Below are 70,152 nucleotides of genomic sequence, written 5' to 3'. Positions count from 1 at the left end.
ATGATGGACTGCATGGACTCCAAAGCCCACCTCTAGAAAAATTAAAACAATAGTGTGAGTATTTCTTCAAAGGAGCTCTTCAGACTGGATGATACTGAAAAATATGAGATTCAAATATTCAAAATGAGTAAATGCATGGTTCCATGTTAGGGCCAAAAGGAGAAAAAACCCTAATGTTACACATACCCTGACAGCATCTAAATTGGTTGTAGCTACCAAGATCGATAACTTGGGGTCATATTAGAAAGCAGGTCTGCTTAGTCCTCTGCAGCAGGGAAAAGGGGCAGATCTGATGCTGGACACTACTATACAAGTGACTGAAGCTGAAACAGCATGTATACCATTATACATGTATGGTGGGCATTCACTTAGAATACCATATGCAATTTTAGTGGGTTGGTGACTGAAATGTTCAGCCAAGCACTTTCTTGTTAAAGGACAGCTTATGGCTCATTTTAATGTGGTGTAAGTTTCGTACTCCAGAATGTCGGATGCATGAAGTGTTACGTGCGGTCGGCAGAGGGATTATCCACAAACAGGCAAGGTTTGACATGACTAGATATTGCTTCCATCTTTTGCGAGGTAAAGCGAATACCTACTCAGAGCTGATATGGACTACTTCCAATTGTTGATGAATGTATAGTGTACATAAATATGTAAGGAGGAACTTACTCTTTGTACTGCACTAACTACCTCAAGCCCTTATTGTGTCAGGTGTGATAGTATCAAGTCTGGATATGAATTCCAACTCAGAAGCTTCTTGCCAGATTCTTCCTTCAAAACATTTCTGCTGAAGTATTGCAACTTTTAAATCCAATTCTGAACGTTCAAGGAGATTGAAATGGGCCTCCACTGGTTTCCATTTGTTTAGATCTGATTTGTGTCCTTTGTTCTCTTGTACAAAGACTGTGTAGTGTAGGCAATGTAACAGGCAGAAGGGCCTTGCTAGGAATATTATAGCAAATCTAACACATTTATGATGGCATATGCTTTTATGAGCCAGATGTATGAAGTGTTACATTTATCATGAAGAAACACACAGCTACGAAAAGCACAAGGTGTGTGTGTAGGTGGGTGGGTGGGTGGGTGGAGGGGTTATTGCAAAGGGAGGCCGGGAGGCCCAGTTTCCCAGGGCAAGGTGTGTTGCATAACACTAAAGGGCACGGATGAAAACAAGATCCAGGCAAAAGGGTAAATGATCCTCTGTGTCTGGGGATCACTCCCAACCTTTGATGTAAGAAATATATTGTTGCATAAGCTTTCATGAGCCAGAGGCCAAACACACTCTCACTCATTGTTTTAGCTTAGAAGTTACAAGTATGGGGCACATGAGTATCTTCTTTCCCCCCTCCACCTGGTAGCCCCCATCACCTTTTCCTCCCACCAGCTTACATTTGTCTCCACCCCCAGGTCTTTAGCTGTCCATCCCCATAGCAACCTCTTCCCTTTTTTCTTCTCTCTCATTCAACTATTTGCCTTTTCTTTTCTCCTCCCTTCAGCTTCTTGACCTCTTGTCTTTTCCTGTTTTTCCCCCTCCCCTCCATCCATTTTTTCCTGTTAGCCTTTGACTGACAGAAATCAGAGCTTGTACTGTATTGCGGTGGTTGCCTAGCAACCCCCAAAATTGCCCCTGGGATCTCAGAATGTAGTCTCACAAGATTTCACTGGGCCTTCATCTTATAAACCAGCAAATGTCGCTTCTATTTCTTGGGGAGGTTAATCTCTCCACACCCCCACTCATTTTAGATATATAATTTTAGATTTTTCTGCAGACTTAGGGCTTCCCAGGCTTTGTTGGAAAATCCCTCCTGTCTATCCCTGGCTCCATTGCATGGGTTTTTGGATCCATATCCCAGGACCTGGTTCTAAATTAAACATAATGATAAATGCCTGAACAATGCAATATAATGAGGAGCAATCTCTTTCTGAAAGTATAGGAACCTGAGGTCATTCAGTAGCTTGATAGGCAGGTTTGGGGCAATGAAAGTGAGGCTTGTTTCCACGTATTGCATAATCAGATTATGGAACTGGTGGCCACTGACCTTAGAGTACACGTAAATGTAGCTCTGTCTCCCATCAGTGGCTGTTAGCAATGATTCGTGCAGGCAGTGTATCTCTGTTTGCCGAAGACTGGAGTTAATCTCAAGAAAATGCCCTGTGGAGCAAACCCCAAGATCCATCTGCTTCTGCATATAGTTTGTCACAGTGGGATAGTGTTCAGATGTGCACTGCTCCTGGTCATGGACATTCAATCTAACTGTTGTAGCTCTAAACAGAGGACAGCTCTTGCTCTGGCGGTGTGTTTTCCAGGGTATTTGGCTGACCACTGGAGACAGAACGTGGACTGAGGTGGATCTTTGGTCTGATCTAGCAAGGCCTTATGCTGCCTACTGTCTCCCCAAAGGGTAGGGTTGCCAGATCCAGGCTGGGAAATACCTGGTGATTTTTAGGGGTGGAGCCTGAGGAGGGTGGGGTTTGGGGGAGGGTAGAGACATCAATGGGGGTACTGCCATAGAGTCCATCTTCAAAAGCGGCCATTTTCTCCAGGTGAACTGGTCTCTGTAGCCTGGAGATCGGCAACCCTACCAAGCGGCCTCCATAATAATATCAGTGTAGAGGAAAGAGAAACTCGTGAGAACACAGAAACCAGCCATCCTGTTCTAGCCCTTAAAACGTACAGAGGGTTAGTGTTCGGTTGGGCACTTGGTGTGACTTGGGAGTGGCCGGGCTCCTGAGGGTCAAATCGGATTAGATTGCAGCACTCAGCCTGGCCTTGCGGTGTGCGATGCTCTCTTGCAGCTTATATGGGAGGCTAGTTTCCTCGGGATGGGGCTGGGGAAGAGGCCCCTGCTGCCCTTCCAGAGGGCCACGTGGAAGCCCGAGCGTGGCGCTGGGGTGCCCTGAGAAGGGAAAAGGACACTCCGCTCCCCGCTGACGTGGCAGTGGAAATCTCCGCAAGGGGTGAGGAGGAAGTCGGGACTGGTGCAGGAAGGCAGAAGCTTCTGGGGACCGCAAGACCTATGGATATAATAGGAGGCAAAAAAGAAAAGTAGGTCAGACAGGCTGAGCTGCAGCTCCGCATCTGCTTGTGTGCGTGCCTCGGGGAAAATCCAGCAGCTCTGCTGCAGTGTGAAGGGATGGGGCGGGAGGCCTGCTGTAGCCAGAACATCTCCCCCTTCCACACACAGCCACACATACCCCAGCAATATTCCACGAGTGGAAGGCACCTGGCCTGTGGGAGAAGGGGGGCTAGGCCAATACTAGCCACATTTCCTTATTTCAGCTGCTCCTCCATTTTTCTGTCTCTTGGATTTTGTGCTGGAAGGAACCGCTTTGAAACCGTTTCTAGTGGTTGCAGAGATGGTCCAAACTCTTCTGTAGAGAGTTGAATGACTCCAGGGAAAGGGGCTGGGAGCCGGGAGTTCTTGGATCAGCCTACAGTTTTGCAGCTGCCAGTGAAGGCCTCATGCAAAGTGAGGATGGCTGGAAAATACCTGTTTGGTCCATTGTGCATTGTGTTCATTTTAAGCGAATGCGTGATGTGTTTGGCCTGTGTGTGTTAGGGTTGCCAAGTCCCTCTTTGCCACCGGCGGGAGATTTTTTGGGAGGCAGAACCTGAGGAGGGCGGGGTTTGGGGAAGGGAGGGACTTCAATGCCATAGAGTCCAAAGGCCAAAGCGGCCATTTTCTCCAGGTGAACAGATCTCTTTCGGCTGGAGATCAGTTGTAATAGCAGGAGATCTCCAGCTAGTACCTGGAAGTTGGCAACCCGTGTGTGTGTGTGTGTGTGTGTGTGTGTGTGTGTAGGATTAACAGAGGCCCTTGAGAGCTTTGTTAGGACTGCTCTTTAGACACTGGGGGTGGGTGGGAATATGGTTAGTGGTTTGGAGGTTCTCCCCTTTCAGCAAGAGGAATCAATCCCGGGTTGTGTAGATGGACTTCCTCTGCTAAAGAAGCAAGACCCCCTTCACTTTGCTCTGGCATTTGCCATCTGCAAACTTTACTCCTAACAGAATAGCAGTGGGGATGCAGGTAAGGGCCTCTGATCTCCGTGCAGGATATGCCGTTTAGGAGAGTAGAGCTTTTGCTACCTTAAGTCCTTGGGATGTCAGCCTTGGGAATTCTTGACAAAAAATTATTTAATCTGGAAAACCCCAAGTGTTGTGAACCAGGGAGGCAGGGTAAATGTTAACGTTTGCATAATATGCAGAATCAGCATGGGATGATTTGATCAGTTTTAATCAGACAACTTTACTTAATTAACTGATTAGGTTGTGGGCTCCAGAATCTACACAAGTGGGAACAGCATGAGGTGCTTTCCTTTCACTGCTCTGTTGTGCACTTAGAACAGGAGGGGAAGAGTCATGCAGGGCTGCCAAGAGGAGGTCTAGGGGGGCCCTAGTTTCAGGGTGAGACGGCTGTAGAAGTGAGCAAATTATGTGGCTTGTTTTCATGTGATGTTGGGGTTAAGTCAGTGTGGTGTTGGGGGGGTGAGGGAATCTTTTTCTGTGGGCCATTGGTGGCACCCTTGGATTCATGGGGTGGATCTTGAGGGGATGGTCTAGGGAGCTCTGAAGAAAGAGAAACTTTCTCCTTCTGAACATCCTGTTAACTCTAACCCTTTCCCAGGTGTTGCTTCCACCTTTTGAAGGCTCCCCCCTCAAAGGTTGCCAATCTCCAGGTAGTAGCTGGAGATCTCCCACTATTACAACTGATCTCCAGCTAATAGAGATCATCAGTTTCCCTGGAGAAAATGACCGCTTGGGCAATTGGACTCCATGGCATTGAAGCCCCTCCCCAAACCACGCCCTCCTCAGGCTCTACCTCCAAAATCTCCAGATATTTCCCAACCTGGAGCTGGCAACCCTGTGCTCCCCCACCCCCCCCCCGGTAATCATGAAGGATAGAAACTTTCTAATCAAAAACAGTCCTGCTTAGCTGGATGTTTGTTCCTCTAGTTAAGACAGTCTTTCTCTGGGTAAGATCTTTTACTGTAAAAATATGGTGGGACACTGAGTACTTTCTTGGTTCGATACATCGCTATGCACCTTCTTCTTTGAACTAGTACTTTGAAATAGTGTTTTGTGGCTTGGAAAACCCGACCATACCATTTGCGGATCATCTGAGGGAACAGGAGCTGAGGGAGCCAGCCGTGGGGGAACCTATGTGGAGCTTGCTCGGACTCCAGGCAGCTGCTCTTAGATATGCCCAAGACTGGCTCCCAGGATTCTCTTGTGTGCATGGGGCTGGGCTCTAAACTTGAGTCATTATAGTGAGGCAGTTGGAGCAGTTCCTCAGTGGAACAGGCTTCCTCGGGAGGTGGGGAGTTCTCCTTCCCTGGAGGTTTTTAAGCAGAGGCTAGAGGGCCATCTGTCAGCAATGTTGATTCGATGACCTTAGGCAGATCATGAGAGGGAGGGCATCTTGGGTGTCTTCTGGGCATGGAGTAGGGGTCACTGGGTGTGTGTGTGTGGGGAGGTAGTTGTGAATTTCCTGCATTGTGCAGGAGGTTGGACTAGATGACCCGGTGGTCCCTTCCAACTCTATGATTCTATGCATTGACTCAGCCTGCTGGCTGTTGCTTGGCTGTATGCAGGTCATCAGTGGGCTGGCCTGTTTTCAGAATGGGTCATGTAGTGGGGGATGCATTTCCATGAACGGCTACCGTGAGGCTGGGCTTATGCTTAAAGTGTGGGTCCTGAATCTTGATTGATTCTACCACCACCACCACCCAGCTTGCTAGGTGTTGGCCAGAAAGGCCTGTGCGTGACTGAATCTTCCTCAGGATTATATTTTTGGACGGCGCTCTTGAAAATAAGTTCCAAAAGAATTTGGGGAGATTTGACATGAGCAACTTTTAAGGGGAGGACGTTGGCTTGAAGCACATGCAGCTTTTCTCTCTGAAAGACCGTTGTACCAAACACGAGAACTGCCTTTTGAACTCTGGATAGCTCTTTCTGCAAAGGAAATAAGGACCAGCTGATGTGCACAATGAGCACCTCTGCTCTCAGCCCTCACGTTTTTAATTCTGTCGAAACATCAACCTTCCATCTCCAAAGGCTTTGTTTTTAAGGGCTTGGATTCGGCAAGGAGAGCACGGGTCCTCTGCCTCCCTCCATGAAGGTTTAGCATTCACTTGCTCTGTTATGTGGCTGGGAACCCTCTGTGGGTTGAAGCTGTATGCGGCCCGTAGGGATTGGGCATGTTGTTTTAGTTCATCTGGTCCCCAAAATAAAAGGTAAAGGTAAAGGTCCCCTGTGCAAGCACTGGGTCATTCCTGACCCATGGGGTGACGTCACAAAATGAGCAATCTATTAATAGCCCCAAAGACAAGCAGCCATGGTCTAGATCAGGGATTGGCTAGATTTTTATTCCTGGGGTCACATTATTCTCCGAACTCGGACTGGAGCCCCAGGTAGTCTAATAGTAGATACCTCAGAATCATAGAGTTGGAAGGGACCACCAGGGCCATCAAGTCCACCCCCCTGCACAATGCAGGAAATTCACAACTAACTCCCCTCTCCACACCCCTAGTGACCAGAAGGTGACCAAGATGCCCTTCCTCTCATCATCTGCCTAAGGTCACAGAATCAGCATTGCTGACAGATGGCCATCTAACCTCTTCTTAAAAACCTCCAGGGAAGGAGAGCTTACCACCTCCAGAGGAAGCCTGTTCCACTGAGGAACCTAAACCTCTACCCAAGTAGCTTTCTAAATGGTTCTGCAAAGTGCAACTATTACCTGTGTAGAAAAGCCCTCAAGAACACAGCTTTGCATAGTTTTTGGGAAGCCAGGAGAGTGGCAACCTTCCTGACCTCATCAGGCACTCCCACCCACCCTGTACCAGTTCTGCCAAGCAAGTTCTACATCCCAAGCCCCATTCCATTAGAAGTAGTACGGACTTCTAATTTTTAATTTGTAAAAAGTTCTACCCTACCTTTCCAACAAACAGACCTTGCAGCATCAATTAAAAGAGCAATAAAACGTACCTTTAGAAAGTCATAGGCCAGTAGTTGCATACTGATGGAACAGACAAAAGCAGAAAAACAGCTGTCTTAAGTTCAGTCAGTAGACCCGCCAGAGGCCAGAGATGGAACACGAGCCAGCCAGTGGCCATTGCTGATCTAAAGTCTCATGGCTGAGTCCAAAGGAGAGTTTGTGCTTGCTTTCTAGGAAATGGGGGCTGCATGGAAAAACATCCTAGCGGCTAGCTGCACCTTGTGGCATCTCTGCTGGGGCTGAATCCTGCATTCCTGGCAATTCCTCTCCCCCTCCCCCCCCCAAAAAAAAAGAAAGAAAGAAGTTGGTAGGGGTGAAAAGGGAATCTGGCCTCCCAGTGAAGTTTCTCCGAGCTCTAAAGAGTGTTTAGCAGCCCAGGGCATGAAGCATCACTCTGTTCTTAATGCTGTTTCCCTACCTTTGCTTGCTTACAGTGAAGGAGTTTCTAGCCAAAGCCAAAGAAGAGTTCCTCAAGAAATGGGAAAACCCATCACAGGTACTGTACCCAGCCTCTTCACCTTTTATCCTCCTAGAAGCAATCTAGATCTTGTCGCTCCTTTTCTAAATCCTTCGGCCTGATTTTAAAATGGAGCTGGGAGTTTGTCACCAAACGAGACACACCTCTGTAGGGTTTTGTTTAGCCGGCATTGCACTTGAATCCAGTTATCCGGTCTCTGACCTGTACAGCGTCAGGGATCCACTGTCCAAGGGCCTGCTTCGTTGGTGGTGCTGCTGCGCAAGACACCCTTCGTTGCCTCAATTTAAACATGTTGCTGGTTTCACAGAAGCACACGGCACTCAGCCGGGGGAAGGGGGTGGAATCACTTTAGTTACAGCAGAAAAGTCTTGATGCTGTGGTTCTGCTAACCTGTCCTGCCGGGCAAATAAGGACTTAGAAATAGACCCTTGCAATCCTCAGTTTGTTCTAGAGGGGCCACTTTGAAGACACGTTTTGCAGATTGTAGCTGGAGTGGGAGAGAATCCAGGTTGGAAACAGAGAGTATTTGACCACAGGAGAGCCAGATTGGGAATACATTGCTTGTGCATTTCTAGGACTGTTTGGCAGATCTCTTTGGGAACATGAACGGCAAAAAATTTGCCAGTTTTGGTAAGGCTTCGGTAGACAAGGGGGGCATATTAAAGTGTCCAAATTACTCCAGCAGGCAGATTCTGTTGTCCGTTAGAAGGAAGGATGAAAAGTCCATAGCTCAGAGAACCAGCGTGGTGTGGTTAAAAGTGGTGGTTTGGAATGGTAGAGTCTGATCTGGAGAACCGGGTTTGATTCCCCACTCCTCCACTTGAGCAGTGGAGGCTAATCTGGTGAACTGGATTTGTTTCCCCACTCTTCCACATGAAGCCAGCTGGGTGACCTTGGGCAAGTCACACTCTCTCAGCCTTACCTACCTCACAGGGTGTCTGTTGTGGGGAGGGGAAGGGAAGGTTTGAGTCCCCCTGGTTTGAGTCCCCCTTAAGTAGTAGAGAAAGTTGGCATATAAAAGCCAACTCTTCTTCTTCTTCTTATACTCCTGCCTAAATGTTAGCAGGCTTTATACTACCGGCAGAGGAAAGAACCTCTGTGTCACCCCAACTGTGAGCAGTATTTTCTTCCTTGCAACTTCTAAAATGTGCCTGGCTGTTTCACTAAGAGGCCCAGTATTTTAGCATCTCAACCCCACGAGGTGGCCGTCCAAAAATCATGGCAACCGCACAGGTATGTAAATTGGTCCTGAAATGTGGGGTGCTGTCGCTTTTTGGCTTGTTTGTGATCTTTTATCTAAAGGTGCTGTTACCTCTAGATACGTTTTGCAATAAGTGTAATTTTTTGGCTCTTCACTATCCGAACAGGCCTTCTGCATTGACTCCTTGTTGCCTGCTCCTAGTTTATTACAGACAGTGTGGTAAAGATGCTGGCAGCTAGACATTTTTTGTGGCTAGAGTTGGGTTTTTCTGCAGACAGCACATGGCCCCCTCTCTAAAATCTTTGTCTCTTGCACCCTCTGGTGGTAAAATGACAACTTTCTCAAACCCCAAGAACACAGTAGGCAATGTTGGGCGGGGAGGGGGGGTTTGGCATTTCCCAAGCCTGTTCCTTTCTGAGAATAAATGCTGCCCCAGCGTGGCATCAGAGCACATGATGCTTCCTGAAGGGTGGGTCGTCTTTTAGGAGAAACTAGTCGTCCTGCATCTTGAGCCCTCCTGGCTATTTAAATAAAGACTCAAATTTTGAACACGGTGGCGTTCAGCCAGACAGCTCTCAGCAGATTTTTCTCCCTCCCCTTTTCTGATCCCTTTCTTCCTTTTGCAGAACACTTCCAGCCTGGACCACTTCGAGCGGCTCAAGACCCTGGGTACAGGCTCATTTGGGCGGGTGATGCTTGTGAAGCACAAGGATACTGGCAATTACTTTGCCATGAAGATTCTCGACAAGCAAAAAGTGAGTCTGGACCTGCCAGTCTGCAAAATGTATGTTTTGAGGGGAGAGAGGGGCAGCGGAGTGGAGAGGGTGGATCTCTGGCTGACTTCCTTCCTGTCCTGCAGGTTGTCAAACTGAAACAGATTGAGCACACCCTCAATGAAAAGCGCATACTCCAGGCTGTGAACTTCCCATTCCTTGTCAAGCTAGAGTATTCTTTCAAGGTATGGGTGCTTTTCCCCCCTTTTCTTTCTCAGTCTCGGGGTCTCTGTAATTCTGAAGCAACAAAAGGGTTTGGCTCTAAGCATGTAAATGGAAAGGAACCTTTAAAAATGTACACAGCGGCTCAACCCCTATTGTGGACAGTACACAATGGGAAATCCTGCTGGTCCCATACAGAGAGGAAGCGAGAGGTTCCTTCCTATCTTCTGTCCAATAATGTGGTCCTTGACAATAGTGTCAACAGATTATTAAGGCTACCTCTATATTGGGGCATTAAAATGCCCCCCCCCCCACTATAGCAAGCAGCTGCAAATGGGGTGGAAACAGGCAGGAACAGTGTCCACACATACCCTTTTCCTGTTCTCCTTGCTGTTGCCCCCCTCCCCCTTTTCTGCACATGCCCCAAAGCACAGGAATTATGGCACATTCAGCACCCCTCCCACAGCTCAGAATCCCCTCTTCCCCTCCCTTTTCCCTATCAAGCTGCATTGTGTAGAACGGTTTAGCCAAGAAAAGAAAAAAAGCTCTTCGAAGGGCTAAGGGGAGGGGGATTTTGAAAGTCGAGCTTAGTTCTGCCCTACCCTCATCCCCGTAGCAGCTGCAGGTAGGGTGTCCAGATAGATGTCTGCCTGCAGTTTCCCCTTCACATCGGGACTCCCCCCCCCTCTTCTCCTCTGGATTAAAGGGAGAGAAAAACCAGAATCCAGATGAGTCATGGCCAGATCAGGCACATCTTCTGGATGCGCTCTTTACTGTGGGCTTCCTTCTGCCTATGCAGGGAAAAACCCATATGTGGAAGCAGCAAAATTCTCACCCAGAATAAAGTGTGAGCAGGTATGAATGTAAGCTGCCTTGCATAAGTTATTTCAATTACAGGGCTTCCCCTGCAGGCTTTGGGGGTGAGTGTTACTCAGAAGTCCCCCTGATGTCTGTGAGATATATTTCCAACTACATACATTTAGGACTGCAGGTGTTACGCCCCTGGCTACATGTATAGCTCATCCCCTTGGTTGTACTAACATATACTAGTGCCATGTATTAATTATACTATATATAAAGTGGCCATTAAATATCGTTTAAAGCTACACTAGCTTTGCCATAACAGGAACAGACCTTGGAACAGAACATGAAGAATAGGACTGTGTCTATTATGGAAAAACAATTTTATAGCAAACAAACAGTCAAAGCTTTGCGCACATGAAATGCGCCTGCGTATCCAGGTTTTGAAGGGCTTCCTTTTTCTGTGGTTGTTGTAAGGTGGTGGAGAGCAATGGGCAAGGCAAGGAGCATGGATATTGCAGGGAAGTTAAGAAACAGGAGCCAGGGGAAAGGAACGTGGTGCTGAAGTGCTGGGACCTGTGGTTTGATGTCTCCTGGTTCCTAGGCCTTGTCTGAATGTTTTGAAGATTTTTTTCTGTGCAACTAAAAAGGCCAGATGTTTGTTTTTAAAAGTAAGTCCTTGGGATACTGAGTTATGTGCCAGACGCAGGATTCTCTCCCCGCACCCCATTTCTTTCCCAGAATTCTCCCTTAGATATGTGAATGTACTTATACATCCTTGACTGCCTTTTCTACAGTGCTCAGTGTAAGCTCTTTATAAACAAAAGAGACAGCGGTGGGAGCAAAGCAGTATTTGCCACGGCTCTTAGTTGTTTCTGCATTTGATTACAGGATAACTCGAATCTGTACATGGTGATGGAATATATCCCAGGTGGTGAGATGTTCTCCCACCTACGACGGATTGGCAGGTTCAGGTGAGCACTCTTCCCTTTGCTGTAACGGTGGGATGATGCTCATTCTGTGCTAATGGAGAGATGGCCAGGCTTGACAGGCCATTAGAAGCTGAGTGCTTTTCATCAGGGGGTTACTGGTTGAGATTGGTGGCTTTGGAATTCAGTAGAGAAGGTCAGCTCAGCAGAGAATTGGGTTTCACAAGGATTAAGTCCACAGTCGGCATGTAAAAGAAGCCTGACGGAGAATCAAGAAGGTGGACTGAGATTGATATGAAGGCCCTGGTGAACCTGGGGATGGGGGGATGTCTTTCATGGCAGTGGATTGTGGGCAGGATTGAACCACACTCTAGGGAAAGTCCTACTTGACGTGGGCCAGAGTTCGCTTAGGAAAAAACGCTTCTCCTCTGAGGCAAGGGCGTCTTGAGCTGTGGGTTGTTTTCCTTGCTCCATCTGGGGAAGGCAGGACTAAAATCGAACTTCCTGTCTCCCTGGCAGGAAAACAGCCTGTAGAAGCCCAGTTTCCTCCTGCCGTCTAAGGGGAAGCAGGTTCTGTAGCACAGCTCCGTGCTTTAGCTTAGATTAGGGAAATTATTCTATTTGTCTACCAGTCTATCTGTCTAATCTACTTACCTACTATGTTCTTACTTCTCTATTCCCCTCCCAACCTCCCTTTTGTGGTTTTTTCTACTTTCGGAGCCCCTTTTTGGAGCCTCCAAAATGGCGGATGCCATTAATTCCCGGGAGGACGATCTATGATCGGTAGAGGACTACCGGGTCGGGCTGGTCCAATCCGCCCGCAACGATACCAGCTCTCCCAACAGCCGCAGTAGTGAGCCCTTAAGGAGCAACCAGACAGAAAACGCGCTGCAGAGCCGGTGCAGCAGACGCTGAAAAAGGCGCGAAAAGCCACGCTGCTGCACCAGGGCCCCAGGAGGAAGAGACACAGCTCCAAGAACAATGCTGGCCTGGAAACCGGGAAGAAATCTCCCGCCTCTTCTGTTCCTGCTGCAAGCACAATTCCAAACGCCCTCCCGGTTTTTTCCATGGACGCCTCCCTGCCTGGAGTTGGAAGCGTACCCCCCCTCCCTTGCAGAAGCGGTGGTCGGTTGGCAATTCTCCAAGCAGGAGGCAGATGATCTTGTTAATTTTGTATTACAAAGGCAATGGCAGGCTTTTCAGGCTTTCCAATTGAGAGTTCCCCCCTTTCCTTGGACGGGTCCTTTTGGGTCTCCCTCCACATCCTTCTCCCACTCCCTGAGTACTAGGGAGGAGGAATCAGCTCCCAATCAGATGCAGGCATCCACCTCCTCTCAATGGCCAACTAAGGCTGCATTGAAAACAAGGGAGACAGAGCCTCAAAACACTCAGGACCCACAACCTCTCCCATGGATTCCAAGGAAGAAAGAGAAGAAGAGGAATTTGACTCAGAGGACGAGTCCTCTCAGTCTGAGGAACAACAAACCAGGCTATTTGCTGGGGAAGACTACCAGGGGCTCTTAGCCAAAGCCATCCTGGCCCTAGATTTAAATGAAGAGGCAGATTCCTCTGAGGAGCCAAAACCCAAACTGAAACAGGGGGTTAAAGAATGCTTTCCCAGAAAAAAGGTATCAAATAACCTGGGTCCCTTCCCTGAACAGTCAGAGAGGAATGGGATAATCCATCCTCTACCAAACAGATACCACCTAATATTAAGAAACTGTACACCCTTGCGCCTCATGCTATGACTATGCTCAAGTTGCCCCTTGTAGATGCCCCGGTTGCAGACCTGCAGAACCCAGGGCTTGTCCCAGAGGATGGGATGGGATCGCTGCGTGACCAGCTGGATAGAAAATTGGACTCTCTGGCTAAAAAGGCACACGAGGCCTCAGACCTGGCAATTCAATCCAACGCAACCATTTCCATCTTTGCTAGAGATTCGTACCTTTGGGTAAAAAAGCTCATTCATCTGGTTCCTGAAGAGGACCACCGAGTTATTGGAGGCCTGAGAGAGTTCTAAGCGCAGTCAGTCTAATGGTGGACGCACCTTAGATTCTATGTCTTTCACAGCTCGGTCCATGGCTTCTGTTACTTCGATGAGCCTTCTAGCTGAGAGCTTTGCCAGCAGATTTTAGAGCCAAAACCACCCTCATGGCCTACCCCATTCAAGAGGACAGGCTATTCATGGAAAAATTGGATAAGATCCTGGTGGAAACCAAGGATAAAAAGTCCATTCCTAGACAGATCTGAAAGGAGCAAAGGCCCTCTAACTACCCTTTCTTTTGTTCCTCTCGAGTTTCCTCGAGATACAGAACGGAATACGGGGGGGAAGGGGATCTTGGAACACTTCCCGGTCCTTTCGTAGGGGAGGAAGGTTTCAAAGATCCCAGAATCAACAGGCCAGAGCCGATAAGGGCGACAAGTTTGCCAAAAACAATATCCAATGATGTCAACCCCACAGGTGTCGGGGGGAGGCGTCAGTATTTCAGAACCAGATGGCTATCCTCCAATCCTGACAATTCGGTCTCCAGAATCCTAGCAGAGGGTTACCTTTTGGAGTTCACCTCCCAGTCATGCGACCGATTTATTCTCTCCCCAACATCCCTCAGAAAGGAAAAACGTGCCAGGACACTCAGGGCCATCCAACACCTTCTCCAGATCGGGGCCATAGAGCAGGTTCCCTCCCACGAAAGGCGTCAAGGGGTTTACTCCATCTTTACCGTCCCCAAGAAAAATTGGGACTGGAGGGCCATCCTAGATCTAAAATATGTCAACAAGATAATGGTACAGAAACATTTCAGGATGGAGACCCTAAGGTCAATTGTAGAATCCCTATGCCCCGGCATATTCATGACAGCGGTGGACTTAACCAAAGCCTATCCCCACATGCCCATTCACCCCCAACACAAATGGTATCTCTGTTTTGCCTCTGGCCACTCCCACTTCAGGGCCCTGCCCTTTGGCCTGGCCTTCGCCCCAAGGGTCTTTACCAAGATCCTCGTTACGGTCATAGCTTCCCTCAGACAGGAGTGCATCCAGATACATCCGTACCTGGACGACATCCTGATATGTGCCCAATCCAGAGAACAGTCCATATCTCACACTACTAGGGTAGTACTGGTTCTCCAAGAGCATGGTTATATAGTCAATTTCACCAAGAGCTCCCTGACACCTACCCGTTCTATGGTCCACCTGGGGGTCCAGATAAATTCTAAAGAGAATTCCCTGTCCCTGCCTCCAGAACGGATTCACAAAATTGTCACCCTAGCATCATCCATAGTCAGATCAAAATCGGCCCAACTCATGTCTTTGGCAAAACTCCTGGGTCTCATGATCGCTTGTATAGCAGTGGTTCCCTTGGCCCGGTTTCATTCAAGATCACTCCAGTGGTTAATCCTACCGTTCCAGAAGGACATAGCCAAAAAGAGAGACAGGTCTATCCGCGTCTCCTTAAAGGCCAAACAGAGCCTACGTTGGTGTTCCTGCCCATCGAACCTTCAGAAGGCCAGTCAGTACATCCACAACGAGCCACTGCAACTATTTACGGATGCCAGTCTGGAGGGATGGGGAGCCACCCTCAACAGCCACATAACCCAGGGCCGATGGTCCCCAGCAGAGACCAGCCTGCATATCAATCTGCTAGAGCTGAGAGTGGTCAAACTGGCTCTTCACAAGTTCGCGTCAGTCCTTCGAGGTCATCATGTCCTCGTGAGGATGGACAACACCACAACCAAAGCACACATAAACAAGCAGGGAGGGACCAGATCTTTCTCCCTACACCTGGAGGCAGTGGCAATATTCTCATGGGTACAGGTGCACCTCAAATCAATATGAGCAGAACATATAAAGGGTGCCCTCAACATTCAGGCGGACTGGCCTCGCTGCCAGACCGTAAACGAAGGAGAGTGGTCTCTAGATCACGATGCCTTTCCACAGATTACTGTCAGATTTGGCGTCCTTCAAGTAGACTTGTTCGCTTCAGACGCAAATTGCAGGCTGACAAGATTCTTCACAAGGTACTTCCATCCGAAAGCGGAGGGAACAGACGCTCTGACCAGTCCATGGCCCAAAGGCCTTCTATATGCCTTTCCTCCTTTGCCCATTCTGCCCAAGGTCCTAAGAAAGATTTATTGGGAACAGGAAAACGTCATCCTGGTAGCCCCCTTCTGGCCCCTCAGACGGTGGTTTGCAACTCTTCAACAGATGTCATGCCAGGAACCTTGGAGAATACTGACCCATTGGGGGACTCTCCGACAGGGCCTATTAGTTCACCCAGACCCCAAATGGTTCTGTTTTACCGCCTGGCACTTGAAAAGAGACTCCTGTTAGACAAGGTATATTCCCAGGAGGTGGTAGCCACCATCCTGGAGGCACATCGGCCAGCGACCTGCCGTATCTACAACACCTCATGGAAGGCGTTTGTACGCTGGGCAAGAAGGAAAAAAGTGGATCCCCTACAACCAGGGGTTCAAAAAATCCTAGAATTTCTACAGGAGGGCATACGTTTAAAGCTTTCAGCTTCCACCTTGAGGAGGCAAATAGCTGCAATAACCACGGTAATTCCAGTCATGGACGGAGTGCCCACATCTAAACATAAGCATGTGGTGGCCTTTCTAAGGGAGTCTCTCAAACACAACCACCGGTTGTCCACCGGTTTCCCTCCCGGAGTCTCAATCTAGTGTTAAAAGCCCTTACCACCTCTCCTTTTGAGCCTCTGTCCTCAGTCCCCCTCAAATATCTTCGGATGAAGGTTTTGTTTCTGGTTGCCATCACCTCGGCTAGGTGGGTGTTGGAGATCAGAGCCCTCTCCATTAGAGAAGGACTCAGTTCTTCACAAAGATAAAGTGATCCTGAGACCAGACCAGACCTTCCGACCAAAAGTGAACTCACCATTTCACAAATTGCAGGAAATTAATTTACCGTCATTCTGCCCCAAACCATCTTGTCCTAAGGAACGCTCCTGACATTCCTTGGGTCTTAGGAGAGCGATACGTACCTTCATCAGGAGAACAGCCGAATTTAGACAATCGGACTACATGTTCATTGGCATCAGCAATCCCACTAGGGGAAAACGAATGTCCACAGCAGCAATTAGCTATACTCTAAAGCACTGCTTAATAGAGGCATACAAGGCCAGTAGTACTCCGGTCCCAGTAGGCATTACGGCTCACTCCCTACGTAGTGCAGCCACAACAGCGGCCTTTAATAGACAAGCACCATTGGAAGAGATCTGTAGGGCCGCCACATGGTCATCAATCTCTACCTTTGTTAAACACTACAAGATCAACACATGGTCCTCCGTGCAAGCAGCCTTTGGCCGGAGGGTCTTGCAGCATGTGGTTGAAGAAGGTTCCTAACCCACCTGTATGGGAGCTCTTGAAGGTCCCACAGCTCAAGGCGCCCTTGCCTCAGAGGAGAACGGAGCCTTGATTACTTACCGTGAGGGCTCCTTCTCTTCTGAGGCGAAGAGCGCCTTGCCCACCCTGGGCGAAAATTGGGAATATTGAACCTTCTAGTAGCGACCTCTACACATTATACATTTGCAAGGATGAATATCGTCCACAAGTTAAGCAAACTAAGATCTTCTCTAGTTTCCTGTTACTCTGTTGCTGTTGTTGGTCTTATTAATGTTACCAGTTTTCAGTTTCATTCCTGTCCATTGAACTAGGCAAGGCTGTAACTGGGCTTCTGCAGGCTGTTTTTCCACCAGGGAGACAGGAAGTTCGATTTTAGTCCTGCCTTCCCCGGATGGAGCAAGGAAAACAACCCACAGCTCAAGACGCCCTTCACCTCAGAAGAGAAGGAGCCCTCATGGTAAGTAATCAAGGCTCCGTTCTCCTATTTTATGCAGTGAACCTCATGCCCGGTTCTACGCCGCTCAGATTGTGCTGACTTTTGAGTACCTGCACTCGCTAGATCTCATCTACCGAGACTTGAAGCCTGAGAACCTCCTCATTGACCAGCAGGGCTACATTGAGGTAACGGGGCTTCCATCTATTCTGTGGGATCCTGCTGCCCAAAACTGTTAAGAGTACTTGTCCCTTGTGGCCCATATAAGAGCTACAGAATAGTTACTTGGGTTTTCAGGGGGGACCCCAAGATATGTGAGACTACTAGCAAGTATTAGAAATTATTACGTTTTGCTAGCCATAAGGAACATTCTATGAAATTGGTTGGATTGATAAAGAATAAGGCCAGGGCATATCATCCTATAAATTTTATTAACTAGGAATCAAGCAGTTTAAAAAAAAATCTGGTTTAAAATATCTTATTATAGTTGATGTGAAAGACCTCTGCCAGGATCATAGCAGACAATACTAGCCTTGATAGACCAATGATCTGACTCAGTATAAGGCATCTTCCTGTGATCATGTTATGCTTTTTTATATCCCTGGAAAATATGTATGTTGGAAAAATACTTTTGAAAAGGAAACATATACTTTCCCCTCTAAATTTCCTTTTTCCTTCAACTCTGCCCATGTCAAGGCTATGGTTGGAGTGCCTCTTCACAACTTCCCCCGTATTGCTAACACTATTACTGAGAAGGACTTGTGACTCCATGGTGGAGCGCTTGCTTTGCATGCAGGTAGTCCAGTGTTCACCTATAGGTGAACAGTAACAGGTGGTTGGGAAGGGTCTCTCTGTGCCTGAAAAGCACAGATATGATAACCATCTTCAAGTACTTGAAGGGCTGTCCTATAGAGGATCGTGCCAAGTTGTTTTCTGTTGCCCCAGAAGGTCGGACCAGAACCAACGGGTTGAAATTAAATCAAGAGAGTTTCCGTCTAGACATTAGGAAGAATTTTCTAACAGTTAGAGCGGTTCCTCAGTGGAACAGGCTTCCTCGGAAGGTGGTAAGCTCTCCTTCCCCAGAGGTTTTTAAGCAGAGGCTAGATGGCCATCTGTCAGCAATGCTGATTCTATAACCTTAGGCAGATCATAAGAGGGAGGTCACCTTGGCCATCTTCTGGGCATGAAGTATGGGTCACTGGGGGTGTGGGGGGGAGGTAGTTCAGAATTTCCTGCATTGTGCAGGAGGTTGGACCAGATGACCCTGGTGGTCCCTTCCAACTCTATGATTCTATGATAAGCCGAACAGGCAGTATTGAGGCAGAGGGGCCAATGTTCTTATTAACTGTTAAGGCAGCATCGTATCTTCACATGTCCTTCGTCTCTCTCTTGTATCTTCAGGTGACAGATTTTGGCTTTGCCAAACGAGTGAAAGGTCGAACATGGACCCTTTGTGGAACTCCAGAATATTTGGCTCCCGAAATAATTCTAAGCAAGGTGAGAAGATCTGAGACATCTGTAACCGCTGGCAACATTCTGTGTCTTTGATCAGCCGCGGAAGAGGACTCTGCCCAGCTGAGCATCTTACCCTCTCAACCATTTCTTACCCTCCGCTACAATTAAATGCTGCTCATCTTTTGCATATGTGATCCGAACCTGCTTTCCTGTTGCAGGGTTATAACAAAGCTGTGGACTGGTGGGCCCTGGGTGTCCTAATCTACGAGATGGCAGCTGGCTACCCTCCATTCTTTGCAGACCAGCCAATTCAGATCTATGAGAAGATTGTCTCTGGGAAGGTAATGTTTCAGAGGGGAGGATTATGTGCTGATGACTTCGGAATGCTAAGGCTGTGTATTACAAGATGGTGACCAAATAAAAATGCAGTCATTGCTTCAGGGCATCTTAAACTACACGTGTTGCTCTATTGTGGCAGAGTGCATGCATTTCTAATGCCAGGTAACTGCTGGAGTAGGTGCCACCCAGCAGGCTGCAAATGGAAAACCCCTCTGTATTCTCTTTGCAAATTTTCCAGTTACCTTTTGACAATGCTCACAGCGATCACCATAGTAACAAAAGAAATCTGTATATCTGCTACTATATACAGAGTGCAGGATATAACTTTGTTTTGGGGAAGGGGAGGAAATCTGCCTGCTTAATCTGAATATTGAGTCTCAAATTCCATATGTTGTGAATAAATTTTAGATTCTAGTCCTCCACGTTGTGGAGAATAAACTACTTTGGAGCAAATTATACAGTTTGAGTGAAATATGAAGAGTATGAATGCAGAATTCCAGCCTAGTTCATTTATTTTTCATTTATTTAATTTATTTAGGATATATCTGTGCTACCTCTTCAGATTCCTGCTTGAGGTGGCTTAGAATTGAAGTTAAGTTTAGTATGGAATGCCAGGCCAGTCTCTGTAATACTCTCTGCTTAAGAGTTTTCCGCCCGGTTGACATTCATAGAATACATGGGATCATATGAGGCCAAATAAAACAGCTGGGCCCTCAGACAGGTAGGCAGAGGCCGGGTGAAGCTGGCTCACTGCAGCTTGTAAGTTACATAACAAAACTGGGGAAAGAAACAAGATGTGCAGCTTGTTCTCTCTGTAATGATGAGGTATTTGTAAAATGGGACGCCTGTGTGAAGATTTAGGAGGAAATGAGGCCGCACCTGTGGGCAGGGAAAGACAAAGGAAAGCTAGGTGCAAGGTAGAGAGTTTATTTAGCTCTCCTAGATCCCTACGCGTTTCGTAATTTGCTTCGTCAGGGGATCCAATACAAAATACAATTATTCATTGATTAAAATGGTATAACAGAACAGCCATTATATTATTGCTTTAATTTTTTTTAAATCATATTATAAAATACATTTTATTTTAAAAATTTAAAGCAATAATATAATGACTGCTCTGTTATACGTTTTAATTAAAGTGTGAAGACTACTCAGGGGCCTAAAGGTGGGGTGGGGAAGGGCCGGCAGAGAGGAATGTTACTCCTGCTCTTGTAGGAAAATAACGGGAGTTGGCGACTGATTGTTTATTAAAATATTTACACCCCTCCTTTTCTGGTGGCTGACATGTCATGGTTAAAACATTACAATTCAAAGCCAGTAGAGTAAAACCCCAAATACCCCTTCGCCAACAAAAGATCCTGGCAATTTATATCCCATTAAAAGCCTTGGCAAATAAAATGGCCTTGTGCCTCTTGACGATTTCTGATGATGGCACTCTCCTCACCACCTTATCATGTCGCCCGTTCCACAACATGGGAGCTGCAAGGGAAAAGGCACAAGCTCTTGTTGATGCCAGGCAGGCCACCTTCAGTGAGGGAACAGTCAGCAGGTGACAGCCTAAAGACTATAGTTGGCGCACAGGGACATATGGGAGAACACAGTCCTTTAGATGTGTGGGTCCTAGGCCATGAAGGGTTTTAAAAATCATAACCAGCATCTTAAATTGGGCTCAGAAACAAGCTGGCAGCCAACGTGGGTGTTTTGAGATGGGCAAGATGCGTTCCTATCACCTAGCCCCTGAAGAAATCAGGCCACCGCATTCTAAGCCACCTGCAATTTCCAGGTTGTCTTTAAGGGCAGCCCCACATTACCATACTCCAACTACAGCGTTAACAAAAGTCTAGATCATCATGACCAGAGTCTATGAAAGGAGAGAGCTGATGAACCAGAAGCATCTGATAGAAAGCACTGTTAGCCAGTACACGAAACCTGCTTTTCAAACAGCAAGACTGGATCGCAGGCTCTTAACCTGCTCTTCAAAAGTCCAACTCCATAAAACCAGGACACATGAATCCAGCCCCTTTAGAACATCAGCCTTCCTGACCATCATTACCTCTGTCTTATCTGGATTCCACTTGAGCTTGTTGATGACCTAGCCATTTGACCATGGCCTCAGAGCACCAGTTCAGAATGAAGACGGAAGCACCTGGAGTCTTGGAGAATGAAACACACAGCTAGATGTTGCTTGTATATTGATGACACCCAACTCCCAAACTCCAATCTCATTCAGTAGCCTCATATATACATTTAAGAGTACGGGTGACAGCATGGAATTCCACAGGCAAATCCCACCCGCAGTTGACTCTGCAGCTCTGTCCAACGGAACAGAAAAGACTAAAACTGCTCAAGGACTGCCCCCTTAACGCTGACTCCATATTCCAATCACTGGATAAGGATGAAGAGGTCAACGGTGTTAGAGGCCACTAAACGTTCTAACAGTATTAACAGGGGTGGTTCCCCCTGTCCAACTTTAATAGACCATGATGATGAGTTTTTGTCATTTTCTCAGCTGAGGTCTAGATATGACTTGTCAGCTTCTGTTGAATGACAGTATTTACAATTGTGACAGCTGTTGGTAGCTCAATATGACCCTGCAGCATTAAGTGTCTTGAGAATCCCCTCTGCACTCGGAAACTCTAATTGAATTGATTCAGAAAATGAAACCTACAGTATTTGTCTATAAATATTTGGAGTTGATTAATAAGTATGATATGCAGAGTCTCAGGAATGAATGGCATCAGGAGCTGGATCACCCTTTTTTGCCAAAGCAGTGGAATATGGCCTTGAAGTTTATACGTGCTCGCTCTCCATGGATCTCAAGTTTCAATTTATTTACAAAATAAAGTTTAGGATATACTGGACACCACGACGACTCTTTAGCAAAGGATTGAGTAAAGTCTCTTAACTATTGGTGTTGGAATTCACAAGATGTGTCCCTTATGCTTTGGACGTGCCAGTCTTTTGCTTTTTTTTCTGGGAAGAAGTTATTACTCATATCAATTTTGAATTCAAATGATCATTGATTTTTGAGGTTGCTTATGTACATTTTCAACTAACTGCCCGTTCCTTGGAGGCTAAATGACGGTCAAAGAAAACGAGCTGTCCATGCCATAGCTATGGCTAAAAGACTTGTATTACAACGCTGGAAAGTTAAATGTCCACCTCCAGTAAATCAATGGATTGAGGACCTCAGAACTCTTAGAAATTAGAGCTCCCTCAGTGAGTAATTAATTATTTTAACCAATGGTTCAAATACCTTTTCCCAGCCTGGTCTTAGAAGCCAGGATGGGCCTGGATCAAGAGCACAAGTGGTATCACACTGCCAAGGGCCTGGTCAGCATCCATTGGTAGGGTCAATCTGAATCTGTCCATCAGAGGAGGACATGATGTTTGTGAAGTCTTGACAGGACAGCCTCAGCACGTATGTTGATATCCCCAGGGAAGATCATCCTTGGGGTCCCTCAGACCACATCCGAGATAAATAACGATAGGTAGCTTTGTTAGTCTGTCAGTAGTGATAGCAAAGAGCAAGAGTCCAGTAGCACTGTAAAAACTAACAAAATTTCTGGCAGGGTATGAGCTTTCGTGAGCCACAGCTCACCTTCTTCAGATACCAAACCTAATATCATCTCCATCAACGCAACCAGGGACCCCACTTGAAGCTAGGCAAACAGTCAGCCAGCTGAATCCCTGACCAGTCCCTGGTGCCCAGCACTTGGTACACACAATGAAAGCTGACCTCTGTCTGTGCCAGGTATCTACTAATGAAGAAAGACTCACATAAAAGAATTCCTACCTGCTCCCCATCCTACAGTTAAAAGTAGGTGAATAATCTTATGGAGAGCCAGCGTGGTGTAGTGGTTAAGAGCAGTGGTTTGGAGCGGTGGACTTTAATATGGAGAACCAGGTTTGATTCCCCACTCCTCCACATGAGCGGCGGAGGCTAATCTGGTGAACCGGGTTGGTTTTCCCACTCCTCCACATGAAGCCAGCTGGGTGACCTTGGGCTAGTCACAGCTGTCTTCAATCTCTGTCAGCCCCACCGACCTCACAGGGTGTCTGTTGTGGAGAGAGGAAGGGAAGGTGATTGTCAGCTGGTTTGATTCTCCCTTAAGTGGTAGAGAAAGTCGGCACATTAAAAACCAACTCTTCTTCTTATGCCCAGCTGGTCCCAGTTGTGCCAAACTGACAACATCTGTTCCAAACAAGGTTTCAGTCAAGCAAGCCCCGTCTGCCTGTTCCTCAGATAACAGGTCAGAGATTATTTTTTACGGGCCTGGCATTGCACAGCACCAAGGTTGAAGCAGACTCATGTGAGAGAGCCTCACCACTCACTCTTCCCCAGATGAGATGGAGATCAGATATGCAGTGAACCTACCACTGCCGGACCTTCCTACCCCACGCACACCCGAATCAAGGATCAAACAATCCGCAGGGTGTGAAACAGCCAGTAACATCTCCCAAACCCCAAGATTACTGTTTGTAGGGATGACTCTCCTGCCGCTCAGTTCAAGCAATAAAACTGACAACAGAGCCCTGCCAGCAGGACACACCAGAGGGACAAAACCTAAGGGCACTGCCCTCCGCAAGAGCAGTGTTATAAAGCCCAGTCAGCTAGAAGTAGGGTTGCCAGGTTCCTCTTTGCCACCAGTGGGACGTTTTAGGGGCGGAGCCTGAGAAGGGCGGGGTTTGGGGAGGGGAGGGACTTCAATGCCACAGAGTCCAATTGCCAAAGCGACCATTTTCTCCAGGGGAACTGATCTCTATCGGCTGGAGATCAGTTGTAATAGCAGGAGATCTCCAGCCACCACCTGGAGATTGGCAACCTTAGCTAGAAGGGGCTGGTTGAGACTGAGCAGGTGCAAAGAATGAAATAATCATGGATGCTTCCATGTTCCTCCAGGTGCAAAGAATGAAATAATTAAGGATGCTCCCTTCTCTTCCTGTGCAATCACTGTCCTGCTCTCTTCACTGACTAGGGCAGGAAGACAATCACTGGAGGGTGGGAGGGCTGGGAGGATAAAGGGGAGCATGTCTCCCCACTTCAGAATTGAAAATAGTAGGGGCTGCTTGCTGTACAAGCGCTTCTAGGGAATGTCCCTGGCAACAGAGCGTGGCGCACAGGCTTTCATCCTTAGCCAGCTCCGGTTGAGAGTTTAGGTTCAGGTGATGCAGCTCTTGCCCTTGGGCCTAGTTCCCTCCCACAGGTCTGGATCACTTAAGCAAGGAGTGGACCTACCCTCCCGTTGCTTAAAGGATCAAGGGGGTGAGGATTGGGCTTGGAAGATGCTTCCATCTGAACCCATCTTCTCCACCCTCCTTTCCCTCGCAAATGTTTACCGTGTTCTGCTTGTATTTCTGATGCAGCTACCTCTGAAACCCCTAGTGCTAGTTTCTGCGTGAGCCAGAGTATTAAGTTAAGAATGGCGCTGATCCAGGATTTCTCAACACCTCTTGAGCACACACAGTCCTTGTTGAGGAGTAAACAAAGAGTGTGAATAATCTTCTTGTTATGCTGAGCAGGCCACTTTGTGGCATGAACAACTGCCATTGTTTGCTTTGATCTGAAACCTGTGCAGGTGTGTGGTGCGTGCCTAAAACACCTTCAGGAAAAGGCGTGTTCGCTGAGTTGTCTTGGGGTAATGTTAGCACATAGTTGTTGTTTACACTGCAGGCCACTACAAGTGGTTTATAAATAAATGTTTTATTGTAGCTGTCAGCCGCTTTGAAAGTTTCCTTGGAAGCTTTTTTGTTCAGAGTCTAGTAGATAAACTTGCTAGGAGGGTGGCAGGACATAGTCATAAGAACATGAGAAAAGTCATGCTGGATCAGACCAAGGCCCATCAAGTCCAGCAGTCTGTTCTCACAGTGGCCAGCCAGGTGCCTCTAGGATCATTTATGCATGGGTACTTGGACTCACATTCTGTCTCGGTTGTTCCTTGGAGTTCTGCATGAGTTTTCCATCCATTAGAAATAACCTTGCTGCCAGCCCTCGCAATGTCTGGGTCTTCCCATTCCTCTGTTAACCCAACTCTTCCCTCTCCCCTGAGCAAAGCCCAGCAGAAATCTCCGTTCAGAAGGTAAAGCACTGGACACACAAGCTGGCTTTCTCTCACAGCCAATCACAAACTAGCGTGTAAAGAGGCAGGGATTCAAGTGCTTCTTGCTTCCTCAGAGTTCTTTCTGAGCAAAAGAAAGGCTTTTTAAAAACCAAGGCTTGTATTCCCCCCTTCCTTTTAGATTGCTCCGTTTTTTGTTTTTTTGTTCTTAAAATTAAATGCCCTGCTTAAAACAGAAATGGGATCAGGGTGTAAGTAGCTCTCCTTTCAGGGTTCTTTGCAGAGAGCTGGCTGTACAGATGCTTCTGACTGCAAAGTGCTGCGTGCACCAGTCGTGGAGGTTGGTAACTTGAAAAAGGCTTTAAGCAGAAGTGCCCGTAGCTTAAGATTTTGTATACCACTGCAATTTTAAAGAATGTGGCTTGTAAGTCCTCAACAATCACAACTAATTTTTTTAAAGCATGTGTCTAATGGAGTTTTCAAGTTTGTCATTTAAATAGAGACATTTCTATCCATGGAAATCTACAACTTGTTATGTGTCTGTCTTTTGTCCATGACTCTGTGTAGCAGGAGATATTTAGGTGGATACTAAGTAAGGCTACTCACTCAGCATTTCTTAGAAAGGGAGTTCTGGTTATTCTTGGTCCCAGGAGTCGTGATCTTAACCCTCTTTCAACCGCTAGTCTTTGAGTTTGCTGGAATTGAAAGGGAACATCTAGAAGCAAGCACGGAGAGTACCAGAGTTACCCCTCACTGGCAGTCTTCGAGCAGCGTCTGGATGACTCTTGTCAGGGATGCTTTAGGCTGATCCTGCATGGAGCAGGGGGGTTGGATTATAGGGCCTGTGTGGCCCCTTCCAACTTGACGATTCTATGGTTTTTAGTCCCCCCCCACACACACACACACTTTTTTGTTGTCAAGTCACAATCAACTTATGGCAACCCCATAGGGTTTTCAAGGCGAGACATTCAGAGGTGGTTTGCCAATTGCCTGCATCTGCACAGCAACTCTGGACTTCCTTGGGGATCCATCCAAATACTAACCAGGGCTGACAGACCTAATAGCTTTCTGTCGAGATTGGGCTGTCCTGGGCTATCCTACCTCCAGCCTTTCTCTGCTTTTTAAACCCTCCCAAGTTTAAAAAGTGGTGTTTGGGGGTGGGTGAAGGGAGAACTGCTGAATAGAACTTCCTGCAGTGTGCTTATGCTATTTATGTTTTTACTGTGCGAATTCTGTCCTTCCAGCTGCTGCTGGGCCAAACCAGCCATACTCTGCCTTAAACTCAGGCTTTGTGCCAGACCAGATATGATTACAGCAGAACTGTGAATGGATCCTCCATAGTTTTTAAAACTGTTACTAGCAACTGCAGGGGGCCCTGATTTGGTTCTGGGACAGGGTATATGGGGAGAGACGGGTTAATTCCCCTTCTACAAAGCATTATTTCTTTTCTATCTCCCGGGCCAATTGTTTCACAGGGAAAGACATATAGGTGCTAGTCAGCGTGTTATCTATGCGATTAAAGGTTTTGTATTGTAGTCAGCGTGCCAGCCCTGGTGTACTGGTTAAGAGTAGTGGACTGTAATCTGGGGAATTGAGTTTGATTCCCCACTCCTCCACATAAGCGGAGAACTCTAATCTGGTGAACCGAGTTGGTTTCCCCACTCCTACACATAAAGCCAGCTGGGTGACTTTGGCCTAGTCACAGCTCTCTTTGAACCCTCTCAGTCCCACCTACCTCACAAAGTGTCTGTTGTGGGGAGAGGAAGGGAAGGCGATTGTAAGCCACTTTGAGACTCCTTAAAGGCAGAGAAAATTGGAGTATTCTTTGTAGGATAAATAGCAGTTTGTGTGATTTCCCCCTCCCCAACTGAGGAAACAGTTGGGAGTAGGGATTAAACCTTTCCTCCACCCACCACAGTCTTGGTGCAAATTACCCCTTCCTCACAGCTGCCACTAACACTTTGATAACTGGAGGAAATGTATATGAATCACCCGCTATCGTGTCTGTTTGGCCCTCTTTTAAAAAAAACACTTATTAAAAAACACTGTGTGTGGGGCCCTTTGTTTTACAGCTTGATTCATTGCAAATGCTCAAATTCAGGTAACTGAAAAGCCAACCTCTGAAGTTCACCAGGTGCAGAATAATTTATACTAGTCACATGCATTATACAAATGTTTAATTATTAGATCTGATAAATCAGTTGAATTTTGTTTGTGATAGAGAGTGTTCAGCATAATAGAAAAGGTATTAGCATATTAAAACTTGTCAGCACAGCCTCCTACGTTATGCTAGGGACTTTGTCTGCATTAAGAGAGTAAGAGAGTGGAGTTAGAGGGGGTGGGAAGTGGAACACATGGGACAAATTGATAAGCTGTAAGTTGAGACCTTGAAGAGATTGGGCCAAGCTTTGGAAAAGAGGAAGGTGTGTCTTGTCTTGGTCACTGAAGCATTTGCTTGTTGGAATATTTTATAATGCCATTTTACCCTTTCTATTGCTGCATCTGTGAGAACTAGAAGCCCTTGTAAAAATAAAATGGTGGTTCTAGGGAATCTTACTGATTCCCTAGACCAAAGCTTCTTAAACTGCGGGTCGCAACCCCATATGGGGTCACGTAACTGAATGTGGGGGTTGTGAAAAAATTGGCAATATAAAATAGGTATACATATCAAACATTTACTGATATATATATATATATATATATATAGATAGATAGATAGATAGATAGATAGATAGATAGATAGATAGATAGATAGATAGATAGATAGATACCAGGGTCGTGTAAAAATTTCTTGGGCGAAAAGGGGTCGCGAGTGGGAAAAGTTTAAGAAGCCCTGCCCTAGACAACCAGCCTGGAATGGTATCCTTGTCTGTAGGACATTATGAATGTCCCTTTCTTCTTTCCTCTTGTGACTATCAGATTTCTTTTGGAGAGCAGAAGAATTGTTTCTTGACTTCTGCCTCTTGCCCCTCAGGTTCGATTCCCATCTCACTTCAGCTCGGACCTGAAGGACCTGTTGCGTAACTTGCTCCAGGTGGACCTCACCAAACGCTTTGGCAACCTGAAAAATGGAGTCAACGACATCAAGAACCACAAGTGGTTTTCCACCACCGATTGGATTGCCATCTACCAGCGGAAGGTAAGGGTGAGTGGGAGGAGACAGGCAGAACTAGCCTGTTGTAGTTGCCCACAGGCTTTCTTCCAAAGCAAAGGTTAATATTGTTATATTGCTAGAAAGGTAATACCAAATATGCCTCTTGGGGTTTACACACACCAAGCAAGCCCTGGCTTCGTCACTCATATACTCATTTCAACATTATTTTTTTTACCTTTTGTCAGAAATATTTCCAGGGTGAAGGGTATTTTCCAGTGGTATTTTATCTGTTTATCTTGTGACACTTGCTTCAGTGCATCAAATTCTTTCTTTTTCTTCATTACACTCAACAAGTAAGAATTCTAATAAATGGGACCCCCTACAAGAGAATATTGAAATAGCAAAAGGGACGCGACTTCTGTCCAGGGAGCAATTCGGTGGTAAGACAAAAGGTCGACAGTGACTTCATGTGGGAGTTTGATGAGACCAAGGCATCCGTTGGGGTTGCAGTAATAAAAGAAAATGATCCAAATCATGTGCAGCGTGCCTTTCCTTTGTCACTGCAGCCTGTCCTTATCCTCTTAATTTTACTTGTGTGAGGTTCAAGGGCAGATGTACACAGCTCCATGCCTGTTCATACCGAGTCCAGTCCACTTTCTCCATATTAGGTTATTTTGGATTCTACAGAATGTGGGGCTGGGGTAGGGGTGGGGAAGAAGAGTTGTAAAGTAGATGAAGCATAATATGCGTTACTGGATTAACTTTTTTGTTACACACAAGGAAAGGCAGGATAAATGTATTTTAATAAATTCTTGTCAGAAGGCAGATTCTGCTGAAAAGTTCCATGTAATTCTGAACACTGCATAATGTTTTCCTGCAAAAATGGACCCAACATAAGATCTCTTCTTGCTTATGTTTTTATATGTAAAATATAAGAGAAAGTTTTGTAATACAAGATGATTAAAGTTTGGCTTGTTTCAGCCAGCTGGACCAGAACCTATTTTCCCCCTTTCTCAATCTCTGCAGAGTTTCCATTAGAAGATTACCACCTTTCCCCAGAACACACTCTTTAATTCTGCAATTACAGTAAAAACACTGTTACCTGATACTTTATCTGGACAACTCGGTTAGTTGGCATCTGTTGTAGCAGTAAAAAAGTAAAGGTCCCCTGTACAAGCACCGGGTCATTCCTGACCCATGGGGTGACGTCACATCCCGACATTTACTAGGCAGACTATATTTACGGGGTGGTTTGCCAGTGCCTTCCCCAGTCATCTTCCCTTTACCCCCAGCAAGGTGGGTCCTTATTTTACCGACCTCGGAAGGATGGAAGGCTGAGTCAGCATTGAGCCGGCTACCTGAAAACAACTTCCGTCAGGATCGAACTCAGGTCGTGAGCAGAGCTTGGACTGCTGTACTGCAGATTACCACTCTGCGCCACGGGGCTCCTATGCAGTACATGTTGTAGCAGTACAGCAAGCAATATGTCTTGAGGGCAGAATGCTTGACCCTGAACTTACCAAGTCATGGGGAGGAAGGCCTGCTGCTTGGCTGGCGCCCTCAGTTGATGCCAAAGTTCCCACCAAGGACACAGGAAGCTGCCTTATACTGAATCAGACCCTCGGTCCATCAAAGTCAGTATTGTCTACTCAGACCGTTAGCAGCTCTCCAGGGTCTCAGGCAGAGAGTCTTTCACATCATCTCCTTGCCTAGTCCCTTTAACTGGAGATGCTGGGGATTGAACCTGGGACTTTCTGCATGCCAAGCAGAGGCTCTACCACTGAGCCACAGCCCCTCACCCCCAAAAGATCCTGGGTCTTTTGCTGGCAGTGCAGCTGTGAACCTGGAGCCCTTTAGGATGCCACAGAGCGTGGTGGGACCAGCAGGGCAGTAGCCAAGCCAGCTCGAGGTGAATTCCAAGTATGGCTCACAAGGCAAGATAGCCCCATCCTGCCCCATCTGCTTCTTAAAGGAGTAGTCCAGGCAAGAAAGGAGGCATGACCAATCTTGATCAACTGGCACATCTGATTAACCAGTAGCTCCCATTCCCTTTGAGTGCTGGATAACATAGCTTTTACAATCAAGTAACCAGATACCTACTTTCCACTCTAATGTAATTTTAAATTCTGCATAAATCTGTATGGAATAACTAATGACACAGCTGGGAAACAGAAAAGGACAGAAGAATGAGACAGAACAGTGGGAGACGGGGGAAGGCTAAAAAAGAGAAACAGGCATAAACGGGGAAAGCAGGGCTTGGAGAGAAAAGGGGAAAATAGGAAAAATACATTGAGAGGGACTCTGAAGGGGGAAGGATGATGTTGGTTAGTTGGAGAGTTCTAGGGTAAGGAAAGCAGGAGACAGAGATCATGGATCATGACCAGCAAGCACATGCATCTCGGTAGCACTTAAGGAAGGGGGGAAACTCAGCTCACTGAATAGCTACTGGTGGGCTGGACTACTGCTGTTGCATTCGATCCAGAACGTACTGAGACAGAGAGTGGGAAACCTGCCTTGCTCTAGGCTTGTGTTTCCTGGGGGCTGCTGTGAATATGGCCCTCCCTCCTTCCAGTGCCTGGAAAGGGCTGGACCTTGTTCAGCAAAAAACAAGTCTTTGCTACAAAAGATCTGAAAAATTGAAACCAGAAGCTGTATTATTCCCTCCCCCTTTGCCTGCCATGCGCAGTAACTGCTGCTGCACTGCCCCCTAGTGCTTTTAGTTCAGGAGTGCACCAACATATAAGTGCTTGGTTGGAACTATTTTGGGGACTGTTTTGTCTCTTGTTATGGGGGCAGAAATTCTTGCCAGTGTGGCGGTAATCCATTTATCTCGGTGGTGCTTAAAGAGGGGACATTCCATCATCTTATGAGATAACGTGTCAATTTTCTTTGAACTGCATGAGCAAAGTCTTTCAGAATATAGTAGATTTGTGTGTGGAATTGTGTTGCTCTCACTGTTGGTCAGATCAGCTGCATGTTTGCTATCAACCTCCATGTGTCAATACCCCGCTTTTTATTTTAAATAAAGGGCTTATCTTAACGGCCATGCTTGGAGTCCAGTTTTCCCAGCAAACGGTACACAAGCCCACGAAGACGTGACCCACTAACGGCTCTTCGCTTTCTTCCCTTCCCTCCGCAGGTGGAAGCTCCCTTTATACCAAAGTGCAAAGGAGCTGGAGACACGAGTAACTTTGACGACTACGAGGAGGAGGAGATCCGGGTGTCCATCACCGAGAAGTGCGCCAAGGAGTTTGCAGATTTTTAGGGCCAGCTCCCTTCGCAGGCCACTTGCTTTGTGTGCACAGGAAGAAAAAAAAGGAAGGGGCTGGATTTGATCAGCCCCAAGGGCCAGAGTTCCTTGCCTATATGTTAATTTTGAGAAGTGGGAGGCTGTTGGGGGTTCACCTGGATCTGTTTGGGCGGAAAAGAGAAAAGGGGGGCTCATTTTGAAGCTGTGGAAAAGGCAGTCGCCCTGAGTGCCATCCGCCTGCCTCCCGCCACAAGCTACAAGGTGGCTCCCGGTCACTCTCAGGCAGGTTTTAAACAAATTCCCTTCCTCCTCACACTGACTTTTGAGTCCACACACACAAACCCTAATCAGACAGTCCCTAGTTTATTGGTGGCTTTATACAATTTTTTTTCTTTTTGAGGGAAAGGGGATATTTTGGCCATTCATCACCAACTATAAAGGTTTGTTTCCATGGGGCATTGTAAGAATTTCAAGGAAGGAGGGGAGAGGGAGTAAACACATCCACGTAGCACTTTGGTGATCAGACTGGCACTGAATGGGTTAATGACCTAACCTTGTCACGTCCCTTGCGGGAGGGCCCGTGTCATTTTATCAATATAATTTTTTCCAGGCTCCTTTTATTAACTTTAAAAAAATAGTTAACTGGCTTTAAAAAAAAAAGGTTTTAACGATCTAGGGAGGGACTTTTATATGCTCTGTCCCAGCACAATTAAATGAAATTCAGCAGCAATTTTAACTCTGTAAAACAACTGAGTTTTAGCATGAAGGATTTGTTCTGTTGGCTAGAAACACTTTATTTCCGATCTTTGGGCCCTGTTTTAGGAAAAGTGGGGGAGAACATAAATAATCACACCTGCAAGAGAGGGGCAGTGAGTGATTGATAGGCAGTCCAGGAATACTAAAATGGAACTTGGTCTGATTTTTGTCCTAAATGTGCTTCCCTTCTCCCTCCCGCATCCCAAATGCCTTCCATATCAGCTCTGCTGCAGCTGGCAACTCCTGCAGCATCTGCCTTGAAGGGAGAAGACACAAGCAGGATCTAGCCTGTCCTGTTTGAATATAAACTAATATTCAGCTCACAGCCAACGTTAGTCTTCAGTTCTGAGTGGGTTCATCCCTTTTGATAGCAGTCAGGATGGGGGCAAGAGACACGAAAAAGCTTGTGAGTTGCAGGTGAACCGCACAGGGTGCATACGATCCACTCTGCTCAGCCCAGACAGCAGTCTCTGTTCAGTGATACCAGGATCATCCGGTCTGTTTTGGTAGAAACTCCGTTACTCCAGTTCTTGTGGGGAGAGGGCGGAGGCTCCGTCCACCTGCTCTGTTTTTTAATGCTTAAATGACAAGGGGTGAGTGGTCGTCCTCGCCTTGGCGTAAAGGAGCTTCAGGGACAAAGTGTTGGAAAGGCCCATCTGCTCTGGGCGAGCCAGTGCGATGCTGACGAAGGAGATGACCCGCCGGGATGAGAGTTGGAATCTGTTTAGAGTCTTCCCTCTGAGAGACATGGATGTGCCGGGAGCTCCGAGTGCGGAGGGAGGGCAGCTCGTTTCCTCCACTGATTTTGTTCTTACTTCCCTGCCTCCGCCTCTCCCTCGTTCCAAGCAATGCCTCTTTGTGTTCTGTCTTTTACCTGTCCCCACCCCCAAACACACACGCTTTCTGTACTCACCAGTTTAGTTTTTCTTCTGTTCTTTCCATGGCTGGGGAGCAGAGTAGGCGTCTTTAGATTGGTAGATGAATTATTTCACACATAACAGAAGCGCTGTCGGGAGCAGACAAGCTTTGCTTGTCCCTTCTGCTCCTCCTCATCCTCTTCCCACCAAGAAGCTCATCAGCCCCTCTGCGTTGGGACGGGGAGAAGGGGAGCTAAATCCTCACCTGCTCCTTGCCTTGGGAGGAAAAAAAAACACCACACTTCTATGTAATCCAACAAAACTTGTTTAAAACAATCCCTACTTCCTCTTTACCAGTGTGCTTTGTTGTAAACATATTTGAAACTATTACCAATAAAGTTTTGTTTAAAAAAAAAAAGTTCCATTCCCTTCCTGAAATATGGGTTAAGATGAGTAGTGTGGTGGGGGAGGAGAACCAAAAGGGAGAGTTAGACTCCCACATTTGAATGGGAGATGCTAAAGAATTGCACTGGATGGCAAGATACGGGTTGTAATTCCTAGGAGGATGTTGGTCCACTCTCATGATAAATATTGGTACAGCCTCCCTGGGATATCTTGCCTAAAATCTGTAAATTGATAGATATATCATAAGGTGTATAGATTAGGAAGTTGTCTTCCAATAAAGTTTAGGCTTGGCAGCCAATTCAAACTATTTTTCATTGCTAATCAATATTGAATCCCACCATAAATGAAGCTCAATATTTTGAGGGTTTCATTGTATTTGGTGGGCACCTATGAAAAGGATTAGGGGCAGGTTGTAAAATGGCTGTAGCAGTGAGAATCTCTTATTGGTTTGTATTAGCCCCACAGAATTGCCAGATTCTCTAGGCATGTGTATTTGCTAATATGTTTCATGAAGAATAGTATATTGATGTCCATGGGAAGCTCTGACCATGCTCACTGCAAATTGCCGCACTCTTTTGCCTGCACAGGAAATAAATGCTTTGACCTGTTGTCGAGGTAGATAATTATCTATTAAGGTGCTGAGGGAAGCCTGATAATGCACATAATGTTGTCCAGCCATCCATGAGCCTTTGAATTCTGTCAAACAAGACTGAAATTGGTTTAAAACAAGGGGTTTTTGAGCCCCCTAAAGCCACAGACAGTCTGTATTTCTAATGGCTATGATGGGACTCCTAGTAATTGTAATCACCAGAGATACCGCTACATCACAGGATATCTGAACACCCACTTTTAGCATTTGGGGCTTGATTTGTGGTAAAAAAATGGCAGACCCCAACTTTCCAAGAAGATATACAGCAACTATAGCTGACGAAAACTACACTAGATATTTTATGTATAATCTAAATTTGTTTTTGCTAGGTTCAGCCAGCGTGGTGTGGTAGTTAAGAGCAGTGGACTCTAATCTGGAGAACCGGGTTTGATTCCCCAGTACACATGAGCGGCGGAGGCTAATCTGGAGAACCGGGTTAGTTTCCCCACTCCTCCACATGAAGCCAGCTGGGTGACCTTGGGCTAGTCACAGTTCTCTTAGAGCTCTCTCTACCTCACAAGTTGTCTGTTGTGGGTAGAGGAAGGGAAGGAGATTGTAAGCCAGTTTGATTCTCTCTTAAAAGGTAGAGAAAATCAGCATATAAAAAGCAACTCTTCTTCATCTCTTAAATTCATACTCGGAACAGTGTTATTCTTTTTAAGACATCTAAAAACCCAATTGAAGACTCACTCGCTTGCTAGGAAGCCAGAGTCTTACTGCTAAGGACTTCTTTCATACAACGTAGCTTAGTTTTACTGTAGCTTGGGTTGAAAGATATATGCTGAACTCATGTACGATGGAAAGCAGGGGCAAATTGTCTCTTGAGAGTTAAATGGGACTGAGTTCTATGAGTATCCAACAACAGGGACTGCGCTATGAAGGAATGCAACTCAAAAAGAGTTTGAAGCCTGCTGGTTGCCTACCTAATTCACACGAAGGGAAGGTTTCTCTGAGAAAAGATCTGCAGCTTCATCTTCTAATCTAAGGCTGAAGACGGAAGATATTTTTCAGAGAATTGACGATAAAGAGGGATTCCACTTTTTGCCTCTGGTGAACTAATATGAACTAATATGGCTGGCTTTTCTATAATTTCAAAAACCTGCAAAAAAATGTTGGCCAGTTGTGAAGACAACAATCTGTTCATTGCAAACACATGTTTCAGGCAACCAAATAGACAATTGTATACATGGACATCACCAGACGGCCAGTATAGAAATCAAATATATTATATAATTGGAAGCAGAAGATTGAGAAGCTCTATTCTCTCAGCCAAAACAAGACCAGGAGCCGACTGCGGTACAGATCATGAATTGTTAATATCGAAAATCCAGATAAAGCTTAAGAAAAATACCAAAACATTCATAGCACCGAAATACAATCTAAGCAATATTCCGGAAGAGTTTAAAGACCATGTAAGGAACAGATTTGCATTACTGAGTTCAAGTGAATGTAAACCTGAAGAACTATAGGTGGTAACTAGAGATATTATCAAGGACGAATGTGCAAAGACTATTCCTGTAGCCAAAAGAAAAGAAAAACCTCGATGGATGTCTGAGGAAACTCTTAAAATTGCCGGAGATAGACGAGAAGCAAAAGTAGAAGGTGACAGAAATAGAATCAAAAGTCTAAGTGCAACGTTCCAGCGACTGGAACGTAGAGACAAAGAGACCTATTATAATAACCAGTGTAAAGAAATAGAAGAGAACAACAAAAAAGGAAGAACGAGAGATCTGTTCCACAAGATCCAAGAAATCAAAGGGAAATTTAAGCAAGGTTAGGCATGCTGAAAGATCAGCATGGAAATACAATAACTGAACAGGACAAAATAAAGAAAAGGTGGGAACAATACGCTGAAGAACTATACAAAAGAGATGAAAGGATAAAAGATTCTTTCCAAGAAGAATCTTTTGAAGAAGAACCTACAGTTTTAGAAAGTGAAGTGAAAGCTGCATTGAGAGCAATCGGGAGAAACAAATCACCAGGAGCAGATGGGATATCAATAGAGCTATTCCAAGCCACAGAAACAGAGTCCATCAAAATCTTGACAAGAATCTTGCCAACAGATATGGAAAACAAAACGATCCATTTACATTCCAATTCCCAAGAAAGGAGACATCAAAGATTGCAGCAACTATCGGACCATCGCATTAATTTCTCATGCAAGTAAAGTGATGCTCAAAATCTTACAGCAAAGGCTGTTACCATATATGGAACGAGAAATGCCTGATGTTCAAGCTGGTTTCAGAAAAGGAAGAGGCACTAGAGATCATATTGCAAATATACACTGGTTACTGGAGCATACGAGAGAATTTCAGAAGAAAATCAGCTTGTGTTTCATAGATTACAGCAAAGCTTTTGACTGTGTGGATCATGAAAAGCTATGGCTGGTTTTAAAGGAAATGGGTGTGCCACTACATCTGATCGTTTTAATGCGCAACCTGTACTCTGGACAAGAGGCCACAGTTAAAACAGAATATGGAGAAACTGAATGGTTTCCAATTGGCAACGGTGTCAGACAAGGATGTATTTTATCTCCCTATCTCTTCAATCTATATGCAGAACATATAATTAGGAAAGCAGGATTAGATTTAGATGAAGGTGGGGTGAAAATTGGAGGGAGGAACATTAATAATTTGAGATATGCTGATGACACTACATTATTGGCAGAAAATAGTGAAGATTTGAAATGACTACTGCTAAAAGTTAAAAGAGAAAGTGCCAAAGCAGGACTACAGCTGAACATCAAGAAAACAAAAGTAATGACTACAGGAGAATTACACAACTTTAAGGTTGACAATGAGGAAATTGAAATTGTTCAAGACTTTCTATTCCTTGGCTCCACCATCAACCAAAAGGGAGACTGCAGCCAAGAAATCAGAAGGAGATTGAGACTGGGAAGGGTAGCCATGAAGGAGCTAGAAAATATTTTGAAGTGTAAGGATGTGTCACTGGCCACCAAGACTAGATTAATTCATGCCATTGTATTCCCTATTACTATGTATGGGTGTGAAAGCTGGACAGTGAAGAAAGCTGATAGGAAGAAAATAGATTCCTTTGAAATGTGGTCTTGGAGGAAAGTATTACGGATACCCTGGACCACCCAAAAAAACAAATCAGTGGGTTCTAGATCAAATCAAGCCTGAACTGACCCTAGAAGCTAAAATGACTAAACTGAGGCTGTCATATTTTGGTCATGTCATGAGACGACAAGAGTCACTGGAAAAGACAGTCATGCTAGGAAAAGTTGAGGGCAGCAGGAAAAGAGGAAGACCCAACAAGAGATGGATTGACTCAATAAAGGAAGCCACGACCTTCAATTTGCAGGATCTGAGCAGGGCTGTCAAAAGATAGGACATTTTGGAGGACTTTCATTCATAGGGTTGCCATGAGTCGGAAGCGACTTGACGGCACTTAACACACACACACAGTTGTGGCAGTGGAACAAAAGAAATGTGTGTGCACAGTGGGAAGTGAAGCCTCTTCCAATTCTTTGTAAACTATTGTTGCTTCTGGCTTCTCCGATGCCCTGTTTGGTCCCTGTTCTTATATAATTTCATTCTCGCCTTGATGTTATGAAAAGGCAGGGAGGCTTTGCCCGAGTAGGTAATGGGGCAAGAGGGATGGGGGGGGGGGGGACTGGAATTCTCAGGACAGCTGAAATGATTTGAACAGGACTGTTTAAAAGAAATCATGCTGACTATGTACATTATCTACACATGTTCATGCAAATGAAACCAGGTGTGCCAAAAGGTATAGCCAAAGAGGCTGGCCACAGGTCCTGCACTTAGTTATAGCTGTGACAACACACAGGCTCTCCTAGGTGTGTCAGAAACTGTTCTACATACAGATGTTATAATGCTATAGAATGTTCTTTTGGGTTGGAGTGCAAACCTATTTGCTATGCGTCTCATCCCTTTACCTTTTGCTTGAGACTGGCTCTGTTGCACTAGGTAAGGAACTATGCAGTTTAACGTCCCCTTGTTTATTTAGCTATTATCAAGATTTAAAAGCTGGGTCTGTGATCTGTAGCACTGTTTTAAGGGAATCTGCAGACATTTCTTTTTAGATTGAGCATACCTAAAATTTGTTAGCATCCATGTCCTTTGAAATTTGCACACAGGAGAGAAACTACTCTTGGGCCATACCGCTTAGTAATCAGGAAGTCCAGAAACCCTCTTTTTGATTGCCAACAAAGCAGGACCCTCTAGCCTGGTGTTTTAAAGCAAAGCCTCAAATGAAAAACTTAAGATAGTAAATGAGCTATAAAATCTGTTGCAGTCTTTAAAAACAAAACTTCTGGGGCACAAATGCTTTGGCTTTGAAGAGCTCATTAGTTTAACATAAAGAGTATTTAAAAATATGGATAGGGGTTGTTTTTTAAAAAAAATCTGAATGACAGAGTACTTTATTAGTGGCTGCCAAAGAAGGCTAAAAAAAAAAAACACTGGAAGGCAGCTCACTCTTGACCACTTCCTGTTGCTGACTCAGCTTGTGAACATGGGCATATTACTTCCTCTTCCTGTGCCTCTGTTCCCCATCAGTTACAGGGATAGACAGAGGTCCCTGTTATCTGTGACAGTTGTTTATACCTTGTATTTGTTCCAAACTTGGGAACTCAAGAATCAAGAAAAGTAGAGATTTTTGCCCCAGTTTAGAATTGCACAGTGTAGATTCATGTGATTGAATTAGAGGAGCTGAATCTAAGGAGGCACACAAACCTGATACTGGTCTGGATGAGTTACAAGGTGGGAACTGGGGCTATAGCTCTTTGAGCTACCTGCCTGAGCTTCACAGAACGTTTCACTATGGACTGTCCCTAATTTATAGTTGTGTGGCCTGTGCTGTGTTCAGGTTGTCATAATGATTTCACACAGCACCACAAATATGCAAGTTTGGAGGGCAAAGTTTTACACTGTCACCTAACTCACCAGGACTAGCCACAATAAATGTGGGCCATGGATTTTCCTGTTAGCAAAGAGTTGCTTTTCTTCCTTGCTGCAGGCCCAAAAAAGGATTATCATTAATAGCGCTAGCATTATGCCTGTTGTTATGAGAGGCTGGGGAGGACTCATGCATTGCAAAGACCTGTTATAGTGCAAGGGTTTTCTGAGCATTGGTGCAATGTAGCCCTGTTCAGTTGTGGGGGGGATCTCACTGAGAACCAATCCTGCTTCTAGTTACATAGCCCTGGTTGCGGGGGGATCTCACTTGAGAACCAAGCCTGCTTCTAGTTACATAGTCTAGTATCTTTATCTGCATAGCTCCATCCTGATTTTTGGTCATGCCAGAATATAATCAAATGTTGGAAACTGACTTTATAATTTATGTAGCACCAGTAGTGTGTGGGGGAGTTCACAGCAAGGAAAGAGCTGGTAGTGTCAGCCATTCAATCAATATTTATTTCGATGCAGAATCAGCTCCATATACAAGTAAAATGCAATGAAACTGAAGTTAGATTAAGAGTATTAATGGTAGATTAGCAATATTAATAATATAACAATAAATTTAAGTAAAAAAGAAATAAGCTATAAAAGGGGAGGGAGTGCCATCTATGGAATAAGATTATTGATCTCAGTCAGCCATTTATGTATCCCACATGCCTGGAGACAGAATGCGGCTACTTGGTTAGTTATCTCCTGAGAAGAGTCTGCGAGAAGGGAAACCATTAATACCAAAAGGCTGGTGTTCATGGCTACTAGTAAAAATGGATACTAGTCACGATGCATACCTATTCTCTCCAGGATCAGAGGGGCAAACCTATTATATTAGGTGCTGTGGAACACAGGCAGGACAATGCTGCTGCAGTCGTCTGTTTGTGGGCTTCCTGGAGGCACCTGGTCAGCCACTGTGTGAACAGACTGCTGGACTTGATGGGCCTTGGTCTGGTCCAGCATGGCCTTTCTTATGTTCTGATGGTGGCAGTTTAGCCAAAGACAATGGATCCCATAAGAAGGGTCCAGGAGTAGATGAAAGTGGTGTAATGGAAAAAAAGTAGCTTCACTTGTGTTAGTCAAGCTGTCTGCTTCGTGAATGATAGATGGTATGTTGTGTTTATTGTGAGGCCCAGCATTGCCAAGAGACAGAAGCAAATCTGCTAGGCTTTGATTTTTTGTTTTGTTCTGAAAAGATTCCGCAGCTATAAGGGATTTCAGATTGAGTGTAGAGTAAAAGCCCCAAACATTCTTGTGTTGTTTCTTTCCATGCCACTGCAATCCCCAACGAGAGAATACAGGGACTCTGTTCTGTGCTGCGGCTTCCCTCCATGTGAGATAACAGTAGTGGGCTGGTAAGATTTCAGGCCTCTGCTCCAGAGAATCCTAATTTTTCCAAGTCTAGCCACCTTCATGTTTTAGCCATAGAATCAGGCAGCAGCTGATCATACTTAACTTTCTCATTTATGAACAGCAGCTTATGTTTTGTTGCCTCATCATGTCATGTGTACCTGGGGCTTGGCCAAACAGGCAAGTAATGGAAATAAATGCAAGAGACCCTTTCAAGCTTGGACTCATTTCCTTACATTTCTAGGAAAATGTGGGCCAGGCCTACAGGACAGTTATGGGTGAAGGGCAGGCTCTCTGTATGTGCAGGGAAGCCCATTTCATTGTACCTACTAAAAGTAGTGCTGCCTGACCCTTGCTGTATTTACTTGGAAGTAAGTCATTCAGCAGTGCTTACTTCCACGTAATTGCCCTGGGAGGTGGGCGGTCCTAACTGTGCAGCCAGACCAACCGCAGTGGGAGGTGTCGCCTGAAGTGGAGGCGCAGCCAGCAGACCCCCCCACCCCCCGGCCTATGTTCTTTCTCTAGAGCAGGGGGGTCCAATCTTTTGGCTTCCCTGGGCCACATTGGAAGAATTGTCTTGGGCCGCACGTAAAATGCACTGACACTAACGATAGCCGATTCATAACGTTTTAAGTAAGTGGACGGTTTTGAGTTGGGCAGCATGCGGCCCTGGGGCCCCCACTTTGGACAAGCCTGTTCTAGAGGCTCCGAACCGTTGTTTGTATTTCGGCGCTCCCATTTTGCGGCTGCAGGCCACGCAGACGAAGTGAAAACGAGCAAGCAGGCAGAGCAGACCTTCAAGCAACGGGGGGGTGGGGGGAGAGAGGCTTTGCTGTGGTTCGGAGAACAGCCCGGGCCCGCGGCAGAATTGATGCGGGTGGGGGGAGGGAGGGTCGAAGAGGCCGGCTTTGCCATTTTGGAGACATTAAGAAGGGGCCGAGAGAGCAAATCCCAGCTTCGCAGGAGCACGGCTGGCCGGGGGAGAGGAAAAAAAGACAACTTCTCTCCCGCTTCCCAGCGGAATCAACTCCCGCGGCTATAAACGGGGAGGCGACTCGTGCCTTTTCCTGCGGCCGCTCCCGACCGAGGCGACCTAAAGAGCGCTCCTCGGCGCGGCCGCTAAGGGGACGGAGGGAATTCTCCTGCTCCACCTTAAGCCGCCAAGCGTAGGGAGGCTACGGGAGGCAACAGCGCCTCCTTAAGCGGCTGCGGGTCCCGCTCGGGCGGTGGTGGAGGCGGCGGCGCGTGCGACGGGGGGAAGGGAGGGAGGAGCTCGCGCTGGCCGGACCAGCCCGCGCGCCGCCGCCGCCGCTTCCAGCAGCAGCGCCCGCCCGCCCGCCGGGCGGAGGGAGGGGGGGTGTCCGGTGGGCGCCGCGCGAGCGAGGGCTCGAGGCCAGGGCGGCGCGGCGGCGCGCGGGGGGCCGCGAAGCCCCCGGGGGAGGCGGCCGCAGCACCATGGCCGGGCCCCCGCCGCCGCCCCCGGGCCAGGAGGCGCCGCGCTACCAGGAGTGGATCCTGGACACCATCGACTCGCTGCGCTCGCGCAAGGCGCGCCCGGACCTGGAGCGCATCTGCCGCATGGTGCGCCGGCGGCACGGCCCGGAGCCGGAGCGCACCCGCGCCGAGCTGGAGAAGCTCATCCAGCAGCGCGCCGTGCTCCGCGTCAGCTACAAGGGGAGCATCTCGTACCGCAACGCCGCGCGGGTCCAGCCGCCCCGCCGAGGCGGAGCGCCCGCCGCCAGCCCCGCCGCCCCGCCGCGGCCGGCCCGCACTTCCCCGCCCAGCGCTCCCGCCGCCGCCGCCGCCACCGCGACGCCCCGGTCCTCCCAGCGCGCCGCGCCTCGCTCCGAGCCCGCCGCGCCGCCGCCGCCGCCCCCTCCGCCGCCGCGCCGGACCGGACGGGAGCGGCCGCCGCCGCCGCCGCCCCCCCAAGCCCAGGAGGAGCCCTCCCCCGTCAGCCTGCGAGAAATCGTGCGCTACTTCGGCGGCGACGGCGCCGCGCCGGCGGGCGGGCGGGTGACTCGGGGCCGAGCGCAGGGGCTGCTCCAAGAGGAGAGGCTGGAGAGGACCCGCTTGGGTGGCGGAGGAGGAGGCGGCGGCGGCGGCGGCAACGTCGCCTTGCCCAGGGCGGAAAGAGGCGCGCAGGCCCGGGCCCCCAACGCCAGGCCCTACAGGAACAAGGTGAGGGGGGCCGCCAGGGCGCGCTGGGGGGGGGTATATGGCGGCGGGCGAAAGACAAGGCGGTGGCCGAGTGTGGCGTGGGCGGGGGGGGGGGAGAGAAACCCCCGCTGAGGGGAACAGGTGAGGCTTCCCAGGACGGAAGCGGAATGCTTGGAGTGCGCGCGCAGGGGGGGGAGACCCAATACTTGGGGGAGGGGCAGCCCCCCCCCCAAAAAAAAGGTTGTCAGCGGCCGCTTGTGCAGGTGTGCGTGTGTCGGGGAGGGGAGGGGAGAGAGTCCACGGGCGGCACCCAATCAAATCTTTCTGGCGCCGGAGGGGGCGCTGGGATTGGCGCCTGGCTTTCGAGCGGGGCAACCGTCTCCCGTGCGGCTCCGAAGTATTATGGGAAAAGAGGGCGAGAGTTGGGGGGACCGGCTGAGGGGGTTGGCGCCGCCCCCCCTGGGCGCGCGCGGAGGGGCCTTCCCCCCCCCCACAGGCGCCGCCACCCCCACACCTGCACGGGGCCCCTCGGCGGAGAGAAGTTGGAGGCCGCCCAGGGGCCCCGGGGGCTGGATAGCGCGCGCGACGCCGCCGCCGCCGCACCCGGCTCCGTATAAACACAGAACAAAGAGGCCGTCTGTGCTTTGACCTAAAGGGTTCTGTAACCCTCCAATAAGGTCGGGAGGTGGTGGGAGTCATAAGGGAATGAGTGCAAACGTGATAGGCTGGGGGAGCTCAAGGGGGAAGACTCATGTGGCGTTGGGGGGGGAGGGGAGGGGGCCGCTCTGCCAGTCCAGTCAAGAACCTGGCCTTTGCCAGGCATGAGACACTGGCCATTTATAGACAAGGGCCAGAGTCCGGTAGCACCTTAAAGACGAACAAGAATATTTTCTGGCAGGGTGTGAGCTTTCGGGAGCCACAGTTCACTTCTTCAGATGCAGCTAGAATGCGAATCCATCTGTCTTTAAGTAGAGGAGAGTGAATTCAGACAAGCATTGGTATGTAAATGTTAACAGTGTGTACATGTGAATAGCAGGCGTGATGGGATTAGGTTTGGTATGCAGAAGAGTCTGTGATGTTAATATTTACATACCAATGCTTGTCTGAATTCACTCTCCTCTACTTAAAGACAGATGGATTCACATTCTAGCTGTATCTGAAGAAGTGAGCTGTGGCTCACGAAAGCTCACACCCTGCCAGAAAATATTTTTGTTAGTCTTTAAGGTGCTACTGGACTCTTGCTCTTTTCTACTACTGCAGACAGACTAACACTGCTACCCATTGTGGCCATTTATGCACAGGAGGTTTTGCCTTGGATTTGCCACCCTTTAGATGCACATTTTTCTCATCTGAAGAAGTGAGCTGCGGCTCACGAAAGCTCATACCCTGCCAGAAAATATTTTTGTTAGTTTTTAAGGTGCTACTGGACTCTTGCTCTTTTCTACTACTGCAGACAGACTAACACGGCTACCCACTGAATTATTTCCCCCCTCCAAATTCTCAAAGCTCAACAATAAGCCCCCATGCTGAAGTGTGAGAATTCAGGTGGGAAAAATTTGCATCTAGAGTGGCAAACCCAAGGCAAAACCTCCCATGCATAAATGGCCACAATTGCTGCCCAGCTAAAAACAAGCCCTTTTTATTTTAAGATTTTGCTAAACTTTTGGTCACAGGGCTAGTAATATTTATTAAGGGTTCTATAAATATAGGTAGACACATTCCATAATACATGAACACAGGAAGCTGCCTTATACTGAATCAGACCCTTGGTCCGTCAAAGTCAGTATTGTCTACTCAGACTGGCAGTGGCTCTCCAGGGTCTCAGGCAGGGGTCTTTCACATCACCTACTTGCCTAGTCCCTTTAACTGGAGATGCCGGGGATTGAACCTGGGACCTTCTGCATACTAAGCAGAGGCCATTTATGCTTGGGAGGTTTTTGCTTGGGATTTGCTGTTCTCTAGATGCACATTTTCCCTATCCGAATTCTTAAAACTTAAAAATAAACCCCATGTAGAGTTCTGAGAATTCAGATGGGGAAAATGTGCATCTCTAGAGAGGCAAATTCAAGGCAAAACCTTCCATGCACAAATGGCCAGAGGCTCTACCATTGAGCCACAGCCCCTCCCCAAATAAAGTGGTGCTTTTCTCTTACGTTGTTTTAATATTCTTCCTGGGTCAGGAGGTTCTTTTGTTTCAAGGGCCCATTGAGCATGGTACGGTAGCACTTTGGGCTAGCATCTGTGGTTCCAGGGCATCCTCTGCCCCAAGCAAATTAGGTCGAAAGAGAAATTGAAGCATCATTTACAAGGAGGGGTGTGTTTAGGATTGCACCGTAGTCTGGACACCAATTAGGGCTTGGAAAGACTCACACGAAAAGTGACTAACCAGCCAAGAATTGAGAATGGAGGGCGACGAATTTGTGGCGCTGTGAAAGCAGGGCCAGAGCTGTTGTTTTCACTCAGTGTTTTTGATGTCCGTAGAAGGCAGGCGAGGAGGCCAAAGGTGAAGAGGAGGAAGAAGAAGAGGAAGAAGAAGAGGATGAAGTCTCTACCATGTCCGAAGGTTCAGAGGTGGCCCAAGATTATGAGGCCAGCAATTACAGCCGGTCGGGGATAGGCCAGGTGAACGGGGACTGTAAGGACAGCAAGCACGGTGGGAAAGAGATCCCGCCCAGCAGTGCCCTCCCCAGAGACCTGCACTCCCTTGAGGAGCACTGCTTGAACAAAGGCTCCGAGCATCCCCACCACGAAGGGAACGAGCGGTGTCACACCAACAAGGCCTCTTGGCCTGGAGAAAGTGCCTGTCAGCATTTGGGGGGCAGCAAGAAAGATGGCAGCACCTATCAGCAGCCTGACAGAGCAGGTATGGGCCGAGCAACTGGAAGCAGGAGTGGGCTAGAGTTAATGAGGTTAATTGGCAAGGCTTGAGTCTTTCCAGGGGATGGGGGAAGGGAGGTATGTGGCAAAAGACTCTGATGGTGGAAGTAGATCACAGTGGGTAGACATGTTAGTCTGTCACTAGCAGTAGCGTCTTAAAGACTAACAAAATTTCTGGCAGCTAGCTGTATCTGAAGAAGTGAGCTGTGGCTCGTGAAAGCTCATAGCCCTGCCAGAAATGTTGTTAGTCTGTAAGGTGGTACTGGGCTCTTGCTCTTTTCTACTGATGGTGGAAGTGTTAGAGATGGTGCTAATGGGGCCATTCTTGGAGTAAGTCGTTTTTCCTGTATCCTGCGGCAATTCTGTAACCAGATACTATAAACTGTAGCTTTGAGCCTATGGCATGGAAGGAGACTGGAGTGTTGGGTAGAAGGGCACTGTCAAGTGTCTGCGGGCTGGGAATAGAAGAAGAAGAGTTGGTTTTTATATGCCGACTTTATCTACCACTTAAGGAAGAATCAAGCCAGCTTACAATCACCTTCTCTTCCCCAAAACAGACACCCTGTGAGGTAGGTGGGGGTGAGAAAGCTCTAAGAGAACTGTGACTAGCCCGAGGTCACCCAGCTGGCTTCATGCGTAGGTGTGGGGAAACCAACCCGGTTCACCAGATTAGCCTCCGCCGCTCATGTGGAGGAGTGGGGGAATCAAACCCAGTTCTCCAGATCAGAGTCCACAGCTCCAAACCACTCCGCTTAACCACTACGCCACGCTGGTTGGTATTCTTCTTCCCAGTAGTGGTCTGTTAGTCTGTTGTGGCAAAATAAAACAACAGCCCAGTGGCACCTTAACTAACAACATTTATTCCAGCATGAGCTTTTTGTGAGTCAGAGCTCGCCTCTTTTATTCTCCTCCCCAGCCTTGGGAAGGCCAAAGTAGCCCCCACCCTTGCACTTTATACACTTTCTGGCTTCATCCATGAACTGGTTAAAGCCTGTTATGATGAACCAGAACAAGACCGCTTTCCGTTTCTCTCTCTCCCACAGTGTCGCCAGCTGTTGCAGGTACTGAGCCTTCTGTGCCCTCCTCTCCTGGGAGACCTGGCATCCAGGCAGATGGGAGACCATTCAGCTGCACGTAAGTCTTCCCCTAGTGCGGAAACAGTTTCTTCAAGGACTTCCCTGTATGCTCTGGGGGCAAAGAAAATAAGGTCCAATATGGTTGCTAAGAGAGCTGAACCTTCGGGTTGATTTTAATGGTTGCTAGCTCTGCTCACGACCTGAGTTTGATCCCGACGGAAGTCGGTTTCAGGTAGCCGGCTCAAGATTGACTCAGCCTTCCATCCTTTCGAGGTCGGTCAAATGAGCACCCAGCTTGCTGGGGGTAAAGGGAAGATGACTGGGGAAGGCACTGGCAAACCACCCCATAAACAAAGTCTGCCTAGTAAACGTCGGGATGTGACGTCACCCCATGGGTCAGGAATGACCCGGTGCTTGCACAGGGGACCTTTACCTTTAGGTCCCATTGGCCGATTGGTACACCACCACAATTTTTACTTATTATTTCTCTGAATGCATTGAGTTTAGCATAGTTTTATTATGTATATTTTAGTATAGTTTTATTATATTTATTATCAATTCAGAATTTTACTAACCTTGTATTTCCTTTATTATGTATCTGTGGTATCCGTTACATGTTTGTAATGGCCTATGGCTAAATGCAAATAAACCATTCATTCAGTGCCGAAGCCTCTTCTTTAAGGGTGAGCGATTCACACGTGAACCCCTTAATGAGCATCTGTGAATATTTGAATTCCCCTCCATCTTTTTTGGTTGTTGTTGCTTTTTTGGACTCTAGTAAAAAGAAGCAGGCTCCCTTCTCCCATAAGTGGGTGCAGGGGCCTCCTGGAGAAGCTTGCAAGACTAGCTCATCACCTGGCCTTGTCCTGTACGTACAGAAATAAGGACAGAGCTGTTTTGACTGCACCATCCAATACTTGGTGGCAGCAGCACTTAGTTTTTATGGGCAACAGTACTTTTGCTCACTTTGGCAGCAGAGTCTCACCTGTTGCATGATCAGGAAACAGAAGTTACTGCTTGAGTAAGGAGTTACTGCTGCCCGAAAAAGGTCAGTGTATGATGGCAGCAGTAGCATCTTCTCTGTTTTCTGGGACCATGGGACAAAAAGAGTTGGTTTTTATATGCTGGCTTTCTCTACCACTTCAGGAAGGATCAAACCGGCTTACACTCACCTTCCCTTCCCCCCCCCCCACAACAGACACCCTGTGAGGTAGGTGGGGCTGAGAGAACTCTTAGCCCAAGGTCACCCAGCTGGCTTTGTGAGTAGGAGTGGGGAAACAAATCCAGTTCACCAGATTAGCCTCCGCCGCTCATATGGAGGCAAGGGGAATCAAACCCGGTTCTCCAGATTAGAGTCCACCGCTCTTAACCATTACACCACAGGGGAGGGATCTAGTTACACATGCTTCTGCAGCTGCCACCACTTGTACTGTCCGCTGAAGGAAGCAAGTGTTTTCTGGGTTCCAGAACAGGTGGAGTATGGCTGTAACACTTGGGTAGCCTCATTGAGAGGGTAATGTGTGAATCGACTGTGGTGATACCATTTGGAGCCCCTCCTGTTGGGAATGTTCCTTCTTAGGTACTGGAGGCTTAATGTAGACTGACCGTAGCTTTGAACTGGGTATGACCGACTTGAGGCAAGTCCGTTCTGTCAGCTGGATCCTTCTGCGTATATTCTTTCTCACGTTCACCTGCTGGTGAGGGGTCCCAGCTCCTCATGTGGTTCTGAATTCTTTCCTTTTCTCATCTTCCTCCTCCTAGCTTGGTGAAGGAGAAACCTTCCGACCCAGTGGAATGGACCGTCAGTGATGTTGTGGATTATTTCACAGAAGCTGGGTTTGCTGAGCAAGCATCTGCCTTCCAAGAGCAGGTGAGAACTGATTAAGATGGAAGATTTGGGAAAGCTGGACTCTGAGCATATATAATGCCCTGGCAGCTCGGGCCTTACAATATCATAGAGCAGGGATTGCAAGAGCCATGTGCTTTAAAAGTGAAATGCTAGCGTAACTCAAAACAGAAGTTGCCACAGCTTTCCTCATGTAGGATGAACCAGGCTTCTTCTGTCCTTCACTTTATAAAAGATGCATTCCAGCTCTTGAGTCATCCGTCTTGCCCCACTCTTCATTCTCCCCTCCTCCCAACTTCAGACAGGCTTTTTTTTAAGTGCTAGTGGTGCCTGCACCTTCATTCAGTTTAATATTTCACATTCAGTACTGGTTTTCCCCAAAGGCAAGTTCAATTTTTAAAAAAATTGTAGCTTTGAAGGTGAAGTGTCACAGTCCCCAGCCAGCCATCACTGTGAATGCAGAGCTGGCTTCTGCTGTAAATCTGCAGAACCATTTCCCTTGAAATCAGCCCTGGAAAGGTATTGGGTTCCTCTGACTGGAACATAGTGAACATGTTTTCAGAGCACAGAGGTTTCGATGTTCGCTTGTGTACCCTCAGAATTCTGTCTTTCCCATTTTGCCCTCCCCAATCCTTCAAGCAGGTGTCTCTTTGGCCCCACCCTCTGTTTGGAATGTTTGGGGAGGGGGCTCAGTGCTGGAGCATCTGTTTTGCATGCAGAAGGCCCCAGGTTCAACCCCAGTGTCATAAGTTAAAAGGATCAGGTAGCAGCTGGGGTGAGAGACACAGACAGACCCTGAAGAGTCCATTGCCTGTCAGTGTATACAATGCCAACCTTGATAGACCAATGGTATAAGCAGTTTTAGAGGGGAGGTTCTGTATCTCTCTCTGAATTTGATTCTGCAGCCCCCTCCCCTTAACCAAGGCTCGGCCCTGTGGCACCTGCTGGTGACCTTGGCCTAAAAAACAGTTTAGTGTCAAACACACAGCCCGCAGGCTGGATCCGGTCCCTTGAGAGCTCTTATCTGGCCCACAAGCCAGCCGAGACAGCCACACACCCTAGTCCCAGTCTGGGCTGGTGAGGCAAGGCCCAGCCCGACCAAGTGTCATTTATGTCATATCCGGCCCTCGTAACAAATGAGTTTGAAAACCCTTGCCCTAGAGCAGTGATGGCGAACCTTTTAGAGATCGAGTGCCCAAACTGCAACCCAAAACCCACCTATTTATCGCCAAGTGCCAATACGGCAATTTAACCTGAATACTGAGGTTTTAGTTTAGAAAAAACAACTCAAACATTCACATATTTTGCGTTAAAAGAAAAACACAATAACAGAGCTTTCAATGATACAAACAACTTTTTTTTGAAAGGTAAAAGTTTGCATTTGGCATGCATCTCTCCAGGACTCGTCCTCTGCTCAGCCACCGTACATTATTGTACATAAGTAAACTATACTGTGCCTGAACCTCGTCAAGAAGAGCTTGAAACTGTCGACAATTCAGAGCACGAGCCATGATGTAATTCACCATTTTTGTGACATCTTTGAGGACATCGGCAAATTTTTTGAACAATTAATGTGATTTTTGCTGTTGTGTGCATGCTGATAATTTGTCTACCCTTGGCTCATACTTTGTAAGTTTGAGAGCAACACATGCAGCACTCAGGTCATCTGTGAGCCTGTTTCTGGTGTCAGATTTGATATAATTCAAAGCTGAAAACAGCTGCTCACAAGCATAAGATGATCCAAACAAAGTAAGGAAAGCAATCCCAAGTGCTTTCATTGACTTAAAATTATTTGGCAGAGAATTCCACACTTTTAAGGATTTCATTTTCAGAACTAACTGTGCTGTCCTTTGGCATCCCTTCTATCTTCTCAAGTGTTTCACGCAGGTCATAGAATTTATTTTTCCAGATAGAGCTTTCTTGAAATTCTACTAGCTCCATTTCCAGATTTTCTAAATCTAACCAGTGTAGGCAGGAAAGATCAAGTTCTTCAAATTTGGCTTTATCTGGAGAAGTAAGAAAACACAGGGTTGTCTCCATCTTACCGACAGCCGAACTGTAAAAATCTGTTACTAAAATTCACCTTTGCAGCTGCTACAATGCTAGAAAATTCCTTGTAGATTTCCTGATGACTTGTAGGATTGTCTGCAAATGTTGTAGAATTTTCTAAATGCTTTTTTAGACGTGCGGGGCCCCAGACAAATTGAAGACCGGCGGGCCCCCCGACAAACAGCTGAGCTGCCCCGCAGCTCAGCTGAGGAAGGCGTCGCAAGGTGGGCCACAGCCTCCCCCGTCCAAACTGAAGACGGGTGGGGCCCCCAACAAACAGCTGAGCTGCCCCGCAGCTCAGCTGAGGGGGGCGTCGCAAGGTGGGCCACAGCCTCCCCCGTCCAAACTGAAGACGGGTGGGGCCCCCAACAAACAGCTGAGCTGCCCCGCAGCTCAGCTGAGGGGGGGCGTGGCAAGGTGCTTGGCCACATCCTCCTGGTCCAAACTGAAGACAGGCGGGGAGCCCCAACAAACAGCTGAGCTGCGGTGGCAGCTCAGCTGAGAGAGGGAGGGGCTTGCCCCAGGTGCAAGGAGAGGGAGGGCGCCAGCGCAGGATTGGGGAGAATGGGCTTGGGGAGAAGGAGCATCGCCCTCAGCGCCCTCACCACGGCAACGCGGCACAGCCCTAGGCAGATGCGACGGGTCCGTGCATGCCCACAGAGAGGGCTGGGCGTGCCGGCTGCGGCACGCGTGCCATAGGTTCGCCAAAACGGCCCTAGAGTGTCCCTGGCAGAGGCCAAGCTCAGATTCCAGTACTAGGGGGCTCTCCAGGGGTTCTGCAAACAGATTGATTTAAAACATTTTTATGCCACCTTTGCACCCAAGTAAGGTCCCCAAGGTGACAAACATAAAATCATTTGAACATTAAAACAGCATTTAAAATAGTATGTAAAACGATTTTTTTAAAAACGCACAACCACAAAAGCAGGGAAAGAGGGCCAATAAGAGTTGCTGGGCGTATGCTTAATGAAACAGGGTCTTCACCTGCTGGCAGAAGGCAACGGATGAAACTCCCTAGAGAAGGAGTTCCAAAGTTCTGGCACCATGACAAAGAAGGCCCTTCCTTGGGATGCCACTGTCATGCCTCAGATGGCGGGGTACCCCCAAAGCAGGTCCTCCGCAGATGACTGGAGTAGACAAGATATGCATCTTGTGGGCTTGGCGGTCTCTGTGGGTATTATTTAGCCTTTCTTGCTTTAAAGCTGTGCTGCTCTATCTCCTAATTGTAACCATTAGGGCAGGGGTGTCAAACATAAGGCCCGCAGGCCGGATCCGGCCCCCGAGAGCTCTTATCCAGCCCACGAGCCAGCTGAGGCAGCCCCCCCCCCCCACTCTTGATCTGGGCTAGCGAGGCATGGGCCCAGGCCCAACCAAGTGACATGTTTATGTTATATCCGGCCCTCATAACAATTGAGTTTGACACCCCTGCATTAGGGTCAAAGGTGAGTGTTGCGTTGGTGGCTACCCAAGTATAAAACTCCCTCTGGCTAAAAGTTTGCAGAAGTCTAAGTGTTTTCTGGAGACTGAGCCCTTGAATTGGTGTGTCCTTTGGTCACTGGGCATTAAGCCAACGGAGTGGTGTTAATTCTTAAAGAAAACAATACAGAGATTATAAAAAATTATGTTTAATTGCTATCTGAGACTTTATGGGATGCTGTAAATGTGTGTGTAAATTGAAGGCGCAATTGCAAAACAACTCCGTTCTTAGAAAGCTTGACCTATCACATTCCCAAGGTAGATGTTTCTCTCCTTCTCGTCGCAAGTTAGCTCATCCTAGATTTCTGATGTTGTGCATTCCCGCGCCCTCTTACCCTCTTACCTTTTGGTGCCCCCTGCAGGAGATCGATGGGAAGTCTCTGCTGCTGATGCAGCGCACTGACGTGTTGACAGGCTTGTCTATCCGTCTGGGACCCGCGCTGAAGATCTACGAGTACCACATCAAAGTGCTGCAGCAGTGTCACTTTGACGAGGACGAGGGCGACTCCTTCATGGGCTGAAGCCGATGGGTACAGCTTGCAAAGGGGGAGGGGGAAACGGGGGCCTGCCAGTCGCTACTGTCTCAGCCATTTCAGCCTTCCTCTGCCTCCGTGCAAGCAAGACGCCAGCCGTGTGGGAGAAGGGCAGGAGCTGTGATTGGACGTTGCGAGAGGAGGAGGGCAGAAATTATGATCCTAGCTTTGTGGCTTCTGTATCCTGGTTGCCCAGAGAAAGAGGGAGAGAGAAGGCCAGGGTGGGAGGGCTGAGAAAACCCCTTCCTTCTCCCATCCTGTGTGTGTTGTCACCCCCTGCCCCCCAGCTTCTCACTCGCCATAGTGCATTGTCTGTTTCGGGAAAGTGCGGAGAGATGCGGTTCTGCTTCTCTTCACTCCCCAACTCAATTTAATGGAGATAAGTTGTGCTTCAGCACCTCCCAGTCCTCCCACAGTAGCACTTGATGGTCCCGGCTGCTCCTTCCTTTCTTTCTGTGACGGGCAAGACAACCTGCTGGAGGAGTCAGGAGGTTTTAATCAAGTATCTTTTTATTCTTTTCCCCCTGTCTGTTAGGCTTTTCTTCCGATTTTCATGGTTGTTGCCTGGAGTCAATTGCTTTTTTTTTTCCTTCCCATTTTTAAAAAATATAAATATTTAAACTGGAAAAAAAATTACTTGGTTTAGTATTTCCAGACCTGTTGGCCCTCCGGAAGGGACATTGGAACAGCTAAAATTAATCAGTGTCTAAGGGAGGTGGAAGTCCTCAGTCCAATCTTCAGCTCTTGGAGGGTGGTTGACTGGTAGTGTTTGCTAATCTGTTTTTAAGGAGAGAGAGATCTAGGAATTATGATAAGAATAGACGGCTTTATCATTAGCCCAGATTTGGGAGAAGAACCCAGAAGATCTGGCTAAACATGCACCACGGTAATCAACTGGGAAAATTGAGTTGCTGGTTGTTCTTTAAACACACATTGCCTGTGCAGTAGCTATTGCACAATTACAGGAAAGTCTGAAATGAAATGTTTGGAAAATGGCTTTTCATGGTGGTGCGGTTAACATTGTATGTGTGGCTCAGGTCGTATTGTATTCTTATGGGAGTTGTTACAGATCATATCAGCAGTGTAAAAACTTTTGAGGACTAAAGGAGGAATAGGAACTGATCGATAGCCCTGTTCTTTCTTTCAAAAGAAAATATGGTACATGGTTTTGCTACTCCTATAACACCAGAAATGGATCTTCTCTTGTTTAAACATATAGATAAATTGTAACATCAAGGGTGGGGGAGGAATGTCCATAGCAAAATAGTCTCCTTGTACACTGGCAGTATTCGATGTAACGGTGTGGTCCAGTATACAAAGTATGAGCCTTCTCGATTATGTTGGGAATGCGCTGCACAGAATCTGATTGCTTAGGAAGCCTCTGTATATACCAGTTTGAAGCATCCTTTAAAAGATTGGAGCTGGGCCTTTACAAAATGACTGAGAAACTCTGAACTACAACTGCCCGAGGTCCCTTGTTCAGCAGCCATGACCAATGGGTTACATTTAGTATACGGGCACGCTGGTGAACGCAGTGTTAGGGCCAGTGGGGTAAGGGGTACTTCCGCCCGGTTCCTTTTCACCCCAGAAACACAGTATTACAGATAGGTCAGCAGAGAGACTCCATATGCATGGCTGGAGTAATGCCCAACTAGACAGGAGCACACTGAAGTTATATTCTGAAAAAAATGTCTTTGAAACCATGAGGGCTAGAAACTTACTGTTTGAACTTAAAAGCAGAGGTTAATGTTGTAGCACAAAAGTGCCTCGGGGCTTACATACTGGCTGCATGTTGCCCCCCTATTGCACAGGATCCTACTATTTTGTCCAGAGCTGGGAATAAAAACAACAACAAGATTATTGGGTTCTAGCAACTTTTACCCATTTTTTCCTTCTGTTGGTAACCAGATGCTTAAGATTGGTGTTGGTAAATGATATGCTATAGGAACCAGAGCTGGGTAAACACACAAATCTGCCTTATACTGACTCAAGACCATCAAGGTCCATCAAAGTCAGTATTGTCTACTCAGACCGACAGCGACTCTCCAGGGTTTCAGGCAGAGGTCTTTCACATCACCTACCTGCCTAGTCCCTTTAACTGGAGATGCCGGGGATTGAACCTGGTACCTTCTGCATGCCAAGCAGATGCTCTACCACTGAGCCACAGCCCCTCCCCTTCACATTGGGAGTTGCTGTCTTGGCTGTGAAATTGGGATGCCCTTGTGGTTCATGTCCAGTGCCACTGATTCCCAACAGAATGGAGGGAGTGGATATTAATCTGAAAACGACAGGTGTGGTTATAATGGACAAAAGGGAACGAGGCTATTCCGGTGCAGTGCTGTGCAAATAAATATCTCAGTTCCCAATGGGGGTCTGTAGCATGTCTTAAACATTTCAGTACAAGGAATAATTCAAGGTATTTCACTCTAGCTTGCTGTGGTTAGCCTGTGAAAAGGCTGATAGGGCTTCATGGTCATGTAAACATTTTTCATGCAGAGTATAAATTTCATTGTAGTTCGAGGGCTGCTATACAGTGGTCATTCTTCTATACGCACTGACTTCTTTTGAGTAGTTTTGTAGTCTGGCGAGTGGCACAGTATGTGCCTAGGTCAATCGTATATCAAATCTGGGAACTGTGCCATAAGAAAAGGTGACCAAGAATGTGCCGAGTTACAATGCGGGTAGTCGAGTTGATTCAACATGCTCTAAATCCCCTAAAGCAGCAGCCTTAAGATGTAATCAGCACCTTAAATGGTCTTCTCCGTTAATCCTGTGTAGCTCTCTAATCCCATCTACAAAAAGCAGCATAAACACCAGTGACTAAGGTAGAATCTGGCTGATTATAAGTAGCAGCAACACCAACGTGTGACCGAAAGTTTGCACTGACTATTCCCTTGTTTTGGGTGAGCCTCTGTTCCAGTCAGACTTCACTTGAAGCTTGGTTTGAACGTAACCCTGGAACCAAAGTTCTAGATTTGAGCCATGGGGTTACCCCTCACTATGGGGTAACACATGCAAAGTTCCAGATGGAGCGACTGTACTGCCACTCTTCCATTCCACCTGAGAGATGGCTTCCTACTGCTCTCTGCTTGAGTGATCTGGCTTTTTCACAGTTGTATGTTTCCTTGCTAGAAAAAAATAGCTGAAGGGTCTGATTAGATGATTATTGGTAACCACTGTCTAATGCGCACTGACTCATTTGCTGAGCACTCTGTCTGTGCTGTTGAGGTTTTGCTGTTCCTTTTTTCACTGGCGCCCGAGCTGGGTTTTGTGCTCTTCAGGTAACCCCAGCAGACATGCTGCTGGATGGCGGTCAATATCGCTTGTTGCACAGTCACACTACAGTATATTTGCTGCTGGATCTCAGAAGCAATTTAAGAAACAGACAGGAAAATCCTCCCACAGCTTTTCTGGTTCACCTTATGTCAGGACAGTCCTTTCCAGGAGACAGGGAAAGATGCAGGCTGCACACCCATATAAAATGTGTCAGTGATGTGTGTTTAACTGAATAGAGCGTACAGTATTATTAAGGAGTAAAGCTGCACAGGAACAATAGAACAAAGAGCTAAAAGGTGCTGCAAGCTCTTATAGATGCTGTCATGCCCCCCCCCTTTTTTTTTAAGTGGTCGGCCTTTTCAGGAATTTGCTAGATCATTCCAGGAAAGAACGTACATTACAGCTGATTTCCTCCCATACACGATTTGCTGCATAAATCCACTTTTGCCTCCTCTAACACTCTTGCCGAAGACTATTTAAACTGAAAATGTTGAGTAGCCCTATGGGCTTTTCCTGCCCTGGCCATGCAGCCCTCTCTAGGCCTCCATGCCTGTGTTTTGCTTCAGTTCTATCCACCACCCTGGAAAAATGTGCGGGCAAAGCATCCCCTCTGCTGATCTGGTGGCGTGGCAAAATTCCCCACCCAGCTTCAACCCAGGAAGTGCAGCTGTGCTTTTATTGATTCGGACAAGTTGGTGGCATTACAGATAATGCTAGCTTTAGCCACTACAGCAATCGTATCTCTACAGCTTTTAAATCCTGATCCTTTTCATAGGAGCCCGTTGTATCCCATTGGGCAAATGAGAAGTCAGCTACTCTAAATGGTATTATTTTTTAACCTATTATATTGTAACGGACAGTGGGTGGACAAAAAACTGGAGGACAGCAAAAGAAATCTCTCTTGAAAGGAACCTACAGGGAAATGGGGTGAATTTTTATGGAGAGGGACAGAGGTTGGCTGGTAGCTAGAAAGTTAAAAACAGTATTTTCAAGGGGAGAGAGGTCTTTGCCATCCTAGCTAGATGGCAGGATTACACACTGCATTGTCACCTGGGAGCTGATGCTAAACTGAAACTACCAGACAATTATTTGTGCTTTGCCTCACCTGAGGTGACTTAACCAATTCGGTCCTCTTAACATCCTATTCAAAATGTGCTTCTTGCCGTCTGAACCTGACTATCATTTGCACCCCCTCCCCACCTTTAAACATTGACAACAGAAATTCAAATTCATTTTTTTATTTTAAAAAACTAAGTAAATTTATCGCTTAACAGTTTGCTAACATTACAAAAGCAGTCACACGCATGAAATGAGGAAAATAGCGACCCGGGTCAACACATTGCTACAGGTAAATTCTAAAGCTATTACCCCCAGCTGCTCAGACTGAGGAGGGAAACAGCAACCTGACCACTACATGCTTGACAAATGTAGAAATAGGCTGGTGTTACCCTAATGGAAGCCTTTAAATGATTACACCTAATATCACAGACTAGGGGGCAAGACCATATACCCTCATCAAAGGTTTGGGTACATGGTAAAGCCTGCTTTGACAGGATAACCATCTCCTCAGCTACATATTTAAAATAAGTTGGTGTACCGTTTTTCTGCCCCAGAGGGCATTCAAGGCTACTAGGTAGGGCTAACATTGGCCACTTCTCTTCAGCTAGAAGTCAACTGGGTTAGCACCTTAAGGAGGGGGGAGGTCATAGAGTCCCATCACTTGGTGAGTGCATTTAAAATTTTTATAAATCCATGTTTCAATAAAGTAGGCTGTGGAACTTTTTTTGGGGGGGGGGAGTACTTGCTGCTGTTCCGATTATAGGGGGGGGAAGGCATCTCCCCACCTCTTTGCATACATGGTGAGGATTTTTAACACAAGGCTGCTCTTGTCACATTACTTCCTGTCACATGCTTGCAACTCAGTAGGTTCCATAGTCAACCTGGAAGGCTAAAGGTGTGGGTTCTGGTGAAGGGAAGATAGAAGACAAAGCTTCTCCATCCAGTAAACTTTAGTGATGTGAAGCTCGTCTTCTAACCCAGTGGTCATCTAGCAGTGGTTACTATTTCCAGGCATAGTTGGATGGAGAAGGTTAGACATTACCAATCTCACCTTTCAGAAGTCAACTCTTTTGGATAACCATTTGCTGTTCTTCCTTCTATACTTATTAGCAAGAAAAGAGTGACTGAAGCAAGATAATCCCCCAACCCCTACAATTTGCTTCCATGGCCATAAAAACAAGAGACTCTCTACCACAGCGGCAGAGTTTCTCTGATCTTTTTAAGGAGCCACTATAGCCTCAAAGATTAGTTCATCTCGTAGCTAACACATGATATAAACAGAGTAGCATGGTGCTTTTTGTCAGTATTCACTCTTAGAAGTTCTTTATAGAAAAGGGGAGGGGCCGTGGCTCAGTGGTAGAGCATCTGCTTGGCATGCAGAAGGTCCCAGGTTCAATCCCCGGCATCTGCAGTTAAAGGGACTAAGCAAGTAGGTGTTTCAGAGTGAAAGATCTCAGCCTGAGACCCTGGAGAGCAGCTGCTGGTCTGAGTAGACAATACTGACTTCGATGGACCAAGGGTCTGATTCGGTATAAGGCAGCTTCATGTGTTCATAAGTGGCAGAGTTTCTTACTACCATGTACAATTCCCACAATGTTTCATCAGGGTTAACTACCTTTAGTCATAGACAAGGCAGGTGATCCCTCTGGCATCACAGTTAAATTAGGCAAGAGGTAAGCACTGTTTTTTTGTTTTGCCTTGCCATCAAGTCACATCTGATTTATGGCGATCTTTGGAGGGGTTTTCAAGGCAAGAGATGTCCAGAGATGGTTTGCCACTGCCTGCCTCCACATCACGACCCTGGTATTCCTTGGAGGTCTCCCATCCAAATACCAGCCATGGCAGAGCCTGCTGAGCTTCTGAGATCTCATGAGATCAGGCTAGCCTAGGCTATCCACTGGTACAAATATTCAAATGACTCTGCTAACTTTGAGGCATGGGCCAGCATCACTATAAGGTGGTGAGTTGTGTACTTGCATCAACAACAATACTTCTTCCCAGTTCCAAGTTCAGGCTTTCCAAAACTCACCCTAAAAGGGAATATCAAAGTGATCCATCTTGGTCTTCTCATCTTGCAGGGTGCAGGATCTCCACCTGTACCTCAAAGTCCTATTGCCACCCAAGAACCACCTCATTAGCTGTAGGCAGTGATCAGCTCTTGAAAAGCTGTAGTATAAGATTTATTCTCAAATCACTGTGTTTTATTAAGAAAAGCATTTCCTTCTTAACTAAATCTGCCCCATCCCTTCAGGGGACAAAACCTTAACCCACAACTCTTCTAGAAACTCAAATACAGGAAGTTGCCCTCAGACAGGAAAGCGAAATAGTATTTCTTCCTGCTCTAAAAAGGTCCCTGGGAGCTGTGGTCAAATATGGGAAAGGGGGCATTTGACCTATTTTTGCCGATTGATTCCCTCTGTAAGTTAAAAAAAGAAAGATGCCAATAAGTCTGCACTTTGTGAATTTAAAAAAAAAGATGCCAATCTGTCTGCTCTAGCCAGCAACCACGAGTAAGCCAATGGTGTAAACCTCAGGGCCAGCAGCAGTGGTGTCAAGTTAGCGGCTCATTTATGCACTGTGGCAGAGTCCAGTGAGAAAACGAGCCATCCTTCAGTTTGCAAATGTTAACCAGGCGATTATACTTGTGACTGGATCCCTGTACGGAAGAAAACCTATTCCAAAAAACTGAAGACCTATAGTAGTATAAAGGACTGTATAACCCAGTAAGCCAATAGCAGCTCAAAGGGAGTTTGCGTGCTTTTCAAGGGATGAACAGGTGCTAGTCTGGTATGCTCAGCTACACCAAGAGCCAACAGTACAATCACCTCATCTTCAGCCACTGAAATTAGCCACCCAGGAAGGGGAGAAGTCACATAATGCTCCAAGAGCCCAAGGCACCATGAAGAACGGCTGGTCATAATGTAAGGGAAGGATGCATAAAGGGCCCGAGAGCCAAAATTAAACAAAAACAAAATGGCCACAAGATTAAATTCAGGGAGAAGTCAGTGAAAGGTCTCTACCTCTACCACAGTCCAGTCCCCGTGGGGGGATGACATGTCCTCGGGGGAGAAGCTCGTCACTGAGGTGATGCTGGCCCGTGATTCATCCAGAGGGGAGATCAGTTCTGTCCATTTGCTAATCTCGGCGTCGGTGCTCACGGGCCCCTTCCCACCAATGGCACCCGAGGGTGCCTCTGCTGAGAAAAGCAGCGTCCGGCTGATCAGCTGCTGCACAACCGTAGCCTGGATGCTTCCTAGGTGAAGGCCCTGCTCCTGAGAGGCGGCGCACGAGCAGCGACTCCCATCCTCTTCGTCCAGGCCGGGCGTCTCAGCACCACTCTCTACCTCGTAGATAGTGGAGAGGATCTCTGATGGACATGGTCCCCAGGGGAAGGGCAAACCTGCCCCATTGTCACCTACAAACAGGGCAAGGAGGCTTGGGTTGGAAAGAGCGGCCCTCGGTTGGGGGGTGGGGTGTTGACAAACAAGGAGAGGAAGCGACAGACAAGCACAAACAGGAGAGGGAAAGAGGCCAAGGTTTAGCTTTCAAGGTGCTTCTCCGCCTAGCAAGAACCACATCCCCAGATTTTCAGGACTGCGCTGATCTACTGAAGCCAGGGTCACAGCTCTGGGGCTACTGATGCTGCTGTATAGAAGGGCTCCCCGCCCAGGACTCGGGAGTGGGTTCAGACCCTTCCGTTGCCTCACCAAATGTCAGCTGCTCCTGCCACACTGCCTTTCTTCTTATAGAGGAGCATGGACTGCATAAGGGGTGGCTTTCTGGGCAAGTACTGCTCGGTGCATTGCTTAAAGCAGACCTCTGCAAATATACAAGCCCGTGTCAGCCACTCATGTCTCTCAAAGAGAGGGGGACAGAGGTGAAATGCCTCTTTAGGCCTCGTCCGGCAGGAATTTGAACTTCATCCTATCAGGGCCGCTTGCTCTGAGGCCCATAGTAACCTAAGCATTCTCGCTGGGCAAGTTTCACGTTTAAGCCAGCTACAGCAAGCACAAACCAAAAGGACTCCAGCGACAAAGCTCTAGAGCAAGTGATAAGTTTACGTTGCCTGAGGGGGTCCCAGGTCGCCTTGCCGAAATTCAAGCGCTATTGTTGCTGGGAACTTGGTCCCGCCCGGCCCCCCAAAAAATGTCAACTTGTTAGGCCATCGAATCCATCTTCCTGGTCGACAGTCCGAATTTGTGAACAGGTGGGTATCAACCTACCTGTTCTCCGTCCATCCTCCCGCCTTTCAGAATTTCTCACATTTAGGGCAATCGCTTGCTACACATCCAAAAACCGACTATGTTAAAGACGGACTGCAGAACTTCAGACTACTAAAATGGTCAGCTGCATCCACTTGCCTTTGCCCCTGCTCACTCACTACATTTAGAAGAGGCTGGTCCAGAACAGCTCAATGGATCAGAGCATGTCAGCAGCACTGCGGGATACTTGCGCACCGCACAGTTTCTTATGCCCTGGGATCGTGCCCTGCCCAAGTAAGACAAAACCTCACTTTCTCCTGGGACACCCCCCACCCCCGGTCGGCAGCTTTGCTCAAGGATGGGGAAGAGAAAGTTAAGCCACGGAGCAATTAAATACAGCCACCGCTAAGCTAGGAGTTAAGACCAGGAGGGTGTAGCCGCTGCTTATTGACCAGCGCCCTGCTGAACAGACTGACTGAATTTCTGCCATTTGCATGGGATGGCATGAGCCACAGATGGCACAGAAGCCTCCCCCAGCACTGCGAGTAGAGCCCTGGCTCCTACCAATCGAGCAGCTGAAGACTAGGTCTCCCTTCCAACATCTCGGAAGCCAGCTAAAGTTTGAACATTGCCCCCCTCCCCCCCTCCCCTGCCAATCCCTTCTTTTTCCAAGTTCAATAAACAGAAGGCAGGGGACAGGTCTCCTGGAAAAACAAGACAGGCCAGGTCATCAGATAGACAAAGTGATGCTTTATTTAATAGGTCAAAAGACTAAGAAGTTTACCCTTCTCAGAAGAACACTAAAATACACACGGGCTTCCCCTGAGGAAGTCTGTAAAGGGTTAAGGGAAAGTTCTCAAAAAAACCACAGAGACAGAAGTATGCCTGTTTTGGCTAGAGACACAAATGGAACAAATACACATGAAGGGAGGGGGGGCCATCTCCCTTCCCTACAGGGTACTATTGCACACTGAGATACCACAGGTTGGCACTGACACAGACAAAGCAGGTTTTCCTTTATACATTACCTGCAGCCAGGTTATGAGGGGCAGTCAAAGGCAGGCCTGACTCTTCGTCCTGCCCTCTGCCCTTCAGGGAAGCCGGTGTGGCTGGCGCCGGGTGCTCCCAATCCACAGGAGTCTTGCTATGGGACTCTTTCGGGAGAGGTTCCTTGCTGCCCTCCGTGGAATGCTCCTCACTCTCCAGGGAAGAAAGGCCGGGGCTCTTGCCGCAACTGTCAGTAGAGTGGAGGTGGAAGGCACCGAAGACGTCGCAAGAGGCCGCCGAATTGGTCGAAGCCGGGGTCTCTGTGCCGGCGTCGCCGGAGCCCAGCTCGTCGGACTCCTCCACCGAGTGGGGCAAGGAGGGCTTGCCAGGCGGAGACCGGGACAGGCACACCGTTTCCGCGAAGCCCGGGTCCTTCAGGAGGTCCGCGTCCAGCTCCCCTTCTTCCTCTGAGGACACTGTCGGCTCGGTGGGCGGGTCGCCGAGGATCTCATCGGCCGGCAGGGTCTCGGCCTCATCGTCCCCTTTCTCCATGTGGATGCCCAGGTCCAGCTCGCCCGGCAGGTCCTCCAGGGGGATGAGCAGCTGGTGGCAGGTCTGCTCCAGCTTCTCGTCGGACCTGGACTCCACTCCCGAGCTGCTGTCGTAGTCCCGCAGCTCCTCGGGTGTGCTGGTCTCGCTGCTGCTCTTGCCAGCCAGATCGGGGCCGCTCAAGGTGCTGGACTTGGAGGAGGAGCCCCCTCTTTCGGGGGAGTGGCCCTTCAGCGCTGCGTCGCTCGACAGCGGCTCCGGGGCTTCGGGGAGCCGGGTGGGGGGCTCCTGCAAGAGCTCTAGGCTCTTCAAGGGCAGAGTCTGAGGTTTGGGCATCAACACCTGGCCAAGGCCACCACCGGGCGACATCTCTCCCACGAGACGGGCCAAAAGATCGAGGTCTTTGCACTTGGGTGCATCCTCTTGTTTCTGGCTGCTGAGACACACTTCAGCCATGGCATCCCCCCCAGGGCCTCCAACGCAAGAATGTTCTCCCACAGGGCCGGACGCATCACCACGGCCTGCATCAGCATCTCCCATTAACTCAGCAGGGAGCAAGACCCCAGCGTCGGCAGGCAAAGGGAGAGGGGGCTGGTCCAGAACAGCCTTCCCGGTGCCTGGATGGTCTCCTATAGGTAGGGCTTCCCCCAGCTCGTCTTCAGCACGAACGACAGCTCGGTTAGGCTCTTCTGCCTGAGGGGGAGTGGCTAACCCCTGAGCACCTTCAGTACTCAAAGATAACTTCACTTCAAAGTCTAGCGGGCTCATCCTTAATCTCTCATCCTCCACCTCCACAGGAGACACCCCCCTCTGCCACTCCTCTTCACTATGAGGCCGGGCGGCTGCCTCAGCCACTTGGCCAAAGACATAATGTCCTTCCCCATCCTCCGCTCTCTGAGGCTCAACCGTAATTCCCAAAGGAGAATCTACCTGGCTGCCTGAGGGGGACTGTTCCACCTGAAAGGCAGACTCCTCCTGCATCCCTGCCATCAGCCCTGGCAGCTTCACAGGTTGGACCTCTTCAGCAAACCCAACCAAGGAGCAAGGAGAAGGAAGTCCACTGACACAACTTGGCACAGTGGCCTCCTCTTTAACCAGTATCTGGGAGTCTTCGTCTAGGGAGGATGTCGATAGGTGACAGACATCTTCACAAGACAAGGCAGGTTCAAGCAATGGGTACAGCAGCTCAGCGGTCACGGGAGTATCTGAGCGTGGAAGTGCTTGTTCCTTCAAGTCCCGGAAGTCTGTGCCTTCCCCACTAGGATACACAGGTTCTGATGGTGGGGTCTGGGGACCAAGTGCCGAGCGAGTAGGAGAAGATAGTTGGCAGAGTGGGTCTGCGTGCGAATTCGGTGCTTCTTCCGGCAGCTCTGAGATCTCAGAGACAGGCAAGTCAGGCCTTCCGCTGGGAGAAGAGACCTCCACATCTTGCGGACTAGAAAAGACAAGAGCTGCTTCTTCCAGTACTGGAGTTGACACTTGGGGAACCGCAACGCCCAGACACCCAGCCTCCTCCTCCCTCCCTCCCTCGTCCGTTGGTACGCTTCGCTCTGTCTCTTGAGCTTCTAGTCTGCTGGCAACAGGTTCATTCAAGAGAAGCCGGGCACCGGCCTCTACCTCTGTCGTAGGCACCAGTTCCATAGGCCTTCCATCCTCGATGGGCGCACTTTCTTTTTCACCAATGGCCGGCTTGGCATTCCATTCATCAGTTGCCTTCTGAAGCTTTTTGGGAGTAGCAGCTTGCTCTTGGCTTGGAAGGCCATCTTTCTTCAGAAGTTTCTTGCCCGGACTGCTCCCTGCAGCCACCACCTTGGGCACAGGGGCTCTGTGTGGTGTTGCCGGACGGGTACTCCCAGCAGTTGCCCTGATAGGCGTTCTGGGCTTCGGTGCCTCTGAAAGCTTCTTCTCCACAAGCCTGGCGTTCGTTGGCCCGATCGCGTACTTCTGTCCAAGGCTGGGCTCGGATTGCAATTTGGAATTTGCAAGCTTGGGAGGTTTGGCAGCAGGTAACTTTTTCACGGCAGGGTTGGTGCTTGGAAGCTTGGCCTTGGGAGCGGTGGTGGCTCTGGTAGGATCTGCAAGATAAGAGAGACCTTAAGCCCTTTGCCCTGGTGGGAGAAGCATGGCTTCGCGTGACACCTGGAGAAGAATACAGAATGCTAGAGAAGCACTTTGTTCTGACGTTTTAACAGTGTGATGTTCTTCATGCCCACTAATGTTCCAACACAATTGCTTAGTTGTGTACTCTACTTGCTGACCTGCCGGGTAGCTTGTATGATAATCAAGCAGCACATGGTGTACTGGTTAAGAGCGGTGGTTTGGAGAGGTGGACTCTGATCTGGAGAACCGGGTTTGACTCTCCACTCCTACACATGAGCGGTGGAGGCTAATCTGGAGAACTAGGCTGGTTTCCCCACTCTTACACATGAAGCTAGTTGGGTGACCTTGGGCTAGTCACACTCTCAGCCCCACCTACCTCACAGGGTGTCTGTTTGCGGGGAGGAGAAGGAAAGGTGGCTGTAAGGTGGTATGATTCTTCCTTAAGTGGTAGAGAAAGTCGGCATGTAAAAACCAACTCTTCTTCATGGCTCAGAACCCTGCCTGGACTCCAGCCTTACCCGCTGCAGCCTCCAGTTAACCCAGCCTACACAGGAAGCCTGCTGGGTGACCAGGGGCCAGTCACAGCTCTCTTAGAGCTCTCTCAGCCCCAACCTACCTTACAGGGTGTCTGTTGTGGGGAGGGGAAGGTGATTGTAAGCTGGTTTGACTCTTCCTTAAGTGATAGAGAAAGTCGGCATATAAAAACCAACTCTTCTTCTCTACAGAGCTCAGAGGAGCATACATAGGATAAAATGGTGGCGGAAGGAGGAGGAAAGAAGGTGACTGGCCCAAGGTCACCCCGCAGACTTTGTGACCAGGTGGGGATCTGAACCCAGAACTCTCTGGTGCTACTCTGACACCCCAACCACGATTGCTTTCACCACAGTACAGAAGTGATGCTTCCCTCCTCACAAAATCACCACTGTCTGACCCCTGGCCCTTTCTGAACCACTAGCTTAATGCATGCTACTATGAAATGTATTGCTGCCATCTAAGAAAGGTAGTAGCACAAATCCTCTTTGTTACAGCTAGTACAGCATAGTTATTAGCCCCCCCCCACTCCCCCAGTTAGTATCTTGAAAGCCAGCGTGGCATAGCGGATAGCGTGTCGGACTAAGATCCTGGGAGACCTGAGTTCAAATTTCCACTTCTACCATGGAGGCTTGGGCTGGGTGACCTTGGGCCCATCAGATTCTCAGCCTGACCTAACTCAGAGTTGTTGTGAGAGAATGAAGGAGGGGAGAAGGACATTCTAATCTGCTTCGAGTCCCAACAGGGGAGAAAAGCAGAATGTAAATAAATGCATGCCTCTCTGATCAGAAGTTCTCTGCCTCAGCCCCCTCTCCAGTTTACAATAAGGGATAGCTTAGAACAATTTTAAAATAGCACCATGGATCCAAGAGATGGAATGGTGGGGATTTTTACCAGTTTCCTCCTCCCATGGCAGACCTCCCCCCCATGCCATTCCTGAAGTGCCCATTCCCCCAGGAGCAGCAAAGGGGGGGGGGAGGGTTGAGCTACAGCAAGAGGCATGAGGTTACATTCTGCACCGGATATCCCTTGCTGGATCTAACCCAGTTAAGCACATCGAAATTATATAGCTTGTTCAATTATTATTGTCAATCCATTTACCTTTTTGCATTTCAAAATTCTTTCTGGGTGAATGTACTTGGGAGGAATCTTATGGCATCTTAAAGACTAATGGATTTTATTGCAGCAAGAACTCATGTTATAATAGCTCTGTAAGACTAACCCAGCTACCCCTCTCTGGAAACCCCAGCTGCATGCAGAATCTTGTATGTACTCCTACGTACACATTCAGCTTTTTTATGTCTCATACAGAGGCTTGTACAATTACTTTACCTCTTTGGGTGGCCAGGGTGCTTTTCTGCTGCTGCACCACTGCCGACTGACCAGCAGGTGGCAATGTCTGCTTAGGTTTGCCTTTGTCATTGACCAGCGCTCTGCTAAGGACGGATGAAGAAGTTGCATTCTTAGTCCCCGGCAACCAAGTCCTGAAATGGAGAGAGAGCACAGTATCAGAATACAGGGGCTATACTGTTGTACCAGAACGCTGGCAGAAGCACAGGCGTTGTACTTGAAAGCTTTGCTGGTCAGCTGGCCTCACGGTTCTGAGGCTATCTTGACAATCCTGGATGCATCTGACAGTTGCCAGCCCAGGAACAAGGAGGAGGCAAGGATGTAAAATAATAATAATCTCTTTCTCCCCGCCCCCCGCCCCCATTCTTATACTGAGGTCTTGGGACAATAAAACCATAAAACTTAAATAAGACCCATCTCTAAAAACACCTCCCTTCGACTCTTCTCTGCAGCCTCCCAAAAACGATCAACAAAATAAGCACACTGAGGGTCAGAGAACAATAAAACTAAATTCACAGGATGTATGCAGGGGCCTATAATTAATGGCTCCAGAACCTAAATATGGCTCCGTATGGAACTGGATGTGGTTCTTTAAAAAAAAAAAAGTAAAACCAAGAGAGAAAGTGAAATCTTTAAGTTAATGTATACAGGAGATGTAGGTGGGATGCTAAAATGACTAACCAGTATTTGAAGGGAATGGCAGGCAAAGGTGTTTATGGGACTAAAAGAGCTTCTTAGAGATACTTCACAGAAAGGGAAATGAGAGAAGCAAATAGTTGCCAGTAACATATCACAATGGGTGGCAGTGTTAGTCTGTCAATAGCAATACAAAAAAGCCAGTAGCACCTTAAAGGCTAAAAAAATTCTGGCAGGGTATGAGCTTTCGTGAGCTCTGAAGAAGTGAGCTCATGCAAGCTCATACCCAGCCAGAAATGTTGTTAGTATTTAAGTTGCTAGTACTGTAAACCATGTGCAGGTTGTAAACCATGTGCAGGTTTATGCTGGAGTACTAAAGCAACCATGCAGGGTGCTCCTATGTATATTTATTATTTATTTTTATATCTCTTGTGGGCCACTTCCTAATAAAAGGTCGAAACTTTATGGATTATTAGTCAACATGTCAATTGATGATGTTAAATTGTACATTTTCCGTTACACAAATAGACACTCTTATACTGGCTCTGTGGACCTCTCGCTCTGAAATTTGACACTGTTTGGCTGGTTAAAAAGCTGCTGACCCCTGTATGAGATAAGCAACCAAGCCCCTAATATCATACCTGGTAGGCTTAGGCTGTTCAGCTTTCTTGGACTTTGTGGTAGTTGACTTTGGGGCTAGGGAAAAAGAACAAATAGATGTCCAGCTTCAGTCAACACTCTTAACAAAACACTGAGCAAACTGTCAAAACCCGCACCGGATAAGGCTGCAGGCAAGAACAGAGGAGCTATCTAGGGGCAGCAGCTAGAACTAGATAAGATGGCTGGAATCCTCTCTTGGGGATTTGAGAATACAATGGTTGTTAGAGACAGGGGCTATATTCCACATGCCCATAGCAGCAACACCATGCAAGCACAGAATCTCGGCAGTAGCTGGTGAGATTTCTGAAACCTGAATAGAAACCATGGAAGACTAATGGCTCAGGTAAGAAATATCAACTATCTGCGGAGCTCTGTGCCCTTCTCATCAAAAGTTCACCTTCCATTCAAGATCTGGAAAGGCACAGAGCGTAGAAGCTGATAGGACACTGCCTTCTAGCTAAGCTATGGCTTGGGAAGAACTCGATGTCCGGCTTCCTCCAACCAACATATGATGTGGGACCAAGAGACAAGTCCCAGGGAAGCCTGCAGCACATTAGACTAGCATTAATAACATGCTTCAGGGGGGTGTCAATCAGCAAGGACTAGGGTTGCCAGGCCCCTCTTCGCCACTGGCGGGAGGTTTTTGGGGTGGAGCCTAAGGAGAGCGGGCTTTGGGGAGGGGAGGGACTTCATTGCCATAGAGTCCAATTGCCAAAGGGGCCATTTTCTCCAGGTGAACTGATCTCTATCAGCTAGAGATCAGCTGTAATAGCAGAAGATCTCCAGCTACTACCTGGAGGTTGGCAACCCTAGCAAGGACATACCAGACACTGCAAGCTGCGATGTTCCTTTTGCAGTTTTTTGTTGTCCTTCCTTGTTCGGGACCAGTTTTTCCAAAGCCTTCACTCCACTGGGTTTCTCCCCTGCTGCCTTTTTCACAGCCGCTCTCCCAGATGTGTTGCTAACGCCGGTGTTCTTAGGGGTCAGGGGCTTGGTCTGAGAGACGTTCGGCTTCTTAGCTGGGCCATTGTTGAACGCCTTGGAAGCACCACTGGGAACTGTGGGAGGGCGAGAAGCGACAGCTGCCGGCTGAGCGGTCTTGGTGGATTTTCGCTTTGCTGCGAGCAGACGGGCAGCTGGTGCCGCTCCACTGGTGGCTGTCATGCCATTCTCCCGTGGAGCGCAGTCCCCACCCGCAGCTGCTCCGCCATCCATCTTCACACCCACAAGCCCCGGGCAGGCTGTCTGTCTCTCTTTGACCTGGCAGGCAAGTTACAGCCCTCTGCTTTCAACTTTGGCCTGGAAAAGAGAGAGAGAGAGAGACCACTGTAATATCACCAGTACCTTTTAGGGAAACCTAATAAGAGGCGCCGTAGGAATTACCAGATGTTGCAACACTGGAAGTGTCAATATAAGCAAAAGCCCGAGGATGCAGTGGATTGAATCTAGGAGCTTTGGAACTGCACTGATTGATCCTGAAGTACTATTGGCAATACCAAAACGGGTGGGAGGGCAGGGCTGCTATCATCTGCTCACATGAAACCATTCTAAGCTGATAGTCACAAGACTGTAAAAGGTGGATTTACATGTTCTATAAGTCCCCAACAGAAATCCAACAAATAGCCAAAAAAAACACAAACAAACCTCAAAACCCTACACTCATCCTCCAGGAAGACTAGGCTCACAGCTACAGCAGCTTTGGTTAGTACTCTTATTGGCCTTTGTTCATATCAAACTCAACTGTCAGAATCCACCTTAGCTGAAAGGGAGTAAAGGCAATTTGGTTATGTTCAGTAGAACTGGGAGTAGAGAACCTGCATGGTCTAATTTTGTTCCGCTCATACCAGTAAGTGTTCCCCTAATACAGGGGTCTGCAAACTGCAGCTCCCGAGCCGCATGCGGCTCTTTGGCCCGTTGAGTGCGGCTCTCCAAACTTGGTTCGGAGCCCCTGCTCTCGTGCCCGCTTGCGGCGGCAGCCGGGCTGTGGAGCCGGCGCGCCTGAGAGCGAGCGAGCGCGAGAGAGCAGGTGAGCGGACGTGCTGTCTCTCCCCCCTCCCCCTGCCAGGGAGAATGGCCAGGTCCCCCTTTCCCTTGCCCTCAATGGTTGGGAGGCTAAAGCCTCCCCTCCCCTCTAGCCGCGCGATTGCTGGGTGGGTTCCTGCCCCCCCGCCTATCAGCAGGGTGGACTTCCTTTGGTAGACCTGGCCTCCGGCTGAGTCCCATTCGGAGGCCATGTCTACCCACTGGATTTCTTGGCGGTAGACCTGGACTCCGAGGAGGGGGAAAAGTCCCCCTTCAGAGGCCAGGTCTACCCATTGGCTTCTGTGGGCCTCCGGAGGCCAGGTCTACTGCCAAGAAAGCTAATGGGTAGACCTGGCCTCCCAATGGGACTCAGCCGGAGGCCAGGTCTACCAATAGCCTTTTATGGCGGTAGACCAGGCCTCCAGACGAGGACTGGACGGGGAGGGGGAAATGGCAGGGACTTACAATTTAATTTTTATCAATAAA

At 47.9% G+C, this 70,152-nt stretch overlaps 3 protein-coding genes across 5 annotated transcripts in view; 2 read left to right on the top strand and 1 right to left on the bottom strand.

Annotated features, from left to right (window-relative positions):
• The window catches only part of PRKACA (protein kinase cAMP-activated catalytic subunit alpha), a 75,744-nt gene extending 44,357 nt beyond the window's left edge, over positions 1-31,387 (top strand). For all 3 annotated transcript variants that reach the window (XM_056853548.1, XM_056853555.1, XM_056853540.1), the window contains 9 exons: positions 7,433-7,494; positions 9,304-9,432; positions 9,537-9,635; positions 11,305-11,387; positions 17,194-17,320; positions 18,534-18,629; positions 18,806-18,928; positions 27,960-28,124; positions 31,219-31,387. In XM_056853548.1, coding sequence (XP_056709526.1) covers positions 7,433-7,494; positions 9,304-9,432; positions 9,537-9,635; positions 11,305-11,387; positions 17,194-17,320; positions 18,534-18,629; positions 18,806-18,928; positions 27,960-28,124; positions 31,219-31,344 — 1,010 coding nt within the window. In that variant the 3' untranslated portion in view covers positions 31,345-31,387. The remainder of the gene's footprint in view (positions 1-7,432; positions 7,495-9,303; positions 9,433-9,536; positions 9,636-11,304; positions 11,388-17,193; positions 17,321-18,533; positions 18,630-18,805; positions 18,929-27,959; positions 28,125-31,218) is intronic.
• A 10,327-nt stretch (positions 31,388-41,714) lies between these two features.
• SAMD1 (sterile alpha motif domain containing 1) lies at positions 41,715-52,296 on the top strand. Its single transcript, XM_056859903.1, has 5 exons — positions 41,715-42,458; positions 44,919-45,300; positions 46,358-46,448; positions 48,152-48,260; positions 52,124-52,296. Exons 1-5 carry the CDS (start codon positions 41,733-41,735, stop codon positions 52,280-52,282), a joined length of 1,467 nt encoding a protein of 488 aa, XP_056715881.1. The 5' UTR covers positions 41,715-41,732; the 3' UTR covers positions 52,283-52,296.
• Positions 52,297-59,594: 7,298 nt separating this feature from the next.
• PRR36 (proline rich 36) lies at positions 59,595-68,859 on the bottom strand. The gene is made up of 5 exons (XM_056848052.1): positions 68,474-68,859; positions 67,626-67,709; positions 66,331-66,482; positions 61,860-64,442; positions 59,595-60,044 (listed from the first exon to the last, which is right to left on the bottom strand). The coding sequence occupies exons 1-5, from the start codon at positions 68,857-68,859 to the stop codon at positions 59,632-59,634; spliced, it is 3,618 nt and encodes a 1,205-aa protein (XP_056704030.1). The 3' UTR covers positions 59,595-59,631.
• Positions 68,860-70,152: the final 1,293 nt, after the last annotated feature.

The sequence above is a fragment of the Euleptes europaea genome, chromosome 1 (assembly GCF_029931775.1).
Source record: "Euleptes europaea isolate rEulEur1 chromosome 1, rEulEur1.hap1, whole genome shotgun sequence".
NCBI lineage: Eukaryota > Metazoa > Chordata > Lepidosauria > Squamata > Sphaerodactylidae > Euleptes > Euleptes europaea.
This window is presented reverse-complemented; position numbering and strand designations above follow the sequence as displayed.

What these genes read in the sequence shown, in the direction of transcription:
- SAMD1 (XM_056859903.1), top strand. Translation starts at nt 41,733, where the DNA reads ATGGCCGGGCCCCCGCCGCCGCCCCCGGGCCAGGAGGCGCCGCGCTAC. An exon ending in TCAGCAGCCTGACAGAGCAG is followed by an intron (nt 45,301 to 46,357) that starts GTATGGGCCGAG and finishes TCTCTCCCACAG; the next exon opens with TGTCGCCAGCTGTTGCAGGT. An exon ending in CATCTGCCTTCCAAGAGCAG is followed by an intron (nt 48,261 to 52,123) that starts GTGAGAACTGAT and finishes TGCCCCCTGCAG; the next exon opens with GAGATCGATGGGAAGTCTCT.
- PRR36 (XM_056848052.1), bottom strand. Translation starts at nt 68,859, where the DNA reads ATGGATGGCGGAGCAGCTGCGGGTGGGGACTGCGCTCCACGGGAGAAT. An exon ending in GGAACATCGCAGCTTGCAGT is followed by an intron (nt 67,710 to 68,473) that starts GTCTGGTATGTC and finishes TGTTGACTGAAG; the next exon opens with CTGGACATCTATTTGTTCTT. An exon ending in CCCTCATAACCTGGCTGCAG is followed by an intron (nt 60,045 to 61,859) that starts GTAATGTATAAA and finishes CCCTGTTTGTAG; the next exon opens with GTGACAATGGGGCAGGTTTG.